Source organism: Amblyraja radiata, chromosome 37 (genome assembly GCF_010909765.2).
Source record: "Amblyraja radiata isolate CabotCenter1 chromosome 37, sAmbRad1.1.pri, whole genome shotgun sequence".
Taxonomy (NCBI): Eukaryota; Metazoa; Chordata; class Chondrichthyes; order Rajiformes; family Rajidae; genus Amblyraja; species Amblyraja radiata.
Window position 1 is genome coordinate 21,540,186 of NC_045992.1, and position 72,089 is coordinate 21,612,274.

Genomic DNA, 72,089 nt, shown 5'->3' on the forward strand with positions numbered 1-72,089 from the left:
GTTTAGTTCATTGTCATGTGTACCAACATATAGTGAAAAGCATTTTCTTGCATGCTATCCAGTCAGTGGAAAAACTATACATGATTGCAATCAAGCCGTCCAAAGTGCACAGATACAGAATAAAGGGAATAACGTTTAGTGCAAGATAAAGTTTCTCTAGTTTCCTTTCCCATGACTCAGACTGAAGAAGGGTCACAACCCGAAACATCACCCATTCCTTCTCTCCAGGACACTTGGGGCGCCACATGATGGCAGCCTCTGCCTACAGTCTGTCTGTTTTTCTATCTTGTTTCCCAGTCATCTCCTGGTGAGGATGCGACTATTCTCTGAGTCGTGTCCTCGCCCCCCCCCGCCCCCCCCCCCCCCCCGGCGGCCTACCAACTGGATTGGCGCGGCCTTTTCTGCTGGAGCGGCGCAACGCTGGATACATCGCGGAGCGGGCGATGCCTCACCCGGATCGTCGTTCAAAGCTCTGGAGTGTTGGGCCTGCTGCGTCAACATCGCGGAGCTGTGGTTTGCGGAGCTCCCAGCCGCGGGCGGTGCTGACCAACGTCGCAGAGCATTGGGATCCCTTTGCCGAGGGCCGCCAATGTGAATCTCCGCTCAGCTCGGCCTATGGACTTCGGTAGGAAGTGGCCGATTTGGAGGTCCAAGCCGCTGAGAAAGTTCTCCCGTTCCGACGTCGCAGTTCCATCATCCCGGCGAGAGGGCCTGAGCATTGGGCCGCCCGTAGCGGCGACAGCCGGGGGCACGGGAGGCCCCGACAACAGGTGAACAGAACAATAGAGGAGGATGACTGAACTTTGGTGCCTTCCCTCACAGTGGGAAACTTTGAATCCGCTGTGTGGGGATGTTTATGTTAAAGTCTATCGTGTTCTGTGACCTTTCTTTTTTTTGTATGGCTGTGTGGCAACCACAAATTTCACTGTACCAATTGGTGTACGTGACAATAAATGTCTCTTGTCTTGTCAGAGAGGCTGTCTGTCCTGCTGAGTAAACATAGAAACATAGAAACATAGAAAGTAGGTGCGAGAGTAGACCACCAGGTCCGTCGAGCCCGCACCGCCATTCGCTCATGGCTGAACACTAAACAGACACACTTACCCACAAACAGTAGACACAAGACACAGAACACAAGACACTACCCTCCCCTTTATACCGCTATCACCCCTTTCCACCCCAAAAACCTCGTGATCTCCTGGGAGAGGCAAAAAACCGGATAAAAACCCAGGTCCAATTCGGGAAAAAAATCCGGGAAATTCCTCTCCGACCCCAATCCAGGCGATCGACACTTGTCCAGGAGATCAATCAGGTTTTACTATACTAACCATACCTAGGTCCATATCCCTGCCCTCTCCCCGTAGCCCCTTATCCCCTTGGCAGCTAAAAAACCATCTATTTTAGTCTTAAATATATTTAAAGTTTCTGCTTCCACTGCTCCCTGGGGCAGTGAATTCCATAAATTAACCACCCTCTGGGTGAAGAAGTTCTTCCTCATCTCCGTTTTAAAAGAGCCCCCCCTTATTCTGCAACTATGTCCCCTGGTTCTAGTTTCCCCGATCATTGGGAACATCCTCGGTGCATCCACCCGATCAAGGCCCCTCACGATCTTATATGTTTCAATTAGATCGCCTCTCATTCTTCTAAACTCCAAAGAGTAGAGTTCCAGCCTACTTAACCTTTCCTCATATGTCAATCCCCTCATTGCAGGAATTAATCTTGTAAACCTTCGCTGCACTGCCTCCAGGGCTAGTACATCCTTTCTTAAGTATGGACACCAGAACTGTACACAGTATTCCAAATGTGGTCTCACTAATACTGTGTACAGCTGCAGCAAGACCTCCGTGTTTTTATACTCAATCCCCCTAGCAATAAAGGCCAAAACTCCATTGGCCTTCCTGATTGCTTGCTGCACCTGCATACTAACTTTTAGTGATTCATGTACTAATACCCCTAGATCCCTTTGCGTTGCATTACAACGCAGCTCCTCCTCATTTAGAAAATAACTTGCCCTATCATTTTTTTTCCCAAAGTGAATGACTTCACATTTATTAGTATTAAACTTCATCTGCCAAGTTGTTGCCCACTCACCTAGCTTATCTATATCCTTTTGCAGACTCTTCCTATCCTCCTCATCCCCTACTTTTCCTCCCATTTTTGTATCGTCCGCAAATTTTGATATATTACACTTGGTTCCCTCCTCCAAATCATTTATATAAATTGTGAACAACTGGGGTCCCAGCACCGACCCTTGCGGAACCCCGCTAGTTACCGGTTGCCATCCCGAGTATGAACCATTTATCCCCACTCTCTGCTTCCTATTTGTTAGCCAATCCTCTACCCATGCTAATATATTACCCCCAATCCCATAATGTTTTATTTTTAGCAATAGTCTCTTATGTGGCACCTTGTCAAAGGCCTTTTGGAAGTCCAAGTATACCACATCCACCGGTTCCCCTTTATCCACCCGGGTTGTTACTTCCTCAAAGAATTCGAGCAGATTCGTTAAACAGGACTTCCCCTTCACAAAACCATGCTGGTTCTGTCCGATGAAGTCATGTTTATCCAAGTGCCCCGTTAGTGTTTCTTTAATAATTGTCTCTAACATTTTACCCACCACCGATGTTAGACTAACCGGTCTATAGTTACCCGCCTTCTGTTTACTTCCTTTTTTAAATATAGGTGTTACATTGGCCATTTTCCAATCCACTGGGACCGTTCCTGCCTCCAGGGAGTTTTGGAAAATTATCACCAATGCATCCACAATCCCCACCGCTATCTCCCTCAAGACCCTTGGATGTAATCCATCAGGCCCAGGGGATTTATCCTCCTTCAGTCTCATTAATTTCCCTAATACCACCTCCTTGGTGATCTTAATAGTATTTAGCTCCTCCATTCCTACCGCCCCCTGTTTATCCAAGTAACTCCAGCATTGTGTGTCTCTCTCCGATTAAAGATAGTTTGAAGGATTCCAAGTGAGACAATAGACAAAAGATGCAGGAGTAGGTCATTCGGCCCTTCAAGCCAGCACCACCATTCGCTGTGATCATGGCTGATCATCCACAATCAGTACTGTTCCTGCCTTCTCCCCATACCCTGCATCCTCATAGCATCCTCCTCATAGTTCACACTGCCACCCAGCTTTGTGCTAATGGGCAAATTTGCTAATGTTACTTTTAATCCCTTCATCTAAATCATTAATGTATATTGTAAATAGCTGCGGCCCCAGCACCGAGCCTTGCGGTACCCCACTAGTCACTGCCTGCCATTCTGAAAGGGACCCGTTAATCCCTACTATTTGTTTCGTGTCTGCCAACCAATTTTCTATCCACGTCAGTACCCTTCTGTTAATACCATGTGGTCTGATTTTGCACACTAATCTCCTATGTGGGACCTTATCAAAGGTTTTCTGAAAGTCCAGGCACATTACATCCACTGGCTCTCCTTTCTCCATTTTCCCAGTTACATCCTCAAAAAAATCCAGAATATTAGTCAAGAATAATTTCCCCTTCGTAAATTCATGTTGACTCGGACCGATCCTGTTTCTGCTATCCAAATGTGCTGCTATTTAATCTTTTATAATTGACTCCAGCATCTTCCCCACCACTGAGGTCAGGCTAACTGGTCAGAATTTCGTTTTTCCTCGTCCTCCTTTCTTAAAAAGTGGGATAACATTAGCTACCCTCCAATTCACAGGAATTGATCCTGAATCTGTTGAACATTGGAAAATGATCACCAATGTGTCCATGATTTCTAGAGCCACTTCCTAAGTACCCTGGGATGCAGACCAGCAGGCCCTGTGGATTTATCAGCCTTCAGTCCCATCAGTCTACCCAACACCATTTCCTGCCTAATGTGAATTTTGTTCAGTTCCTCGATCACCCTAGGTCCCCTGAACACTACTACATCTGGGAGATTGTTTGTGTCTTCCTTAGTGAAGACAGATTCAAAGTACCTGTTCAACTCGTCTGTCATTTCATTCTACCATAATAAATTCACCTGTTTCTGTCTTCAAGGGTCCCACATTTGTCTTAACTATTTTTTTCCTCTTTTGCCCTCTCGTACAGCTCAGGACTGCCCTCTGGTACATGCATTGGGAGCCAATGGATGTCCACTGTAAGTGAAGTCTGAATAAGTGTCCAGACCAAAAATGTAATCGATCTATTCCCTGTACAGACTCTGTCTGATCTGCTGAGTTCCTACAGCACTTTGTTTAAGAATAAATGGCAGAAAGAGTGCATTACCTCGCAAACTACACATCCGAACTGCCGGTCATCACGCCCGTCTTATTGGGGATCCTTGGGTCCCACAGTGATTCCCTCGGCTGCCTCAGAACCCATAGAATTGGAGAAGTCAGTCATCCTCACCAATAGTAAAGCATGCTCTCAATGCTGTAAATGACTGGGATACAATCAGAACTTCACAAGAATCAAACACACCCAGTCCTTTAATTAAAATGGTGAATCCATTAATCCAATCATGCAATTATTTTTAATCAATCATACACTATGTTTAAAAAGCAATCCAATTTATGCGGGATTAATTTCAAGTTTATGTCAAGGGCAACACGGTGGCGCAGCGGTAGAGCTGTGACCTCACAGCGCCAGATACCCGGGTTCGATCCTGACGAGTGCTGTCTGTATGGAGTTTGTACATTCTCCCCATGACCTGCATGGGTTTTCTCCGTGAGCTCCGGTTTCCTGCCACACACCAAAGGCGTGCAGGTTTATAGGCTAATTGGCTTGGTAAAAATTGTTTTAAAAAAATGTCCCTCATGTGTGTAGGATAGTGTTGGTGTGCTGACCAAAAGGCCGGTTTTCGCGTTGTGTCTCTGAACTGAACTAAAAGTAAACTAAACTGAATATTCATCGGTCGTTCCGAAGGCTGATAACTGGATGGTTACCAGAGAAAAATAATAGATCATGTTCTACATTTCGCATGGTTACTTTTCAAATGTAAACAATTGTAATCCAAATATATTATAATTTTGTCAGTGATAAATTCAAATTGTTTGCATACAATTGTCCGTAAAGGGAAAAAGAAAGTGTACATATGCACATAAAAAACTCAAGTGTTCAATACAGTCGTCATTCTAGTCGGCGCTAATTCGAAGCATTCGCTTGTTTTCACTTCAGATTCACTTCACACAGGGTCTTCTCAAACCAGCACCTTTGGCAAAATAACAAATGCAGCCACACATACAACCCAGACGCTGAGCTGATGCCGTCATCACAGGGAAGCAGCACCTGCCAATGCGCGCTTCAAGCACGGAAGTCCCGATTCCAATCCACATCAACCATCTATTCAGCCGACACCAGTAGTTCAAACTTTATTTGCATTTGCCCAGCGAGCTGGGTTCCTATGTTCAGCGGGTTGGATTTCAGATTCAGCAGCTTCAGGGAGGGCATAGAATTGAGATTCTCAAGCGGCATCTCTGTAAAAACAGAACAAAAAGATCTTGATGAAAGGAGGAAAAAAAGCTTGCCCTTAAATTGCAATCCGAAGATGGGTCCTGACCCGAGTAGTGGGTAGCAAAAAAAGACATAAAGTGCTGGAGTAACTCAGCGCGTCAGGCAGCATCTCTGGAGAACATAGATTTTGGTCGGGACCCTTCCTCAGTCTGAAGAAAGGTCCCAACCCGAAACGTCTACCCACATCCTCCACAGATGCTGCCTGACCCGCTGAGTTACTACAGCACTTTGTGTTTCGCAAAAGATCATCTTACTCGCTGTAAACTTGCACATCATAAATGTGTGTCATTGTTTGGCCATCATTTCTCCCTCCCCATTAATGCATTCACTTTTGCTGCTGTTTGTGAGATCTTGCTGGGCTAAATCTAAATTCCTGGGCATGCACATCACTGAAGAACTTTCCTGGACCCAGTGCACTGATGAAATTATTTTTAAAAAGCCCATCAATGCCTCTACTTCTCGAGAAGAGTGTGGAGATTCAGTATGTCAGAGAGAACTCTCTTGAACTACTACGAGTGTACAGTAGAAAGCATATTGACCGGTTGTATCTCGGCCTGGTTCAGCAACTTGAATGCCCAGGAGCGAAGGAGATAGCAAAAAGTGATGAACACTGCCCAGTCCACCACGGATACTGACCTCCCCACCAGCAAAGGGATCTACAGGAGTTACTGCCTCAAAAAGGCAGCCAGTATCATCAGAGACCCACACCACCCTGGCCATGCTCTCATTTCATTCCTGACATCAGGAAGAAGGTACTGAAGCCCGAAAACTAATGTCCTTCTTCCCCACAGCCATCAGGCTGTGAAACACTACAACCTCCAAATAAGCTCTGAATTACATGGACTTGGGATCTTTGCACTATTATATCTTGTTTATTTTATGTGTGTATGTATGCACATAGAAATTCCATTATTCTGTTTGGGACATATGACAATAAAACACCCTTGACTCTTATATCAGAGAAAATTGGGAGATACAGCATGTAAAGATGCCCTTCAGTCCACCAAATCTGTACCAACCATAAACTCATTTTTCCACTAATCCTACCCTAACCATTTTATTTTCCTCGTATTCGCATCAATTTCCCTTAATACCATTGCTCCCTTTGCAATCGGGGAAATTTACAGTGACAATTAACAATACCAACCTTCATGTCTCAGTCTGAAGAAGGGTCTCGACCCTAAACGTCACCAATTCCTTTTCTCCAGAGATGCTGCATGACCCGCTGAGTTACTCCAGTACTTTGTGTTTCACTCAATATTCCAGCATCTGCAGTTCAGTGTGTCTCCATGCTGTAAGACTGGCAAGTTTTCCTGAATGTGACATTATCCAAAGCTCTTGGGAGGCACAGTGGCGCAGCAGTAGAGTTGCTGCCTCACATTGCCAGGCTTCGGGTACTGTCTGTGTGTGTAGTTTGTAACGTTCTCCTTGTGACCGTGTCGGTGTTTTCCGGGTGCTCAGTTTTCCTACCACATCCCAAATACTGGATGTGTGGATGTGTAGGTTAATTGACCCTCAGGGAATGGATGATAAAGTGGGATAACATGGAACTAGTTTGAACAGGTATGTTGGAAAGACCTGGAGATGCTGGTTTAAACCGCAGATAGACAAAACGCTAGAGTAACTCAGCGGAACAGGCAGCATCTCTGAAGGAATGGGTGACATTTCGGGTCGAGACCCTTCTTCAGACGGAGTTCCAGGCTCAGCATCAGGCCCACAGCCTCCATACTGCAGACTTGTTGGGCTATCCAATCAGATCAAATAATATGATACATGAATACAAGAAGACAAGCTACAGTCCAATAGGTAGAGCAAAGGGGAAGGTACAGAGTGCAGAATATAGTTCTCAGCATTGTAACGCATCAGTTCCACAGCCAAAGTCCAATGTCTGCAATGGGGTAGAGGTGAATCAGACAGTATCCTAGCTTATGGAATGACCATTCAGAAGCTTGATAACAGAGTGGAAGAAGATGTTCCTGAGTCTGGCGTTGCGCGCTTTCAATCTAGTTGATGATTTGCCCGATGGGAGCAGGGAGACGGCGGTTGGGACAAGTCTTTGATTATGTTGGTTGCTTTTCCAATGCAATGTGAAGTGTAGTTTAGTTAAGTTTAGAGATACGGCGCGGCAACTTCGGCCCTCCGTCCACGCCGACCAGCGATCCCCGCACACAAACACTATCCTACACACACTGGGGACAATAGAAAATCACACCAAACCAATTAGCCTTTAAACCTGTACATCTTTGGAGTGTTGGAGGAAACCGGAGCACCCGGAAGAAACACACACAGGTCATGGGGAGAATGTACAAACTCCGTACAGACAGCACCGGTAGTCAAGATGAACCCGTGTCCCTGGCACTGTGAGGCAGGAACTCTACCGCTGCCCTCACTCACCAGCCTCTCCTTCCCTTCCCTCACCCGCTACCCCCTCCCTCCCTAATACAAACATAGAACATAGAAAATAGGTGCAGGAGTAGGCCATTCGGCCCTTCGAGCCTGCACCGCCATTCAATATGATCATAGCTGATTATCCAACTCAGTATCCCGTACCTGCCTTCTCTCCATACCCCCTGATCCCTCTAGCCACAAGGGCCACATCTAACGCCCTCTTAAATATAGCCAATTAACTGGTCTCAACTACCTTCTGTGGCAGAGAGTTCCAGAGATTCACCACTCGCTGCGTGAAAAATGTTTTTCTCATCTCGTTTCTAAAGGATTTCCCCTCTATCCTCAAGCTGTGACCCCTTGTCCTGGACTTCCCCAACATCGGGAACAATCTTACTGGATCTAGCCTGTCCAATCCCTTAAGAATGTTGTAAGTTTCTATAAGATCCCCCCTCAATCTCCTAAATTCTAGCGAGTACAATCCGAGTCTATCCAGTCTTTCTTCATAATAAAGTCCTGACATCCCAGGAATCAGTCTGGTGAACCTTCTCTGCACTCCCTCTATGGCAATAATGTCCTTCCTCAGATTTGGAGACCAAAACTGTACGCAATACTCCAGGTGTGGTCTCACCAAGACCCTGTACAACTGCAGCAGAACCTCCCTGCTCCTATACTCAAATCCTTTTGCTATGAATGCCAACATACCATTCGCTTTCTTTACTGCCTGCTACACCTGCATGCCTACTTTCAATGACTGGTGTACCATGACATCCAGGTCTCGTTGCATCTCCCCTTTTCCTAATCGGCCACTATATAGATAATAGTCAGCTTTCCTGTTTTTGCCACCAAATAACCTCACATTTATTCACATTATACTGCATCTGCCATGCATTTGCCCACTCACCCAGCCTATCCAAGTTACCTTGCAGCCTCCTAGCATCCTCCTCACGGCTAACACTGCCCCCCAGCTTCGTGTCATCCGCAAATTTGAAGATGTTGCATTCAATTCCCTCGTCCAAATCATTAATATATATCGTAAATAGCTGGGGTCCCAGCACTGAGCCTTGCGGTACCCCAGTAGTCACTGCATGCCATTCTGAAAAGGACCCTTTTACTCCTACTCTTTGTTTCCTGTTTGCCAGCCAGTTCTCTATCCACATCAATACTGAACCCCCAATACCGTGTGCTTTAAATTTGTATACTAATCTCTTATGTGGGACCTTGTCGAAAGCCTTCTGTAAACCCAGATATAACACATCCACTGATTCTCCCCTATCCACTCTACTAGTTACATCCTTGAAAAATTCTATAAGATTCGTCAGACATGATTTACCTTTTGTAAATCCATGCTGACTTTGTCCAATGATTTCACCACTTTCCAAATGTGCTGCTATCCCATCTTTAAAGTAAAGTAAAGTAAAGTAGCCTTTATTGTCATTCAGACCTTGCGGCTGAATCCAAGCTCCGCGAACGGGCCGGTTCAGCTCCGCGGCCCGGGGTGGTCGAAGCCGCCGAAGCTGCGGCCCTCCAGTCCAGAGGACACAGCTGTTGTCGCGGGAGCTCCGCAGAACAGGTCACCAACCTGCGAGCTCCCGACGATGTCGTCCACCGGGCCCGCGGCCGGTCCTCCGAGGTCGGATCGCTGCTGCCGCTGCCGCTGCCCGCTCCGAGGTCTGGTGGTTATTGCCGCAGTCGCTGCCCGCACCGGGGTCGGGTCGCCGCAGCCGCTGCCTGCGCCGAGTTCGGGTCGCCACTGCCGCTGCCCGCTCCGGGGTCGGGTCGCCACTGCCGCAGCCCGCGCCGGGGTCGGGTCGCCACTGCCGCAGCCCGCACCGGGTCGCCACTGCCGCTGCCCGCGCCGGGGTCGGGTCGCCACTGCCGCTGCCCGCTCCAGGGTCGGGTCGCCACTGCCGCAGCTCCGAGGCCGCCAGCTCCACTATTAGGCCTCGGCGCAGGCGGAGACGGAGACGGGGGATACGACAAGAGAAGTCGCATCCCCCCGAAATAAGAGACCAAAACCATGCTTACTCCCCCCCACCCACACACATACACAATAAACCAAAAATGAACTCAAACAGGACAAAAGAACACAAAAAATAAAATAAAAAGACGGACTGCAGGCGAGCCGCAGCTGCTAAGGCAGCGCCGCCATCTTGATAATAACTGACTCTAGCAGTTTCCCCACTACCGATGTTAGACTAACTGGTCTGTAATTCCTCGTTTTCTCTCTCCCTCCCTTTTTAAAAAGTGGGGTTACATTAGCTACCCTCCAATCCTCAGGAACTACTCCAGAATCTAAAGAGTTTTGAAAAATTATCACTAATGCATCCACTATTTCTGGAGCTACTTCCTTAAGTACTCTGGGATGCAGCCTATCTGACCCTGGGGATTTATCAGCCTTTAATCCATTCAATTTACCTAACACCACTTCCCGGCTAACCTGGATTTCACTCAGTTCCTCCATCTCATTTGACCCGCGGTCCCCTGCCATTTCCGGCAGATTATTTATGTCTTCCTTGGTGAAGACGGAACGAAAGTAGTTATTCAATTGGTCCACCATGTCCTTGTTCCCCATGATCAATTCACCTGTTTCTGACTGCAAGGGACCTACATTTGTTTTTACTAATCTCTTTCTCTTCACATATCTATATAAACTTTTGCAGTCAGTTTTTATGTTCCCTGCCAGTTTTCTTTCATAATCTATTTTCCCTTTCCTAATTAAGCCCTTTGTCCTCCTCAGCTGGTCTCTGAATTTCTCCCAGTCCTCTGGTAGGCTGCTTTTTCTGGCTAATTTGTACGCGTCATCTTTTGCTTTGAGACTATCTCTAATTTCCATTGTTATCCACGGATGCACTACCTTCCCTGATTTATTCTTAAAATGCCTTCCATTGCATATCCACCGTCAACCCTTTAAGAATTAATTGTCAGTCAATCTTGGCCAATTCACGCCTCATACCCTCAAAGTTACCTTTCTTTAAGTTCAGAACCATTGTTTCTGAATTAACAATGTCACTCTCCATCCTAATGAAGAACTCAACCATATTATGGTCGCTCTTGCCCAAGGGGCCACGCACAACAAGACTACTAACAGTCTGAAGAAGGGCTTCGGCCCGAAACGTCACCTATTTCCTTCGCTCCAAAAATGCTGCTGCACCCGCTGAGTTTCTCCTGCTAACTAACCCTTCCTCATTACTCAGTACCAAGTCTAGAATAGCTTGCTCTCTCGTTTGTTCGTCTACATGTTGGTTTAGAAAACTATCCCGCATACACTCCAAGAAATCCTCTTCCTCAGCACCCCTGCCAATTTGATTCACCCAATCTATATGTAGATTGAAGTCACCCATTATAACCGTTTTACCTTTGTTGCACGTATTTCTAATTTCCTGTTTGTTGCCATCCCCAACTTCACTACTACTGTTAGGTGGCCTATACACAACACCCACTGGCGTTTTCTGCCCCTTAGTGTTTCGCAGCTCTACCCATATCGATTCCACATCCTCCAAGCTAATGTCCTTCCTTTCCATTGCGTTAATCTCCTCTCTAACCAGCAACGCTACCCAACCTCCTTTTCCTTTCTGTCTATCCCTCCTGAATATTGAATATCCCTGGATGTTCAGCTCCCAGCTTGGTCACCCTGGAGCCATGTCTCCGTGATCCCAACTATATCATAATCATTAATAGCTATCTGCACATTCAACTCATCCACCTTATTACGAATGCTCCTTGCATTGAGACACAAAGCCTTCAGGCTTGTTTTTACAACGCTCTTATCCCTTACACAATTATTTTGAAAAGTGGCCCTTTTTGATTTTTGCCCTGGATTTGTCTGCCTGCCACTTTTACTTTTCACCTTGCTACCTATTGCTTCTACCCCCATTTTACACCCCTCGGTCTCTCTGCTCACACATTTAAGAACCCCACCACCTCTTATTCTCTGTTTACCGTTGTTTTCTTCTTTCCCCCCAACATGTTGCGTCTGATTGCTTCCTTTCTCTGCCTCCTGCCTCACACACTGTCCACTAGCTTTCTCTATTTGATTCCCTCCCCCCCAACCGTTCTAGTTTAAAGTCTCCGCAGTAGCCTTTGTTAATCTCCCCGCCAGGATATTGGTCCCCCTCGGGTTCAATTGCAACCCATCCTTTTTGTACAGGTCACACCTTCCACAAAAGAGGTCCCAATGATCCAGAAACTTGAATCCAATAGATGGAGTCAATGGTGGGAAGTTTCGTGCGTGTGATGGGCTGGGCTACATCTACTGTACAAGTCTCTGAAAACTCTTGGGCAGAGCTGTCCCCAAACCAAACTGTGATGCAACCCGCCAGTGTGCTTTGTGTGGTGCATCTGTAGACGTTTGTACAAGTCACTGGAGACATGCCGAGTTTCCACAGTTCCCTCAGGAAGTAGAGGCGCTGGTGTGCACAGAGTTTAGTAACATAATCTTCCTGCAAACCTCCACCCGGAACGTGCACTGCGCCCGCTTACTCTTTCACTGCTTCTCCACAGCAGAGCTTCTTCAGTTCCACAAGATTGGATTTAGATATTCTCCATTCAGAATATATATATACTTTTTCCCAATTTACATTATTCCACTGTATCTATCATCACTTTTACTAAGATCTCTCTTTCCTTCCAATAGGTTAGTGTTTCTTCTATTTTCTCCTTCTTTCAGATCTCGATGGCCCTGACATTTAATTTATTCGCCTTCTCCACTTACATGCTATTTTAAGTCATCATAAAACCCTCACCACACGACAGCCTTCAGCTTCCAGCTCCGGAGACCATCTCACCCTCGTCTCTCCCGTTTCCTGCTACCTCTCCCTCTCACCACCCTTTGGTTTATTTGTCTCTCCACATCCACTGGTACTTTCCCCTGCAACTACAGATGTAACACCTGTCCCTATACCTCCTCCCTCAATTCTATCCAGGAACCCCAGCAGTCCTTCCAGGTGAGACAGAGATTCACATGCACCTCCTCTAACCTCATCTACTGCATCCCGTGTTCCCGATATGGACTCCTGTACATCGGCGAGACCAAGCATAGACTTGCCGATCATTTTAACGCGCATTCCAACTTCCCTTCCCATTCCCACACCGACCTGTCCATCCTGGACCTCCTCCACTGCAGGATGATGTCCAACACAATTCCAGGAACAACAGCAACAACTCATACTCCACCTGGGTTGTCTACAACCGAAATGTATGAACGTTGAATTTTCCAATTTCAGGTAACCCACACTCCCCATGTTCCTTTCTCTCTCCTTCTGGTTTCCCATCATCTCCCTGTCACCCAGTCTCATTCTCCTCCCTCAACTGGTTCATCTGCCCAACATCCCTCCCTTATCTGGGTCCACATCACCTTCCACAGCAGCAACATCTTGTTTCAAGCACCATCCAGCCTCTGTCTTTCCCTCCCATTCTACTCCCCCCATCAACACGCTTCATCTACCCCCGCTTTGTTCTGATCTTTGCTCCCCTCTGTCTACCCAACTGCCACCATCTCCCAACCCTACTCCACCTATCCCTCACCTTGCTTCATCTGCCCATCATCGCCCTCCTCACCTGGTTCCACTGATGCCCCTACCTCTCCGCTTCTCCTCACCTCTTTATACCAGCGATCTCTCCTCTACCCTCCTGATGTAGGGTCTCGACTCGCAAGGCAGACTCGCCTTTTGCCTGCATAACTGCTGCTTGACCCACTGAGTTCTGTGGTGGCCAAGTTATGTGGTATTTCGAAAGCGGGGATTGTCAGATTCTTGATTTGGACGGGTGTCAGGCATTATGGGGAGAAGGCAGGAGAATGGGGTTGAGGGAAAGATAGATCAGCCGTGATTGAATGGCGGAGTAGACTTGATGGGCCAAATGGCTTAATTCTGCTCCTGTGAACTAATGAGTTCCTCCAGCAGCTCAGCACATACAAACAGGGTGGAAAGGTCAAGGACGTGAAAGCATAGCAGTTACGGTGAGAGGAGCAAAGTAGAAAGGAAAGGTAAGGAGCAGATATTTTTCAAACACAGATGGTGGTAGGGAATAGGAATACTTTGGTTGCTTTCAACAAAGTGGCCTCCGTGTTGTTCTCCTGCATTTGAACATGTGCATATGAAGAATTTGGACAGGCCAGGGTTAGGCTGCGGGTTTCAATGTTCCCTGTAGCCTTATATCCCTGGAAAGTACTGCCAGGGGTGGTGGTCGAAGCCAGATATGACTGTGGCATTTGAGAGGCTTTTAAATAGGCACATGGATCTGCAAGGATTGGAGGGACATGGATCACGTGCAGGCAGTGATTAGTTTAAGTTGACATCACGTTCCCCACGGACATTGTGGGCCGAAGGGCCTCTTCCTGACCAGTATTGTTCTTATGTTCTAAACTGTGGACATTGGGACAGGTCGGAGTCTGTGCATCTTTTTGCAAATTACTCATCTCCTGATGCCTCAAAATCTTACAACAAAATGCAATTATGAAACCCCAACAGAACATCCCCAACTGCAGGGGCAGTCAGTGTTTGACCAGTCCACCACCTACATGCACCTTTGGACTTTAGACTTACAGAGTGGAAACATGCCCATCGGCCCACCAAGTCCATGCCAACCATCGATTCCCCCCCCCTGTACACTAGCACTATCCTACGCACGAGAGACAATTTACAGAACACAATTAACCTACAAACCTGCACATCTTTAGAGCGTGGAAGAAAACCGGAGCACCCGAAGAAAACCCACGCGGTCATGGGGAGAACATGCAAACTGCGTATAGACAGCACCCGAAGTCAGGATCGAACCCGCTGTTAGGCAGCAACTCTACCGCTGCGCCACCGTGCTGCCCTCTCCTGCTACACACCATCAGCAGTGTGCATCACCCTTTCATCGTGGCTGGGTTTTAATACTGACACTGTCAAGCCCGCAGTGGTGTGGTGGGTGTCCCTTCACCAGAAGGATTGCGTGCGCTGAAGGCAGCAGCTTGCCGTCACCTTCTGAACCACGTCTGAACCATGAATAAGTGGACGGAGTCAGCTGAACCGCTCACCAGTGATCTCATTTGCCTCCAGGTTGATGATTTCCAGTGCTGCCAGCTCAGTCAGCTGGTGTGGGAATTCAGACAGCTTGTTTCGCGCCAGGTTTATGCTTTTCAGGTGTGTCAGAGTCTTCACTTCGTCGGGCAGCTTTTTCAGGAGGTTGCCCTCCAGGTTCAACTCTGAGGACATAAACACAGCAACTTAACAAAACTGAAGAGAGAGGCAGAAAAGAAAATCCAAAGAGAGAGAAATAACTAGAAAGGCAAGATGCTGGAGTAACTCAGCGGGACAGGCAGCATCTCTGGATAGAAGGAACGGGTGACGTTTTTGGTCGAGACCGTTCTTGAGACTGACAATCAGAGGAGAGGGAAACACAGAGATATGGAAGGGTAAGGTGTGAAAACTAGTGATAAAGGGGAAATATTTTTAAATTTGTATTGATCTTCGTCCCATTTGATCTGTCGTTTATACTTCTATCCTTTTTACATTTATCCTTCCATATCTCTGTCTCCCCTAACTCTCATTCAGAAGAAGGGTCTCGACCAAAAATGGCACCCATTCCTTCCATCCAGAGATGCTGCCTGTCCCGCTGAGTTACTCCAGCATTTTGTGTCTACCTTCGGTGTAAACCAGCATCTGGAGCTCCATCCGACACAAAAAAACAAACTGCTGAAGGAAATCCAAGGCCAGGCAGCATCTGTGTAGGCAGAGGGATAGTTGAATTTTCCTGTCCTAATGCTGCACTTTTTGTCTCCAAAATCAAACTACAGATGCTGGAAAGATAGGCATAAAGTGCTGGAGTAGCTCAGCGAGTCAGGCAGCATCTCTGGAGAAAAAGGACGGGTGACTTTTCTGGATGGAACTCTTCCACGGACTTAAGGATCCCGACCCCAAACTTTACCCATCTTATTCTCCAGAGATGCTGCCTGACCTGCTGAGTTACTCAAGCACTTTGTGTCTATCTTTGGTATATACCAGCATTTGCAGTTCCTTCCTATACAGAATGCCATGGTAACTCAGGGAGACATAGAAAAATCGGTGCAGGAGCAGGCCATTCAGCACTTTGAGCCAATGCCACCATTCAATATGATCATGGCTGATCATCCAAAATCAGTATTCTGCTCCTACTTTCTCCCCATATTCCTTGATTTCGTTGGCCCGAAAAGATATATCTATCTCTCTCTTGAAAACATCCAGTAAATTGGCCTCCACTGCCTTCTGTGGCAGAAGATTCCGCAGATTCACAACTCTCTGGGTGAACAGGTCTTTCCACATCTCAGTCATAAATGGCCTACCTCTTATTCTTAAACTGTGACCCTTGGTTTTGGACTCCCCCAACATCAGGAACAAGTGTCCTGCATCTAGCCTGTCCAATCCTTTAAGAATTTTATATGTTTCTATAAGATAGCCTCTCATCCTTCTAAATTCCAGTGAATATAAGCCCAGTCGATCCATTCTTTCATCATATGTCAGTCCCGCCATCCCGATAATGAACCTGGTGAATCAACACTGCACTCCCTCAATAGCAAGCATGTCCTTCCTCAAATTAGGAGACCAAAACTGCACACAATTCTCCAGGTTTAGTCTCACCAGGGCCCTGTACAACTGCAGTAGGACATCCTTGCTCCTATACTCAAATCCTCTCGCTATGAAGGTCAACATGCCATTAGCTTTCTTCACTGCCTGCTGTACCTGCATGCTTACTTTCAGTGACTGATGTACAAGGAGAGCTAGGTCCCGTAGCACTTCCCCTTTTCCTAATCTGACACCATTCAGATAATAATCTGCCTTCTTATTGTTGCCACCAAAGTGGATAATCTCATATTTATCCACATTATACTGCATCTGCCATGCATCTGCCCACTCACCCAACCTATCCAAGTCATCCACATAGCATCCTCCTCACAGTTCACACCCAGCTTTGTGTCATCCGCAAACTTTGGAGCTGTTACATTTAATTCCTTCGTCTAAATTGTTAATATACTGAATATCGTAAATAACTGGGGTCCCAGCACTGAGCCTTGCGGCACCACACTAGACACTGCATGCAGCATCTCTGGAGAGAAGGAATGGGTGATGTTTCGGGTTGAAAACTTTCTTCAGACTGAGTCAGACAGAGAAGTCACCCATTCCTTCTCTTCAGAGATGCTGCCTGTCCTGCTGAGTTACTCCAGCATTTTGTGTCTATCCTTAATTTAAACAGCATCTGCAGTTCCTTCCTGCATCTTAGAAACATAGAAAATAGGTGCAGGAGTAGGCCATTCGGCCCTTTGAGCCTGCACCGCCATTCGATATGATCATGGCTGATCATCCAACTCAGTATCCCATCCCTGCCTTCTCTCCATACCCCCTGATCCCTTTAGCCATAAGGGCCACATCTAACTCCCTCTTAAATATAGCCAATGAACTGGCCTCAACTACCTTCTGTGGCAGAGAATTCCACAGATGACAGAGAATTCCACATAGATTCCTATATAGATACTGGAAATCTAAAATTCAAGAGAAAATGTTGGAAATATCAACATGCCAGCATCTATCACCATGTTTTGGAGAACAATGTATGTACCGAACATGAAGCCATTAAACTAATCTCTTCTGCTGCATGTGATCCATATCTTTCCATTCCCTGCATATCTATGTGCCTACATAAAATGTATCTTAAACACCATTATTGTATTTGACTCCACCACCACCCCTGGCAGCTCATTCCAGGCACTCACCTCTGTGTAAAATAAAACTTGCCCCACTATAGAGTCAGAGAGTCATAGAGTGATACAGTGTGGAAATAGGCTCTTCGGCCCAACTCGCCCACACCGGCCAACAATGTCTCAGATACACGAGTCCCACCTGCCTGCGCTTGATCCATATCCCTCCATACCTGTCTAACTTTTTTTAAACGATGGGATAGTCCCAGCCTCAACAACCCCCTCTGGCAGCTTGTTCCATACACCCACCACCCTTTGTGTGAAAAAGTTACCCCTCAGGTTCCTATTAAATATTTTCCCATTCACCTTGAACCTATGTCCTCTGGTCCTCGATTCCCCTACTCTGGGCAAAAGACTGTGCATCTACCCGATCTATTCCTCTCATGATTTTGTATACGTCTATAAGATCTCCCCTCATCCTGCTGCGTTCCAGGAAATAGACACTAGGCCTACTCAACCTCTTCCTATTGCTCACACCCTCTAGTTCTGGCAACATCCTCGTAAATCCTTTCTCAACCCTTTCAAGCTTGACAATATATTTCCTATAACATGGTGCCCAGAATTGAAAACAATATGCGGTCTCACCAACGTCTTATACAACATTACCTCCCAACTTCTATACTCAATACTCTGACTGATGAAGGCCAAAGTACCAAAAGCCTTTTTGACCACCTTATCTACCTGCGACTCGACCTTCAAGGAACCATGCACCTGTATTCCTAGATCCCTCTGTTCTACAACACTACCCAGAGGCCTACCATTTACTGTGTAGGTCCTGCCCTTTTTCGACGTCCCCTCACACTTCTCTGTATTAAATTCCATCAACCATTCCTCCGCCCACCTGGCCAATCAATCCAGATCCTACTGCAATTGTTTACAACAATCTTCACTATCTGCAAAACCACTAGCTTTTGTATCATCAGGAAACTTGCTAATCTTGCCCTGGATGTTCCATCCAAATCATTGATGTAGATGACAAAAAGTAACAGGCCCAGCACCGAACCGTGAGGCACACCACTAGTCACTGGCCTCCAGTCTGAGAAGCAACCTTCCACCATCACCCTGTGCTTCCTTCCATGGAGCCAATTTGCTATCCATTCAGCTATCTCTCCTTGGATCCCATGCGATCTAACCATCCAGAGCAGTCTACCATGCGGAACCTTGTCGAATGCCTTACTGAAGTCCATGTACACAACATCTACAGCTCTGCCCTCATCAACTTTTTTGGTCACTTCTTCAAAAAAAATCAATCAGATTTTTGAGACACGACCACCCACGTACAAAACTATGCTGACTATCCCTAATCAGCTCTTGCCCAATCAAATGCCTGTATATCCTATCTCTCAGAATACTCTCCAGTAACTTACAGATGCTATGCTCACCGGCCTATAGTTCCCAGCATTTTCCCTGCAGACCTTCTTGAAAAGAGGCCCAACATTTGCCACCCTCCAGTCTTCCGGCACCTTTCCTGTATTAAAAGACGACTCGTAAATTTCAACCAGGGCTCCCGCAATTTCCTCTCTAGTTTCCCACAATGTCCTCGGATATATCAGTTCAGGCCCTGGAGGTCTACCTTCAAACACGACAGTACCTTCAGTACCTCTTCGACAGTAACCCTGACTGCTCCAATTTCCTCCATCCTACTGCCATTCTCCTCGGTAAATACAGAGGAGAAATACTCATTTAGTTCCTTGCCCATCTCCTGTGGCTCCACACAGAGGTGACCACTTTGTTTCCTGAGAGGTCCCACTCTCTCTCTAAATACCCTTTTCCCCCTTATGCATTTATAAAATCTTTTGGGATTGTCCTTAATGCTACCCACCAAAGCTATCTCCTGGCCCCTTTTTGCCCTTCTGTTTTCCTTTTTTAGTTTATTCCTTAGTTCCCAAAACTCTTCCATGGATGCACATGATCCCAGCTGCCTATACCTGTCCCATTCTCATTCAAGTCATTTGTATGCATCACGAGCAACAGAGGTCCCGGCACTGATCTCTGTCTCTGATGTCTATACCTCCAGTTGCAGACTTTCATTCAGAAAAACATTGGTCAGACAGGACCTCCTGCCTCCCTTCACCAAGGCAGTTGTAGATCCAGCTGTCTCAAGGAGCTTGACTGATGGAAATTTGGCTTTCTCCAGTAAAATGGAGAATGCTGAAAACACAGTAAACCCTCATTTTAATGGACCACTGGGATGGGTGATTGCAATTTTCACGTGGTCCACCTTGTTTCGACTAATGCAATCAACCCAGCATGCACAATCAAATAAGATCAAATAGAACAAGTTGTCCTACAACTGTAGGCTGTGCATGCCATAGGCAAGAGGAAGAACGGACCTCTTTATAACAGATCTCGGTTGTGGTTAGACCTACCAATAGCTGTCAACCCTATACAAGGCCTGCACCGCCTCCTGGCCACTTGCAGGCCATGCCGCTGACCATGTACACCTCACTTCCTGAAGTCGATGATGACCTCCTTCATGTTGCTGACATTGACGGATAGGTTGTTGTCTTTACACCACATTAATAAGCTCGCAATCTCTTACCTGTACTTTGCCTCATCATTGTTTGAGATCCTCTCCATTAAAGTGTTGTGCCAACAAAGTTATAAATGGAGTTTCAGCTGAATTTGGCTGCACAGTTGTGTGTGTGTGTAGCAAGGATCAGAGGATGCATCCTTGCTGAAAATTATCAGGGAGCATGTTTTGTCATCTCTCCACATTGTTTGTGGTCCTAGGGTCAGGAAGCCAAGGGTCCAGTGGCTGACTCCTAGGTCCAGGAGTTTGGTTGGGATTATGGTGTTGACGGTAGAGCTATACTTGATAAATAGGTGTCTAACTAGGAGTCATTGCCTAGACATTCTAGCGATGAGTTTAGGGTCGGGGAGATGGTGTCTTCTGTGGACCTGTTGCTGTTATCAGCTCACTGTGTTTGTGGGAACGTGCATAAACTGAGTGCCACATGACAACAGTCATTCAAGTCCACATTATTTCAATGTTTTGAGAGTTAGTTTACTACAGAGCATGAAAGCTGCCATATAAACACAAGTTCTCAACTGCATTCCAGAGAGAGAATTGAGTTCCATCTGTTACTTATCTGGAAATGGAAAGACCGGCGAACGAGATAGGAGCAAAGGCACCTCAGGAGCAAAATCCTAAAACACAACTCCTCTTTAAGTTGCCAACTGTGAGGAAGGTTTGCACAGTATACGGTGGGATATCAGTTTGAAGAAACGTCACCCATTCCTTCTCTCCAGAGATGCTGCCTGCCCCACTGAGTTACTCCAGCATTTTGTGTCTACCTTTGATTTAAACCAGCATCTGCAGTTCTTTCCCACACAGTGCGATATAGATCAGCCACAGAAACAGGCAGAGAAACGGCAGATGCAGTTTAATCCCAGCATGTTTGCGGTGTTGCACTTAGGGAGGTCAATGTATACAGTTAATAGTAAGACCCTTAACAGCATTGATATACAGATAGATCTAAAGGTCCAAGCCCATAACCAAAGTGATACAAAGCTGCAACACGACTTGCCGACTCTTACAACCAATGCCATGGCCAACAATGGCGAGGATACCTTATGCCTTCCCATGGCAGACAGGGGTTTTGTGGTAGAGAGGAGTCTTTTGTGAGCAGTTTTGGGCCCCATATCTGAGGAACGATGTGCTGGCACTAGAGAGGGGCCAGAGAATGATCCCAGGAATGCCTGGGTTAACATATAGAAACATAGATAATAGGTGCAGGAGGCCATTCGAGCCAGCACCGCCATTCATTGTGATCATGGCTGATCGTCCCCAATCACTAACCCATGCCTGCCTTCTCCCCATATCCCTTGATTCCACTAGCCCCTAGAGCTCTATCTAACTCTCTCTTAAATCCATCTTGTGACTTGGCCTCTGTGGCAGGGAATTCCACAAATTCACAACTCTCTGGGTGAAAAGGTTTTTTCTCACCTCAGTCTTAAAAGGCTTCCCCTTTATTCTAAGACTGTGTCCCCTGGTTCTGGACTCACCCAACATTGGGAACATTTTTCCTGCATCTAGCTTGTCCAGTCCTTTTATAATTTCACTTCAGAGTCACGCGAGTGACTACGTGAAGAACCCGTCCAGCACGCTCCCGCTACAGCTTAAAAAAACCAGGTAAGTTTATTCTGAGGTCGTTTTTTCGAAAAGAGTTGCTTTGTTTTGTCTCACCAGGTCGAGACAACTGGAAACATGAGCAAAACAAGGCAAGCAAAGAAGACCGCCCCCCGTTCGACTCCAACAGAGGAGCATTCCATCAGTGGGGGGCAAGATGCGGTAGGACCGCACACCCTGCGGTCCGCTATTCCCGACACTGAGCCGAGCCCAGTCCCGCTAGCGCAGCCTGAGCAGCGGGCTGGAAGTAAATCAACGCGGAAGACAAACCGGCCGGTGGTATCCGACTCTTTGGACGGGGACGTCTCACCGCCCTAACGCGGCAGAGACAGCCGCCTGAGCCGCATGGAGCGGCTCATGGAGCAAATGCTCCAGCGAGACTTGCTTCGGGAGCTGGAGCAGTCTCGCCAAGGGAGTTCAGGCACTCCCGCCACAGTGCCTCACAAGGTACTGGCCATCGCTTCCCCCTCAGCCGAGGGCAGCGTTGGCGACCAAGGCTGGGCTGGTCAAGAAGAGGGGTCACTGGCCAAAGATGTCAGGAGTACGCTTGGGGTACAGGACCAGGAAGAGCTGCTGGGTGTGGTCAACCGCTACGTAGCAGCTATACGAGCAGGACGGCCATTAGAGCCAAAACTGGCGACCAGCATAGGCTACCTGTCCTTCAAACCCCTACAAGAGCAGGTAGTCAATGAGGCACTAGAGCTGTATTCGGCCCCAGAAAATTGCGCCTCGCTCAATGTGCCGGCCGTCAACAGCCAAATCTGGGGGCACGTTGGGTAGAACATCCGCAACCAAGAACTAAAATTACAGCGGATTCTCAGGCTCCTGACGTCAGCCATCACTTCCTATGCTCGTTCCATGGATGGGGTGGAAATGACCACGAACCAGCAGGATACGTTATCACTGCTGAGTAACACCCAATTCGAGATCAACAACCTCCGTAAGGAGATAATAAGACCTGCCCTCAACCCGAAATTCGCAGGGTTGTGCAAAACACCGGCCTCAGAGCCACAAATCCTGCTCTTCGGCAAGGACTTCTCAAAAAGTGAAGGACCTGGAAAAGGGGTCCAAAACATTTGGCCTCATGAGGGCAGGCCCCGGGACGAGCAAAGCCACAAAACCCAAGCGGCAGTACCTCACCGCGTCCACCAATCGACGTCAGCCTCATGGGACTGGTGAAAGCTCGGGTTCCGCACATTACCCCTGAAAGCCTTTTTTAGGCCAGGGCCCAGAGCGGACCCCATGGAAAATGCGCCACCCCCAACCAGCAGCACATCAGACAACACATCGTCCAACGAAGAAACACCCGTAACCATGGAGGTAGGTGGGTCTGGTTCCTACCAGCATATAAAGAGTGGAGGTTCTATACTAACAGGGGGGAGATTACACCTGTTTGTGGAAGCATGGAGGTCTATCACAAATGATAAATATATACTCAACAGCATTCGTGGATACAAAATAGAATTTGTTCAAGAAAACATGCCACCAGTTCAGCATACACCCCAAAGGGTCTTTTCCCTCTCAGTTAAAGGAAAACTAGAGGGCCAAGCAGAACTGGTGAGGCTACTCACAAAGGGTATCATTGAAAAAAACAAACATGAACCCTTGGAATTTGTCTCAAATATATTCACTAAAACGAAAAAAGATGGTGGCCGTCGCATCATCATTGACTTAACTTCACAAATATGTTTGTTAAGTATATACATTTCAAAATGGAAACGTTTGTAACTGACAAACTGATTTCCAAAGGATACTTCATGGCAAGCATCGACCTTAAAGATGCTTACTATTCAGTACCCATTCAAAAGGATCATCGCAGATACCTGAAATTTACCTGGATGGGGCATCTATGGCAGTTTAAAGCGTTGCCTAATGGATTTAACATGAGCCCCAAGATTATTCACCAAGATATTAAAACCAGCCTTGGCAATATTAAGAAAACAGAAACATATTGTCTTGGCATATCTTGGTGATATCTTAATAGTAGGCAAAACCATGGAATTGGCTATATCAGCTGTGTCAGCTACCAAACAATTGTTTGAAACCTTGGGATTTGTCTTACATCCAGATAAATCTAAGTTGACGCCATCCACAACCATGGACTATCTGGGATTCACAATTAACTCAGTCCACATGTCTGTAACCTTGCCAAAAGACAAAGCAGCAGAATTGGCACAAACATGTAACAATTTAATGGTCAACGATCGACCAACCATTCGACAAGTGGCAAGAGTAATTGGAAAAATGGTAGCAGCATTTCCAGCTACACAATTTGGACCTCTGCACTATCAAAACTTACAAAGAGCAAAAGTGCAGGCGTTAAAACGACATGCAGGTCACTTTGACCGAGTCATGAAATTACCCACTGAAGCAATATCAGAGTTACAGTGGTGGGTAGGGAACATTTGGCATAGTTCCTGCCCTATCATCATCATGAACCCTACGTTAATTATTCAAACAGATGCCCGTGCTCAAGACTGGGAAGCAACTAATACAATAATGTGCATATTTTAATGCTAGGAGAATTGTAAGAAAGGTGGATGAGCTTAGAGTCTGGATTGACACCTGGAAGTATGATGTTGTGGCGATCAGTGAAACATGGTTGCAGAAGGGCTGTGATTGGAAACTAAATATTCCAGGATTTCGTTGCTTCAGGTGTGATAGAATTGGAGGGGCAAGAGGTGGAGGTGTTGCATTACTAGTCAGGGAAGATATTACAGCAGTGCTTTGGCAGGATAGATTGGAGGCCTCATCTAGGGAGGCTATTTGGGTGGAACTGAGAAGTGGGAAAGGGGTAGCAACACTTATAGGGGTGTATTATAGACCGCCAAATGGGGATCGGGAATTGGAAGAGCAAATATGTAAGGAGATAGCAGATATTAGTAGTAAGCACAAAGTAGTGACTGTGGGAGATTTCAACTTTCCACACATAGACTGGGAAACACATTCGGTAAATGGGCTGGATGGTTTGGAGTTTGTAAAATGTGTGCAGGATAGTTTTTTGCAGCAATACATAGAGGTACCTACTAGAGGAGGGGCAGTGTTGGACCTCCTGTTAGGAAATGAGACGGGACAGGTGGCGGAGGTATGCGTTGGGGAGCACTTCGGGTCCAGTGATCACAATACACTTAGTTTCAATATAATTATGGGGAGGGTCAGAACTGGACCTAAGGTTGAGATTTTTGATTGGAGAAAGGCTAACTTTGATGAGATGCGAAATGATTTAAAAGGAGTGAACTGGGACATTTTGTTTTATGGGAAGGATGTAGAAGAGAAATGGAGGACATTTAAAGGGGAAATTTTAAGAGTACAGAATCTTTATGTTCCTGTTCGGTTGAAAGGAAACAGTAAAAAGTGGAAAGAGCCCTAGTTTTCAAGAGAAATTGGACATCTTGTTCGGAAAAAGAGGGAAATCTACAATAATTATAGGCAGCATGAAGTAAATGACGTGCTTGAGGAGTATAAGGAATGTAAAAAGAATCTTAAGAAAGAAATTAGAAAAGCTAAAAGAAGACATGAGGTTGCTTTGGCAAGTAAGGTGAAAGTAAATCCAAAGGGTTTCTACAGCTATATTAATAGCAAAAGGATAACGAGGGATAAAATTGGTCCATTGGAGAGACGGAGTGGACAGCTATCTGCAGAGCCAAAAGAGATGGGGGAGATATTGAACAATTTATTTTCTTCGGTATTCACCAAGGAGAAGGATATTGAATTATGTGAGGTAAGGGAAACTAGTAGAGTAGCTATGGATACTATGAGTTTCAAAGTAAAAGAAGTACTGACACTTTTGAAAAATATAAAAGTGGATAAGTCTCCAGGTCCTGACAGGATATTCCCTAGGACATTGAGGGAAGTTAGTGTAGAAATAGCCGGGGCTATGACAGAAATATTTCAAATGTCATTAGAAACGGGAATAGTCCCCGAGGATTGGCGTACTGCGCATGTTGTTCCATTGTTTAAAAAGGGTTCTAAGAGTAAACCTAGCAATTATAGGCCTGTTAGTTTGACTTCAGTGGTGGGCAAATTAATGGAAAAGATACTTAGAGATAATATATATAAGCATCTGGATAAACAGGGTCTGATTAGGAACAGTCAGCATGGATTTGTGCCTGGAAGGTCATGTTTGACTAATCTTCTTGAATTTTTTGAAGAGGTTACTAGGGAAATTGACGAGGGTAAAGCAGTGGATGTTGTCTATATAATAATAATGGATGGGATTTATATAGCGCCTTTCTAATACTCAAGGCGCTTGATACTTTAGATGGACTTTAGTAAGGCCTTTGACAAGGTTCCTCATGGAAGGTTGGTTAAGAAGGTTCAACTGTTGGGTATAAATGCAGGAGTAGCAAGATGGATTCAACAGTGGCTGAATGGGAGAAGCCAGAGGGTAATGGTGGATGGTTGTTTGTCGGGTTGGAGGCAGGTGACTAGTGGGGTGCCTCAGGGATCGGTGTTGGGTCCTTTGTTGTTTGTCATGTACATCAATGATCTGGATGAAGGTGTGATAAATTGGATTAGTAAGTATGCAGATGATACCAAGATAGGGGGTGTTGTGGATAATGAAGAGGATTTCCAAAGTCTACAGAGTGATTTAGGCCATTTGGAAGAATGGGCTGAAAGATGGCAGATGGAGTTTAATGCTGATAAATGTGAGGTGCTACACCTTGGCAGGACAAATCAAAATAGGACGTACATGGTAAATGGTAGGGAATTGAAGAATACAGTTGAATAGAGGGATCTGGGAATAACCGTGCATAGTTCCTTGAAGGTGGAATCTCATATAGATAGGGTGGTAAAGAAAGCTTTTGGTATGCTAGCCTTTATAAATCAGAGCATTGAGTATAGAAGCTGGGATGTAATGTTAAAATTGTACAAGGCATTGGTGAGACCAAATCTGGAGTATGGTGTACAATTTTGGTCGCCCAATTATAGGAAGGATGTCAACAAAATAGAGAGAGTACAGAGGAGATTTACTGGAATGTTGCCTGGGTTTCAACAACTAAGTTACAGAGAAAGGTTGAATAAGTTAGATCTTTATTCTCTGGAGCGCAGAAGGTTAAGGGGGGACATGATAGAGGTCTTTAAAATGATGAGAGGGATAGACAGAGTTTATGTGGATCAGCTTTTCCCTTTGAGAAAAGGGAAGATTCAAACAAGAGGACATGACTTCAGAATTAAGGGACAGAAGTTTAGGGGTAACATGAGGGGGAACTTCTTAGAGAGTGGTAGCGGTGTGGAATGAGCTTCCAGTGGAAGTGGTGGAGGTGGTTGGCATCATTTAAAAATAAATTGGATAGGCATATGGATGAGAAGGGAATGGAGGGTTATGGTATGAGTGCAGGCAGGTGGGACTAAGGGAAAAAAGTTGTTCGGCACGGACTTGTAGGGCCGAGATGGCCTGTTTCCGTGCTGTAATTGTTATATGGTTATATGGTTATATCCAGCACAGGTGGTAGATGGACTAGAGTCATCTTTACTACAGACACTGGGCATAAATCATCTGGAAATGTTGGGTGCATTTTATGGCTTAAAAGCATATTCAACAAATATGCATCACTTGCATGTTTGTTTACAAATAGATAATACCACGGTGGTGGTCTATATTATCCATATGGGCAGTATAAAATCGATATCATGTGACAATTTGGTCAACACAATCTGGCAATGGTGTGTCGACAGACATATTTGGCTATCAGCAACTTACCTACCAGCTAAGCTAAATACAGTGGCAGACACCAGGTCACGCAAATTCAATGTAAACACCGAATGGATGTTAAATCCCAAAGCATTTGCTAAAATTACAAAGAAATATGGCACGCCAGATATCGATCTATTTGCATCCAGACTAAATCACCAGGTTCCAATGTATGTCGCTTGGGAACCAGACCCTGAGGCAGCAGCGAAAGATGCATTCGCGCTGGACTTGGGAAAATTCTTCTTTTATGCTTTTCCTCCCATCTGCCTCATCAGTCGGGTACTACGTAAAATACAGATGGACTCTGCTTCAGGTATTTTGATAGTACCTGACTGGCCTACACAGCCATGGTTCCCAGTGGTCCTCGACATGGTCGTCGAGACCCCAATGACTTTTCCCAGTAGCCCAGACTTGTTAACTCACCCAGTATCAGGCATAAGCCACCCATGCCACGATAAAATTAAACTTCTGGGTTGCAGGTTTTTAAAAGGCCTCTGCTGGGCCTGGGATTGTCAGAAAACACCATCAACACAATGACAGCATCCCACCGCGTATCCACAAGGAAACAATACTTGTCAAACATCAAGAAGTGGGAAAGATACTGTTCGAACACAGGAACAGGGTCAAGGAAAGAGCGTTCACGTCACGGCCCTGTTTCAACCAATCTTTCCACCACCACGCACAAGACGCACAAGAAGCGCAAGACACACACTATTGTGCAGATGCCGAGAAGTGTGTTCAGCTCTTGCTGAACAACTTCTAATCTTGTGTGTGGACTCGATAAGAAGAAGAAGACAGGAACCACATACTCAACTACAACTGTAACCAATGTACTGGAGTGCCTGGCATGCCTTCACCACAATGAAGGACTCAGCTACAGCGCCATTAATACAGCCAGAAGTGCTCTGTCAGCCTATTTAATTCAGGCACCAGGACAACAGGCCATGGGATCCCACCCGCTGGTGATCAAGCTCATGAGAGGCATTTTTAACTCTAATCCCCCCCAGACCTAGGTAAACCCAAATCTGGGATGTCAGTGTGGTCCTGACATACCTTAGGGGATGGTCACCAGCCAGGTCCCTCACCCTGGAACAATTAACTCTGAAGACGGTCATGCTGATGGCACTTGTCTCAGCACAAAGAGTCCAGTCGCTTCATCTATTACGATTGGACAACATGGTTGTAACACCAGACCGTGTCTCATTTACCATCCAGGGGCTGGTCAAACAGAGCAGGCCAGGAACATCAAGCCCAGTCATGGAATTCCGGGCTTACCCACCTGAACCACGGTTATGTGTCATGACCCACCTATTGAACTATATTGACACAACAAGAATTCCCCGAGGGAGAGAAAAAGCCTTATGGGTCAGCCACAAGAAACCTCATGGAAGGGTGACGAGCCAAACTATTTCAAGATGGCTCAAGCAGGTGCTAAAAGCCGCTGGTGTAAATACTAACGTATATAAATCTCACTCCACCAGGGCAGCATCCACGTCGGCGACTAAGAGGACGGACGTACCTATGGACCACATCCTGGCTACAGCGGGGTGCTCTGGGGAAAAAACGTTTCAAACTTTTTATAATAAGCCGTTGGCAGAACCTGCATCATTTGCAGAAAAAATATTAGAATCTGCAAATATATAATTTAAGCCCGGGGGAGCAATTTGTTTTTGTTTAAACACCATTATTGTCTTTACAAACAGATTCATGGTTGATTAGGATAACATACTTCCTCCCTCGAATGACTTCGGCAGCGAGTGAAGTATGAACTGTTACACGGTTTGAAATCACAGAGCTTTAAAATCTTCACGTAGTCACTCACGTGAAGTAAAATAGTAAGATTAAACGAGAACTTACCAGTTCGAAGTTTGATCTGTATTTTATGAGGAGTTACGATGAGGGATTACGTGCCCTCCGCTCCCGCCCTCAATTATAGAGATCAACTGATATTTAAGTTCTCCTTTTCTTTACTATGTTTATTTCAATTATTGTGTCTTTCTGTGATTCCACACCGCTGCTTTGAAGTATGTCGCGCATGCGTGCTGGACGGGTTCTTCACGTAATCCCTCATCGTAACTCCTCATAAAATACAGATCAAACTTCGAACTGGTAAGTTCTCGTTTAATCTTACTATTTTATATGATGAGCATTTGTCAGCACTAGGTCTGTACATACATAGATACATAGACAAAAGGTGCAGGATGAGGCCATTCGGCCCTTCGAGCCAGCACCACCTTTCAATGTGATCATGGCTGATCATCCACAGCCAGTTCCCCATTCCTGCCTTCTCCACATATCCCTTGATTCCGCTAGCCCCAAGAGTTCTATCTGACTCTCTCTTGACAGCATCCAGTGAATCGGCCTCCACTGCCTTCTGAGGCAGAGAATTCCACAAACTCACAACTGTCAGGGTGAAAACATTTGTTCTCATTTCAGTTCTAAATGGCCTACCCCTTATTCTTAAACTGTGGGCCCTGGTTCTTGACTCCCCCAACATCGGGAACATGTTTACTGCATCTAGCGTGTCCAATCCCTTAATAATTTTATATGTTTCCATTAGATCCCCTTTAATCCTTCTATGGCACGCCAGATATCGATCTAATTGTTTCTTAAACATGGCAATAGTCCTGCCTCAACTAGACTTGGCAGCACGGTGATGCAGAGGTAGAATAGCTGCCTCACAGTGCCCGGGACCCGGGTGCTGTCTGTATAGAGACTGTACGTTCTCCCCGAGACCCCATGGGTTTCCTCCAGGTGCTCCGGTTTCCTCCCACACTCCAAAATTATAAATAGTCCTAAGTGTGTAGGATAGTGTTGGTGTGCGCAGTGATCATTGGTCGGCACAGACTCAGTGGGCCGAAGGGCCTCTTTCCAGATTGTATCTCTTAACTACCTCCTCTGGCAGCTTGTCCCATTCACCCACCACCCTTCATATGAAAAGGTTACTCCTCAGATTCCGTTTAAATCTTTCCCCCCCTCACCTTAAACCCATGCTCTCCAGTTCTCGATTCCCCTACTCTGGGCTAGTGACTGTGCATCTAACTGATCTATTCCTCTCATGATCATATCTATAAGATCACCCCTCATCCTTCAGCGCTCCAAAGAATAGAGTCCTAGCCTGCTCAACCTCTCCCTACAGCTCAGACCTTCGAGTCCTGGCACCATCCTCGTAAATCTTCTCTGTGCCCTTTCCAACTTGACATCTTTCCTGGAAGGCGCCCAGATCTGAACACAATACTCTAAATGCGGCCTCATCAACATCTTATACAACTGCAACATGACCTCGCAACTTCTATACTCAATACTCTCATCTTCAATCAGTGGAGGATCTCGTTACCACCCATCAGTATAGTGACCTGGAGACACCTTACCCTGCAGATAGACATAATATGCTGGAGTAACTCAGCGGGATAGGCTGCATCTCTGGAGAGAAGGAACGGGTGACGTTTCGGGTCGAGACACTTTTTCATACTGAGAGTCAGGACACACACAGAGGTACGGAGGGTAAGGTGTGAAAATAACAAATCAAGGCAGGCGATGATCAAGGAAATGTAGAATGGTATATTGTTGGCCGGAAAGGTGACAACAAGGCATACAATCAGCAAAATTAATCAGGACAGAAACTAGTCGGAGAACTAGGGTGGGGGAGGAACAGAGAAATAGGGTTACTTAAAGTTAGAGAAATTAATGTTCATACCGCAGGGGTGTAAGCTGCCCAAGCGAAATATGAGGTGATGTTCCTCCAATTTGCGCTGGGCCTCACTCTGGCAATGGAGGAGGCCCAGGACAGAGAGGTCAGTGTGGGAATGGGAGGGGGAGTTAAAGTGGTGAGCAACCGGGATATCGTGTAAGTCTAGCCAGACTGAACGGAGGTGTTGAGTGAAATGATAGCTGAGCCTGCACTTGGTGTCCTGATATATAGGAGTTCATACCTGTAACAGCAGATGCAGTGGATGAGGTTGGAGGAGGTGCAAGTGAACCTCTGCCTAAACCTGTAAGGATTTTCGGGGTCCTTGGACAGACTCGAGGGAGGAGGTAAACGGACAGGTGTTGCACCTCATGCGGTTCCTGGGGAAAGTACCTGAGGAGAGGCTGGTTTGGGTGACTCCCCCCCTCCTTACCCTGCAACTGGCTGAAGTTGGTCAAGAAGTCCGCGGCGATGGATTTGAGTTCATTGTTCTGCAGGGAAACGAAGCGAATGTTTCCCACCACATCCTTCATCATTTTGAAGAGTGCCACCGGGAAAGAGGTGAGTTTGCAGTTCGACAGGTCTGGGGAAACAAAGATGAACAGTGTACCGTGTCAGGAGAACAGTTATAGTGCAACACTAACATCCTGGGCCCTTGCTCTTGAGGAAATATATAATAAAATTGCTCAAATGATAAGTTCTTAAGGAACTTGTATTAAGTGGCAAGAGAAAAGCTTGGAGTTGGGGCTTTCAGAAATACATGCCTCCACAAAGAAATAAAGAACAAAGAACACACACAGGAGAACAGATGGCTTATCACAACATGGAAATGTTGATCTGATGGGCACCATCCTTCTTCCTTTGTGACACATCTTCCGAGCTCGGGTGTATCATTAAGGCGATTTATGGTTGCTATGTTGGATTGTAGGCACCAAGGGTAGATACTAGTCTGTGAGATGGTTTGTGCTGTTTAAATGTATTTATGTTGAGATAAGAGATAAGGCATAGGTGATGGTTGTGTGACCTTTGCAAAAGGATTTCTTATGTTATAGAAGACTGAGAATGTAACTCTGTTTTGATCTAAGCCAAACGATTGGGGTTTGCATATTGTAATCTTCAAATTGCTGTGTGGAATGTTATTGATAAGAAGTTGTAAAGAGGCCTTACATTCCTTTCCTCCAGAGATAGAAGATGGAGGTTGTAATACAAAATGAAATTAGACCCGAGCTTGGGAAGAAGCAATCAAGTGTGACAATTAATGGCCTTTATGTGTCTGTAGTTGGTAATTGTGTGATTAGAACTTTGTCTTTACCACTTTGTAAGAATGGGGCAAAACTCATCTTTAATCTTTGTAATCCATAAGTAACTGTATTTTAACTAAGTGGTTGTAAGGAAATTAATTGTGAAGTGTATTGTGTTTAATTACGATTGTAAGTATTAGACTTTGTTTAAATCGGAAGTTTTAGAAATAACTTTCTTTTCCAAAAGTGAAAATATGTGATTGCTATATTATGTGTATATTCTGAAAAGTATTCTGTGAGAATTAGTTTTATATCTGTGGTTTTACTTTATTGAAACAAAATGATTTTGAGCAAAGAGGTTGAAGAAACCACAGAGGGGAAGAAGGTTGTAAAGGGGCTGGAAAAGGGAAAATCATGTGACTATACGTGTTGTCAATCAATGGAAAGGATTTAGTTGATTGGTTAATGCAAATTAGTTAAATGTATGGTAAACCATAATGATTGGTTAATAGTTTGCTACTCCTTTTGTACTATTGAATTGAATTGAATTGAATACCTTTATTGTCATTCAGACCTTACGGTCTGAACGAAATTTCGTGCCTGCAGTCATACATACAATCATACAATAATAAACAACAATAAACACAAATTAACACCACCACAGTGTATCCTCCAAGCACCTCCTCACTGTGGTGGAGGCATAAATCTTAGGGTTACTGTCTCTTCCCTCCTCTTCTCCCTCTGCGCTGAGGAGATTCCCCACCGGGCGATGGCACAACAGTCCCGCGGCTCACCGAACCCCGCAAACGGGCCGGTTCAAACACCGCGGCCCGGGGGTGGTCGAAGCTGCCGCCCTCCAGTCCAGCACACGCAGCCGCTGGCCCGCGGCTGAACCCCGGACTCAGGTCACCGCCTCAGAACGCCGTCCCAGCCACCGGAGCACCGTTCCAGCCCCGAGCCGGATCGCCCTCACGTGAGTACCGTTCTCCCTTGGGCTGGGCCACTCCGACGGGAGTGCCGTTCCACCCTCGGGCTGGGCCACTCCGACGGGAGTGCCATTCTCCCTCGGGCTGGGCCACTCCGACGGGCCACAGCCCCTTACGGGAAAGTCTCTCAGCCCCTCGCCAGGCCGCTCTCACGAGAGCGCAGTTCCAGCCCCGGGCTGGGCCACCCTCACGGGAGCTCAGGGCGAGTCCTGTCAGCTGCCTCCAGAATCCCGAGGTCGCCAGCTCCGCCATTAGGCCTCAGTGTAGACGGAGGCAGAGAAGGGGGATACGACAAAAAGGTCGTATTCCCCCCGAAGGGAGAGACAGCAAGCCCCGTTTCACCCCCCACCCCACATAAACACGACCTAAAAACCAAAAACGTAACTAGACAAAACGAAAAAGATACAACACAAAAAAGTAAAAGACAAACGGACTGCAGGCGAGCCGCAGCCGTTCCCGCCGCCGCCACTATCCTTGTCTTTTACCTATATAATGTGTTACATTTATGCCAAAGTCAGTAGTTCTTTCGACCTGCTCCAGAGTTTCTAACTGTGTTGGAAGGTTTAAAGAATTATCCAGCGCTGTAAGAATAAAGAATTGATTTTAGCAGCAATGGTTTGAATCAAGTTTTCTTGAATTAGACTGGCAAAAAGAACTCATTTTAACACTATGATTGGTGTCATTTACCCCCATTGCACTGAGCCATGTGCCCCCCCCCCCCCCCCCCATCCAGTTCTGCCCCTCTCACTACCCATGTCATTCTCAAGCTCCATTCTTTCCCAAAAATGCATCTATTTTTGTTTAGGAAGCTGTTTCCACTTCTGCCTCTCTAGCTGTTCTCAGTTAGTCTCTAAATTCTGAATTTATTCTTCTGATCCAGATCTCATTGATAATCTCTGTAGTCACTGATCCATCCAGTTACAATAGACAATAGACAATAGGTGCAGGAGGAGGCCATTCGGCCCTTTGAGCCAGCACCGCCATTCAATGTGATCATGGCTGATCATCCCCAATCAGTACCCCGTTCCTGCCTTCTCCCCATATCCCCTGACTCCGCTATTTTTAAGAGCCCTATCTAGCTCTCTCTTGAAAGCATCCAGAGAACCTGCCTCCACTGAGGCAGAGAATTCCACAGACTCATCACTCTCTGTGAGAAAAAGTGTTTCCTCGTCTCCATTCTAAATGGCTTACTCCTTATTCTTAAACTATAGCCCCTGGTTCTGGACCAAAACCTCAAACTCCTTTAGCAAGTTGTGTAATTGTTACCAAATTTATCTCCCATTCATTTACAGATTTGAACCTCTGGGTATTCAAAGCTGGACATGACAGTGGCAAGATAGTTGAGTTGAGCAAGAGCATAGAAGTTTGGAGGTCATGTTGTGTAAGATGGAGGTGAGTCCGCATTTAGAGTATTGTGTTAATTTCTGAGCAGCATGTTACAAGAAAGATGTTGTCAAGCTGGAAAGTGTACAAAGAAGATAGATACAAAAAGCTGGAGTAACTCAGCGGAGTTTAGACTGGAGTCTGAAGAAGGGTCTCGACCCGAAACATCACCCATTCCTTCTCTCCAAAGAAGCAGTCTGTCCCACTGAGTTTCCCCAGCTTTTTGTGTTTATCTATGGTTTAAACCAGCATCTGCAGTTCCTTCTTACACAACGGTACAAATAAGATTTACGAGGATGTTGCCAGGACTCGAGGGTCTGAGCTACAGGGAGAGGTTGAGGTAGATTAGGGGCATTACTGGTCGGCGCAGACTCGGTTGGCCGAAGGGTCTGTATCCGCTCTGTATCTCTAAAGTCTAAAGCTCCTTCTTCAACACTACAAAGAAATTCATCGCCAATCTCCTAGACCCAAGAATCAGCATCCTGTTCAACACTGGATCGTCAACTTCCTGACCCAGAGACCACAATCAGTGAGAGAGGTAACAAAATGTCCTCCACTATAATTGTCAACACGAGTACCTTGCAAGGATGTCTTCCCAGTCCCCTACAACACTCCCTATACGATCACAACCAGGAGGACACATTTTGCTCTAACTCCATCTATACATTTGCTGATGACACCACAGTAGTGGGCAGGTAAACTAAATTACGTAGATACATAGACAAGAGGTGCAGGAGTAGGCCATTCGGCCCTTCGAGCCAGCAACCCCATTCAATGTGATCATGGCTGATCATCCACAGCCAGTACCCCGTTCCTGCCTTCTACCCATATCCCTTGATTCCGCTAGCCCCGAGAGCTCTATCTAAAGCGGCCTTTTCACGGGGCGAGTTGACGCAAGATGTCACAAGAGTGAAGAGGTCGTGGTCCAGCACGAGTCTCGCACGATATAACGGGGATAGATAAAGAGTTCCCACGGTACTCGGCATTTATGTTATTTGTGCGAGTGACTTGGCCGTTTCCCGAGCTTTCGCGTTAAATCTTGAATGAACATCGTGAACTACACGTGACACAAATGATGTAACTTTTTTTTTCACACACTATAAATATCCTCCCTTGGTTGAATTGGCTCATTTGGAGACATATTTTACTGTGTATGTGGGAGACACAGATGGACTGAGCACAGTACCTCGGTCTTACTGTGTGTGGGAGAGGGGGAGAAAGAGACGTACACTCACAGAGGCAGAGTCTCTCAGCCTGTGTAAGAGGGAGGGAGAGAGAGAGAGAGGCACACACAAGGTGGATGTGAAATCTCACCTGCCTGTTTCAGTGACAGACACCCGCCGCCAGTAAATGAAGACACCCCCATCTGTCTCCCCCTCCTCTCCCTCGACCCCCCCACCTTTCCCTCCCAACTCCAGTCCCGTCCCGACCCCCTGGGAAACTGAATAGAGCAACAATATAGATATAGAAACTGAAACAATATAGAAACTGAATAGCGCAACATGGCAAAAACATCTCTGACACGCTTTACCCCCTTTCTTTGAGATTTTCTGGGAGCCATCTCTGCAAGTGTTCCTGTTAAAATGATTATCCAACAATGACAATTAGGTGGGACGTCCTCGAAGGACACATGTTCCCTTGTCGATATTTTTACTCACCTTCTGTCCCCTCTGTCCAGCTTCCAGGTTTACCGTTCGCAGGAGTTCCCATGCGCTATATCTCTAAAATCTGAAGTTAGGCAATGTCTAAAGGAACTGCAGACGCTGGTTAATGCTGGTTAATACGCACAGAAGGACACAAAATGTTGGTGTAACTCAGCAGGTAAGTCAGATCTGGGAAGAAAAACATAAAAAGCTGGAGTAAGTCAGCGGGTCAGGCAGCATCTCTGGAGAAAAAGAATAGGTGACGATTCGAATCGGAGCCCTTCTTCAGACAGCCTAATCGGAATTGAGTCTGAAGATGTGTCTCGTCCCGAAACATCAGCTTTTTTTCTCAAGAGATGCTGCTTGACTCGCTGAGTTACTCCAGCTTTTTGTGTCTGTCTTCGGTTTAAACCAGCATGTGCAGTTCACTCCTTACACGGGTCTCTGTACAACATTGATTGGTAGCGTTCCGGACCCCTGGACCCGAGGACTCCGACCTGTATCTCTCAAAGAAGTACATGTGAAAAATTTCTCACGGACCATAAAAATGCGTAACCTTTCAGTAAAGTCCCTTTTAAAGTCCCTTTTAAAGATTATAGTTATTTTCTTGAATCTCATTAACATAACTCATGAATAAGTTGATGTCCATATGCGGATGCAAATCTTTATTTTTATTTATTTTTTAAATTCAATCCCACAGAAGATAATTTTTACTCACCTTCTGTCCCCTCTGTCCGGCTTCCGGGTTCACCGTTCGCAGGAGTTCCCACGGTACCCGCAAGAGTTATTACGGATATCGCACTGGCCACTACGTCCATATAATGTTGCAATACTCAACCACAAGTGTACAAGTCAATCTTGGAGAAATTCAAACTTTCTTGAATTTTCTCCCGAGTGACCAAGTTACACGATGACCTGCCGTTAGCGCTACGGTGGTCCACGAATGCCGTACTGTTACCGCACGAGGTTCCCACGATGTTAAACTCCGGTTAACTCTTGCGTCAAGTCGCCCCGTGAAAAGGCCGCTTAACTCTCTTTGTGAATTGGCCTCCACTGCCTTCTGAGGCAGAGAATTCCACAAATTCACAACTATCTGGGTGAAATTTTTCCTCATCACTAGTCAGGATGTTTAGGCACTAAAAAACACTGAAATAGGCAGGCAAAAAGGCATAATAAAATAACAAAAAAGGCACGGAAAAGGCATTTAAGGACAAAAAAGGCATATGGTTTAAAATGATAATATAAAGGTATACTACATTGAATGCCCAAAGTTGCCTGGTTGCACATAATTACTAGCATTTTTTTCAAATTATCTATGCCGTCTATCAGACAGAATATGCTTCAGTTGTGAAAAACTTCTTTCTACCTCAGCTGAGGTCACTGGTGCATACCCGAAACAAGCTACAGACTCTATATTCATGTCAATATCTTGTGCATTACAACTACCTTTGAGAACTTTAGCTATGTTTTGAATTTCTTCAAGATCTTTGTTAGCTAAAATCACTCTCTCACATTTTCCCCTTCAACCATCCTTATACTCCCAATTTGTCAACCCCTACCCCCGCTATTTAGTTTAAACCCACACGTGTGACACTAGTAAACCTGCCTGCCAGAATGTTGTTCCCCCTCCAGTTAAGGTGTAACCTATCCCTTTTGTACAGGTCACCCCTACCCCAGAAGAGATCCCAGTGGTCTTTAAATCTGAATCCCTACTCCCTGCACGCACCCCTCAGCCTATCTCCCTGTTCCTGCCCTCACCAGCACAAGGTACTGGAAGTAAACCCAAAATAACCACCATAGAATTCCTGCTTTACAGCCTTCTTCCTAACTCTCTAAACTCACGTTGCAGAACCTTCTTCCTCTTCTTTTCGATGTCGTTTGTGCCCACATGCACAACCATTTCCGGCTGCTCACCTTCCCTCTTGAGGATGTTATGAAGTTCAGATGCTCCAAGACATCTTGGACCCTGCCACCAGGGAGGCAACACACCATCCTCGAGTCTCGCATGTCGCAAATTAAATTAATTTGGAACTTCTCTATAATATTGCAATGCTGTGAAACTATGTTCTGCGCTCTCGAGTGTGAAGAAGGACACTAATGCCCCTGTCCCACTTAGGAAACTGAAAGGAAACCTCTGGAGACTTTGCCCCTCACCATGCAGTTTCCGGAGGTTTTTGTCAGTCTCCGTACCTGCAACCTCCGGCAACCACCTGCAACCTCCGGGAACCGCACGGAAACGTTGGGTGGGGCGCAAAGTCTCCAGAGGTTTCTCTTCAGGTTTCCTAAGTGGGACAGGGGCATAACACGAATCGCCACCTATCTATTTTATCCAAAGATGCTGCCTGACCCTCTGAGTCACTCCAGCACTTTGTGTCTCTTTCTGCACACTGGTATTTTGCTCTTTACTCTACCTATTGTACTAGTGCATGGCCTGATTGTACTCATGCATTATATGATTGGATTTGTCTGGACAGCACACGAACAAAAGCTTTTCAGTCTCTCTGTATACGTGGCAGTAATAAACCGATACCATCAAATCCCCATCAACACTGGTCTCATCTGCCAGCACTTTGTCCCTCGTGTTCTGTACAGTGGCAAGTCCTTTAGTGCCTTCCACATTCCAACCGCCCACTGTCTGAAATCTTCTTCCTCTGCTTCCCTCTACACCAATGCCCCCTAGTTTTAGATACCTCTATACGGGGAAATAAGGAACTACAGATGCAGCTTTACAAAAGAAAAAAGCGTAAAGGTGTTGGGAGTAACTTAGCGGGTCAGGCAGCATCAGTGGTGGACATGGGTAGGCGATGCATTGTGTCAGGACCCTTCTTCAGATCCAAGGTTCAGCTTCACTGCGGTGAATTCTGTTCCACACGTGTTGATAAAGGAGATGGCAGATCATTCAACAATTGTTCATTAGCTTGAGAGTGAATGGTTTATACAGCAGGACCAAAGCACCAAGTGCTGGAGTAACTCAGCCGGTCAGGCAGCATCTCCGGAGAACATGGAGAGGTGACGTTTCGGGTCGGGATCCTTCTTCAGACAGATTGCAGTAAGCGGGGAGGGGGAGAAAGTTGGAAGAGTGGTCAGGGTGGGACAGACCCGGCAGATGGTACAGGTGAGAGGGAGGCTTTGATTAACAGACGGGTGGACAAAGGCCAGAGATGAAAAGACAAAGGGGACTAAGATAGGAGAGATGAGGAGTGTGATTTAAAGCCAGAGGAAGGGACATGGGTGGAAGGGGACAGACACAAAATGCTGGAGTCACTCAGCGGGTCAGGCAGCATCTCTGGAGTGAAGAAATGGGTGACATTTTGGGTCGAGACACTTCTTCAGACCGAATGTCAGGGGAGAGGGAGACTAGAGATATAGAAGGGGAAGGTGTGAAAAGACCAGATCAAAACAGGACAGTGAAACGGGTCAGAGAACTAGGGTGGGGGAGATTAGATTAGATTAGATTAGATTATTAGATTATACCTTTAATAATCCTTTTCAGGAAATTACAGTGCCACGACAGCTTCAAGACAGACATAACACCACACATTTCCTCAAATGGCTTCCATACTTAACAAGTTAAAATACAAGTTAAAATACAAGTTAAAATACAATTAATTTAAAAAAAAAGTGCAGTTATTTATGCGCATTATATAATCTTATAGCAGCTGGTAAACAGGACTTCCTATGTCTCTCAGTTTTGCACATTGGTGCAATCAGCCTCTGACTGAAGATGCTGCTCTTGATCACCTTCAGGGCATGGAGTGGGTGAGTGGGGTTGGTCATTATAGAACCTAGTTTGTTCAGAGGGTTGGAGGGAGAGCGAAAGCAAGAGTTATTTGAAGTTAGATTCATCAATATTCATACCGCTGGGTTGTAAACTGCACAAACGGAATGTGCAAACTGATGTGATGTTGTGCTGTTGGGTGAAAGGGGGTGGGGGGGGATGGATAGTGGGTGAGGTTCATGTGCACCTGGGTGGGGCACAGGGAAGAGGAGAAAAAAGAAGGGTGTGTGTGTGTTACCTTCAATTAGAGAGTTCAATGTTTATACCGTTGGTGTGTAAGCTGCCCAAATAAAATATGAGGCTGTTTCTCCAGTTTGCATGTGGCGTCACTCTGGCAATGGAGGAGCCCAGGACAGAAAGGTCAGTGTGGGAATGGGAAGAGGAGTTTAAATATTTAGCAACTGGGAGATCCATCAGGCCTTGGTGGACCGAGCGCACGTGTTCAGTGAAACGGTCACCGTGTCTACACCTAGTCTCACAGATGTACCAGGAGCCCACATTCCCCAGATTCAGCAACAGCTTCTTTCCCGCTGATATCAGACAATGCGATGGTCCTCCCACAAGCTAGAGCATATCCCGATCTTCCAATCTACCTCATTGTTGACATTGAACTTTTATCTGTAACGGGGCGCCACAGTGGCAGTTTATGAAACAGATAGACATGTACATGGATGGGACAGGTTTGGAGGGATATCGGCCAAATGCAGGTAGATGGGACTCGTGTAGATGGGACATGTTGGTCGGTGTGGGCAAGTTAGCCCGAGGGGCCTGTTTCCATGCTGTATCACTCTCTCTATGACAGTGAGCCGTGCTTACTTTAACACTGCCTCTGAACAGTAAGCAAGGTTTACAAACCTCCGCTCCCATGTGCTTCATCAATGTCCACTCCCATATTTGGATGGGCAACTCCTTGTCCTTTATTCTGCCTTGATCTTACACTCCTCTTATAGTCTACGGTTGTTTCTGAAACCACTACTCTCCAAATGTATGTTTAAAAGGTTAATTGGCTTCAGTAAAATTGTTAAATGTCTATAGTGTGTGTAGGTTAACATTAATGTGTGGGGATCACTGGTCAGCCTCGACTCGGTGGGCCAAAGGGCCCGTTTCCGCGCTGATTCTCTAAAACTAAAAACTTTGTCCCGGCCAAGGAGTTGTCATCTCTGGTGCTGAAATCATCTACAATCAGCTTCACAGTCACCACACTTACTGATACTGCATCTACCACATCACAATCACAGAGCTGCACCACATGGATACAGGCCCTTCGGCCCATCTCATCCATGACGATCAAGGTGCCATTTCCCTGCATCTGCCCTATATCCCTCTAAACCCGTCTATCCATATACCTGCGGAAAAGGAATAGGTGACGTTTCGGGTCGAGACCTTTCTTCAGACTGATAGTCAGGGGAGAGGGAAACGAGAGATATGAAATGGTATAAAGAAACAAATGAATGATGCAAAAGGACAAATCAAAGCCCCTGACTCAGTCTGAAGAATGGTCCCAACCCAAAACGTCACCTATTCATTTTCTCCAGAGATGCCGCCTGACCATCTGTTACTCCAGCTTTTTTGTCTTTTTGGTGTAAACCAGCATCCACAGTTCCTTCTTACACACTATCCATATACCTGTCCAAATGCCTTTTAAATATTGTATTTGTACCTGCCTCCACCCTCAGGTCCCCTTTCAATCATTTCTCTCTCACCCTAAACCAATGCTTCTTGAACATCAAATAGCACAACACAAGACTAGGCCATGCGGTCCACGATATCTGTGTAATCCAATGTGCCAATTTATAAACTAATGCTGTCTGCCTGCACATGGCCCATATCACTCAATTCCATGCGTATCGATGTGCCTGTCTAAATGCCTCTTAAACATTGCTATTGTATCTTCTTCCGACATGATCTCCCAGTTCCCAAACACTTTAACTTCCCCTCACATTCCCACACTGACCTTTCTGTCCTGGGCATCATCCTTGTGAGGCCCAACGCAAATTGGAGGAACAGCATCTCATATTTCGCTTGGGCAGCTTACAGCCCAGCGGTATGAATATTGATTTCTCTCAGTTCAAGTAACCCTTGCATCCCCTCTCTCCCCAACGCTCTCCCATCCTAGTCGTTGTACTAGTTTCACTGTTGTCCTGTTAAGTTTCACTGTCTGCATAACTTGTTATCATCTAGCCCACAGCCAACAATGCACCATTGTGGGCTCCACATTTCCTTGACCATTGTTACTTTTTCATTTGTTCTATATCTCTCTATACCGCCATCTGCATCTCTCGTTTCCCTTTCTCCTGACTCTCAGTCTGAAGAAGAGTCTCGACCCGAAACGTCACCTATTCCTTTCCTCCAGAGATGCTGCCTGACCCATTGACTTACTCCAGTTTTTTGTGTCTATCTTCGGTTTAAACCAGCATCTGCAGTTCCTTCCTGCACTATTATGAGGGCACACTTAAGAGTATTTTGTTCAATATTGGTCACCCTGCTGTAGGAAAGCTGAAATGAGTGCAGAGATTTACGGGGATGTTGCCTGGGCTCGAGGGCATGAGCTACGGGGAGATGTTGCGCTAACTAGAACTCTATTCCATGGAGCGCAGGAGGATGAGGAATGATCTTCTGGAGGAGTATAAGATCATGATGGGAAGAGATAGGATGAATGCATAGAGTCTTTTCCTCAAAGGTTCAGGATTGAAGAATTAGAGGACATAGGCTTAAGGTGAGAGGGGAAAGATTGAATAGGGACCCGAGAGGCAACTTTTTCCACACAGAGGGAGGTGGGTGTATGGAACATGGATGTAGGGTGCAGCTACTATAGCAACATTTAAAAGACATTGGGACAGGTACATAAATAGGAAAGGGAGATGGGCCAAAATGCATCTTGGGGTACATGCTGCAGATGGGCTAAAGGGCCTGTTAATGTGCTCTATTATATCTGTGATCTCCCCGATTCTCCATTTGGCCATGAAGTGTACAAAGGTAAAACACAAGCTTGCAATTGCCAAGTAACCAGCACTCGCCTGGATTTTTACTCGTTTTTCCTGCTCTGTGCTCTTGATGTGAAAGAAGGGGCAGCAGATGCTGCTTTACATCGAAGACAGACACAAATAGCAGGAGTAACTCATCGAGACAGGCAACATCTCTGGAGAGAAGGAATGGGAGACGTTTCGGGGTCGAGACTCATCTCAGTCTGTAGAATGGTCTCGACCCTAAACGTGACCTATTCCTTTTCTCCAGAGATGCTGTTTAAGCCGTTGAGTTACTCCAGCATTTTCTGTCTGTCTGTGCTTTAGATCGCTGGTTTTGAGTTCTGAACCTGCAACTGTCCAACGCTGGCTTCAATAAGTGGAGCCAATCTCTCAGTGAGAGCTGCACCAGGGCAGGTTGAAGCCCTGATCATTTTACACAGCTATTTCCTGCAGCGCTCCCTCACCCACGGCAGTGTGGACCACAGAGTGACAACTCCAGACCCAGCCCCAGCTCACCCCCAGTTCCTCAATTGCTGTCACCTCCCCACCCTGGGTCACCCCTCGACTCGGCTCACCCCTAGTTCCCCAGGTACCCCCAACCCAGGGATTAGTTCACCCTCACCCCCCCTTCCACGGCCAGTCATACAGTAGGTCTCTCCCATCCCGTCACTGCCACCGCCACTTTTCCACCGCCCCCTCCCCTCACTGCTCCACCACCCACTCTGTGCCCCCCTCATCCCTCACCCCACCCCCCCCCCCTCAGTGCCACCCTCATCCCGCTAACCCCCTTCCCACCACCCACTCTGTGCCCCCCCTCACCCAGACGCTCGCTGCGCTCCGCCACCATCTCGTTGACGATCCGCGCCACCTTGGCTGCGTCCGCGGCCATGCTGTCCGCTGTCCGCTGTCCGCTGTCCGCTGTCCGCTGCAACACGGAAACACACCGTCACAGGACGGGACAACACGGGGAGCAACACACACACACGTCTGGGGAAACTGGGCTTTCCTGACCAAAGAGCTCCTCTAGTATCTTTGATCCTGACGGGACGGGCGGGGACAAGGGGGAGGGGTTGGGTAGACAGGGGGAGGGGCGGGGTAGACAGGGGGAGGGGTTGGATAGAGAGGGGGAGGGGCGGGGTAGACAGGGGGAGGGGTTGGGTAGACAGGGGGAGGGGTTGGGTAGACAGGGGGAGGGGTTGGGTAGACAGGGGGAGGGGTTGGGTAGACAGGGGGAGGGGTTGGGTAGACAGGGGGAGGGGCGGGGTAGACAGGGGGAGGGGTTGGGTAGACAGGGGGAGGGGCGGGGTAGACAGGGGGAGGGGTTGGATAGAGAGGGGGAGGGGTTGGGTAGAGAGGGGGAGGGGTTGGGTAGAGAGGGGGAGGGGTGGACACAGGGTCTGCTGGGCCCCGGGACGCTTCCCCTCCCCGCAGCGCTCGCCCGCCGACCGGAGCGGCCCCACACTCTCCCCCCGCACCGGCACCGGCACTGGCACTCACCACAGGCCTGACTCGCCACTGACTGTCCCGGGGCGCCGGCAGCGGGGAGACGCTTCAGGCTTCAGGCCGCGAGGAGCGGCGGAGGGAGGGTGGGGAGTAGATGTGGGGAGGAGGAGACTGGGGAGAGATGGAGGGAGAGAAAGGGAAACGGAAACAGAAGGAGGGAGGGAAAGAGATGGGGGGATGGGAGAGAGAAAGAAAGAGGGACAAAGAAAGGGAGGGACAGATAGATGGAAGGAAGAGGGTGTCCGAGGAGGAGGAGTGATGGGAGATGTATGTGGAGAGGGAGGGAGGGAGTCAGGGGTAAAGCAGCAGCACGAGTGAGGGGTTGGTGCGGAGGGGATGCAAGGCAGGTCAAGGTGTTCTGAGAGAGGGGAGATGGAAAGTGAGGAAGGTTGTGGAGAAGGAAGGGGGGGATGGGGGAGGGAGGGTGTGAAGGGTGAGGAAGGGGATGGTAGAGGAGAGAATGAGGGGGTGGTGTATCAGGGTAAGGAAAAAGGGGGCAGTGAGGGAGGTTTAGGGGGTGGGAGAGGGATGAAGCGGGCAATGAAGGAGAGGGGGAGGGGTGGTATTGAACTGTAACCAACAGTTTGAAGAAGGGTCTCGACCCGGAACGTCACCTATTATTTTTCCCCACTGATGCTGCCTGACCCGCTGTGTTACTCCAGGTTACAGTACAACTTTATAAAGCATTTATGAGGCACAGTTGGAACATTACGGTTCTGTTTGCCACCCTACAGGATGAGCCTGCACTGGAGATGGTGTGGAGGAAATGCACAAGATGCTGCCTGGATGGAGTGTTTCAGTTACTGGGTGGGCTGGGAGTAGGGGTCAGAGGGCAAACCTGGTCGGGTCACAAAACTATGAGGCATGAATTGTATTGAACAATAGGAATCCTTCCCCAATAAAGAGCTGGTTCCGTCAAACAGTCCTTGTTCCAAACGTACACTGGCCCCTTCCCCCAAATCCCACTCCACTACATTGGGGCTGCCTCCTGGACCCGTGCACAACGCGATGATTTCTACACCTCTTCCAACCTGCCCTCAAATTCAAGGACCATCTCTGACACCTCCCTTCCCTTTCATGATCTCACTGTCTCCATCACAAGGGACAGACTATTGACTGATGCCTACCACAAACCTGCCACAGTTATCTGGACTACACCTCCACTCACCCTGCCTCTTGCAAAGACGCTATCCCCTACGCAATTTCGCCATCTCTGCCACATCTGCTCCCAATATGAGGCTTTCCATTCTAGGACATCTGCGATCTGCGATGTCCTCTTTCTTTAGTAAATGTGGTTCCCCTGGTCCTCATCCTTCACCCCACCACCCTCCACATCCATCAAATTATCCTGCAGCATTTCCGTCACCTCCAACAGGGTCCCACCACCAATCACATCTTCCCATCCCCACCTATTTCTACTTTCTGCAGAGACCGCTCCCCCTTCCAAACTATGGCTCACTCATCCCTCCCCACCCAAACAACCCCCTCAGCAGTTACTTCCCCCTGTAACAGCAGGAGATAGAAACATAGAAAATAGGTGCAGGAGTAGGCCATTCGGCCCTTCGAGCCTGCACCGCCATTTGATATGATCATGGCTGGTCATCCAACTCAGTATCCCATCCCTGCCTTCTCTCCATACCCCCTGATCCCTTTAGCCACAAGGGCCACATCTAACTCCCTCTTAAATATAGCCAATGAACTGGCCTCAACTACCTTCTGTGGCAGAGAATTCCAGAGATTCACCACTCTGTGTGAAAAATGATTTTCTCATCCTATAAGACTTCCCTCTTATCTTTAAACTGTGACCCCCTAGTTCTGGACTTCCCCAACATCGGGAATAATCTTCCTGCATCTAGCCTGTCCAACCCCTTAAGAATGTTGTAAGTTTCTATAAGATTCCCCCTCTATCTTCTAAATTCTAGCATGTACAAGCCAAGTCTATCCAATCTTTCATATGAAAGTCCTGTCATCCCAGGAATCAGTCTGGTGAACCTTCTCTGTACTCCCTCTATGGCAAGAATGTCTTTCCTCAGATTAGGAGACCAAAACTGTACGCAACATCTGTCCCTATACCTGCTCCCTCGACTGTCCAGGAACCATGACAGTCCTTCCAGGTGAGACAGCGGTTCACTTGCACCTCCTTTAACCTCACCTCCTGCATCCAGTATTGCCAATGTGGCCTCTTGTACATCGGCGAGGCCAAGCGTCAACTCAGCGACTATTTCGCCAAACACTTACGCTCGGTTCACCAATGCTTACTGGATCTCCCGGTGGCTAACCTCCTCCCCTTGCCATTCCCACACTGACCTTTCTGTCGTGGGCCTCCTCCATCGCCAGAGTATGCAAACTGGAGGAACAGCACCTCATGTTCTGCTTGAGCTGACAACCAAGAGTGTGAACAGTGAATTATTTAATTGGAGGTAGCACATCTCCTTTTTTCCCTCTTGCCATTATAACCATATAATCATATAACAATTACAGCACGGAAACAGGCCATCTCGGCCCTACAAGTCCGTGCCGAACACTTATTTTCCCCTAGTCCCATCTACCTGCACTCAGACCATAACCCTCCATTCCTTTCCCATCCATATACCTATCCAATTTATTTTTAAATGCTAAAATCGAACCTGCCTCCACCACTTCCACTGGAAGCTCATTCCACACAGCTACCACTCTCTGAGTAAAGAAGTTCCCCCTCATGTTACCCCTAAACTTCTGTCCCTTAATTCTGAAGTCATGTCCTCTTGAATCTTCCCTAATCTCAATGGGAAAAGCCTATCCACGTCAACTCTGTCTATCCCTCTCATCATTTTACATTATTCCACCCCCTCGGCCCTTTCCCTCACACTTGCTTTCCCTCTCTCTCCATCCCTCTCCCCATCCTAGTTCTCTGACTGGTTTTACTGTCCTGATGAATTTTACTGTTTGTATGCCTCGTTGTCACCTTCCCTTCAGCTAACAATGAATCATTCTACATGTTCTTGGTCGTCTGCATTGATCTGTTCTTTTCACACCTTACATGGTCTTTGTACCCTTCCATAACGCATGTTCCCCTCTTCACTCACTCTCGGTCTGAAGAAGGGTCTCGACCCAAAACGTCACCCATTCCTTCTCTCCAAAGATGACCTGAGTGACTCCAGCATTTTGTGCCTGTCCCCTTCCACCCATATCCCTTCCTCTGGCTTTAAAGTTCATTCCTCTTCTCTCCTATGTTACACCCTTTTTTCTTTTCATCTCTGGCCTTAGTCCACCCGTCTGTTAATCAAAACCCCCCTCTCACCTATACCATCTGCCAGATCTGACCCACCCCGACCACTTTTTTTCAACTGCACCCTCCCCAACTGCAATCTGTCTGAAGAAGGGTCCCGACCCAAAACGTCACCTATCCTTGTTGAAGCTTGGATCTGAAGATGTTTCCCTACACATGTAGGCATCGCCTATCCATGTCCTCCACTGATGCTGCCTGACCCGCCGATTTACTCCAACACCTTTACGCTTTTTTATTTTGTAAAGCTGTATTTGTAGTTCCTTATTTCCCCGTAGAGAGGTATCTAAAACTCGGGGGCATTGGTTTAGAGGAAGAAGATTTTCAGACAGTGGGAGGTTGGAATGTGGAAGGCACTAAAGGACTTGCCACTGTACAGAACACGAGGCACAAAGTGCTGGCAGATGAGATCAGTATTGATGGGGATTTGATGGTATCGGTTTATTACTGCCACGTATACAGAGAGACGGTGAAAAGCTTTTGTTTGTGTGCTGTCCAGACAAATCCAATCATATAATGCATGAGTACAATCAGGCCATGCACTAGTACAATAGGTAGAGTAAAGACCAAAATACCAGCGTACAGAAAGAAACACAAAGTGCTGGAGTGCCTCAGAGGGTCAGGCAGCATCTCTGGATAAAATAGATAGGTGCTATTTCATGTCAGGCCCCTTCTTCAGACTTGAGAGTGCAGAAATGCAAGAGTGCAGATCGAGTAGATGCACAGATTCTCCAGCCCAGAGTAGGTGAATCGAGGACCAGAGGACATAGGTTTAAGGTGAAGGGGAAAAGATTTAATAGGAATCTGACAGGTAGCTTGTTCGCACAAAGGGTGGTGGGTGCATGGAACAAGCTGCCAGAGGAAGTAATTGAGGCAGGGACTATGTATAGGTACATGGATAGGACTGGTTTGGAGGGAGATGGAGCAAATGCTGGTAGGTGGGACTTGTGTAGCTGGGACATGTTGGCTGGTGTGGGCAGTACCTGTTTCCACACTCAATCACTCCAAGACTCTATATTATGTTATAACATTGCAATATTCTATAGATTTTCCAATTTAGTTTAGTTTAAGATTACAAACACAACGCAGAATCAAGCCCTTTGGCTCACCGAGTCTGCGCTGGCCAGCTATCACCCTTACACTAACACTAGCCTACACACTAGGGACAATTTACAATCTTTACCGAAGCCCATAAACTTACAAACCTATACATATTTGTGATGTGGGAGGAAACCGGATCACCCATAGAAAACTCACACGGTCATGGGGATAACGTACAAACTCCATACAGACAGCACTCGTAGTGAGGATCGAACCCGGGTCTCTGGCGCTGTGAGGCAACAATTATCGCCGGGCCACCGTGCCGCCCCATTCCAGAGAAAAGTCCAATGTCCACAATGAGGTAGATTGGAAGATCGGGATGCACCCTAGCTTGTGAGATGACCATTGAGTTGTCCGATTACAGCGGGGAAGAAGCTGTTGAACTTTTGCAACTTCTGCCGTACGGGAGAGCGGAGAACAGGGAACGATGGAGGTGAAAAAAGTGCTTGATTATATTAGCTGCTCTCACAAGGCAACGTGAAGTGTAGATGGTGTCAATGGTGGGGTGTTTTGTATGTGTGATGGACTGGGCTATGTCAATAGCTCTGCAATCTCTTCCAGTCTTGGACAGAGCAATTCCCAAACCCAGCTGTGTTGCATCCCAATGAGATGCTTTCCACAGAGCCCCTGGAGAAGTTGGTGAGTGTCGTTGGAGATATTCCGAACTTCCTTAGTCTTCTGAGGAAGTAGAGGTGTGCATGTGTTGTTTTGGCCGTAGCTTAAATGTGATTGGTATGATAGATAGATGTTGGTCATATTTTCTTGTCCTGTTTCAGTTAGTTAATTTTAGTTATTAGGTTGTGTATGTGTGGGTGGGAGAAACTTGTTTTGGTCTCTTCCTTCGGGGGAATGCAACGTTTTCTTGTAGCATCCCCCCGTCTCCGTCTGCGCTGAGGCCTAATGGCGGAGCTGGCGGCCTCCAACTGGGACCGACCTCGAGGCTCCGGAGGCAGAGCTAGCCAGGACTTACCAGCGCGAGGCTGGCAGACTTCGGGGTTATGGCGGCGTTCCGGCGGCGGCGACCCGACCTCGGAGGCTCGGACGTGGGCCCAGTGGACGACATTGTTGGGAGCTTGCAGGTCACAGGTTGGTGACCTGTTTTTCCGGAGCTCCCGCAACAACAGCTTCATCCGCTGGACTGGAGGGCGGCAGCTTCGACCACCCCAGGCCGCGCAGTTTGAACCGGCCCGTTCGCGGAGCTCGGATTCAGCCGCGGGACTGACTTACCATCACCCGGCGGGGTCACAACATCGGAAGTCTGGATCGCCGCAGCGTAGAGGGAGAACAAGGAGGGAAGAGACAAAGACTTTAAGATTTTTGCCTTCCATCACAGTGAGGATGTGTCTGGTGAACTCATGTTAAATTTGTGTTTATTGTGTGTTTTTGTTATTTTATTATATGTATGACTGCAAGGCACGAAATTTCATTCAGACCGGAAGGCATGTATGACAATAAAGGATACTTTACTTTACTTTACATTTACCCTCAAAACTTGAAGCTTATTTTAGTTTCATTTTATTGTCATGTGTCATATTTATCATATTGTCACCGAGGTACAGTAACAACTTTTAACGTGCAAGATTTAGTAGTTAGTAAAGGGTATTTAGTGCAAGATAAAGTTCAATTAAAGGTAATTTGAAGATCTCCAAAGGGGGGTCAGGACTGCTCTCTAGTTGGTGATAGGATGGTTCAGTTGCCTGATAAAAGCTGGGAAGAAATTGTCCCTGAATCTGGAGGTACGATTTCCACCCAGCTGTTGTCAGCCATTTCAACCAGTTTCTTTTCGCCATCATCGATGCTGAATGGGGCGTGTACTTCACCATGCTTGCTGGGGCGGCACGTTGGCGCAGCGGTAGAGTTGCTGCCTCACAGCGCCAGAGACCTGGGTTCGATCGTGACTAGGGGTGCTGTCTGTACAGGGTTTGTACGTTCTCCCCGTTACTGCATGGGTTTTCTCCGGGTGCTCCGGATTCCTCCCATACTCCAACGATGTACAGGTTTGTTGGTTAATTGGCTCTGGTAAAAAGCCAATTAACCTCCTTCTTCAAAACCACGCAGAAACTCATCACCAATCTCCTGGGCCCAAGAGTCAGCACCCTGTTCTACACTGGATCCTTGACTTCCTGACCCTGGGACCACAATCAGTGTGGAGAGGTGACTAAATGGCTTCCACAATAATTGTCAGCATTAGTACCTTGCAAGAATGTGTTCCTAGTCCCCGACTACACTCCCTGTACGATGAAAATGGTGTCTGGCGTAAAATAGACACAGTGGGCTGACTGGCTCGTCTCTCTGCTGTAGAACTCTAGAAAATGGCCGTGTAATGCATAATGCGCTTGACAGAATTATGACTTCATTGTCTGTGAGGAGCTGGGGTTTTCCACCCCATCAATGAGCAGCAAATGGGTGGAAACCCCTCCCCCCCAGCGTAGCTCCCATTGCAGGAAACCTGCCGCTAGATAGTAATCCACAAACACTCACACTCAGAGATACAAATGAATATTAAAACGTGTGTAGATGGCACGTTGGCCAGTGTAGGAAAGTTGGGCCGAAGGGCCTGTTTCCATGCTGTAAGACTCCATGACTATGATGTATAAATATGTGGTCTGGTGATTAAGGTAAATGAAATAGTCATGTGTGCAATTGATAACTGATTCATTCAATGGATATTTTTAAGGCGTAGATTGGCAGATCCTTGATTTGTACACGTGCCAGGGGTTTTGGGGCGAAGGTAGGAGAATGGGGTTGAGAGGGAAAGATAGAATTAGCCATGATTGAATGTCGGAGGGCACTTGATGGGCCGAATAGCCTACTTCAGCTCCTAGATCTTCTGAACTGACACCTGGCTGGGGTCTTGATCAGAGCAAGTGTAGTTGGAGTCATGTGTGCTGCACTGGTCGCCCCATTATAGGAACGAAGTGGAAGCTTGGGAGAGGGTGCAGAGTAGGTTTACCAGAATACTGCCCCGATTAGAGGGTTTCAGCTACAGCGAGAGGTTGGATAGACTTGGATTATTTTCTCTGGAACATTGGGAAGTTGAGAGGATTCTTGATAGAAGTCTATAAAATGAAGAGAGGCATAGATAGGGTAGACAGAATCTTTATACCAGGGTGGAAATGTCTTAGAGGACCCAGCTATACAAAGACGTCTCCAAATACGTAAAGGGTTTGTAGGATAATTGGCTTCAATAAAATTGTAATTGTCCCGAGTTTGCAGGATAGTGTTAGTGTATGGGGATATGCGCGGACTCGATGGGCCGAAGGGTCTATTTCAGCGCCATATCTCAATCGTCTCAGGCACCATCTCTAGAGAAAAGGAATTGGTGACGTCTTGGGTAGAGATCCTTCTTCGTACCAGATGAAGGGTCTGATGAAGCGTTTCAACCTATTCTCCAGGGATACTTAAGAAGGAACTGCAGATGCTCGTTTAAACCGAAGATAGACACAAAGCTGGAGTAATTCAGCGGGACAGGCAGCATCTCTGGAGAGAAGGAATGGTGGCGTTTCGGGTCAAGATCCTTCTTCAGACTGGTTAGGGGTAAGGGAAATGAGAGATATAGAAACATAGAAACATAGAAATATAGAAAATAGGTGCAGGAGTAGGCCATTCGGCCCTTCCAGCCTGCACCGCCATTTAATATGATCATGGCTGATCATCCAACTCAGTATCCTGTACCTGCCTTCTCTCCATACCCCCTGATCCCTTTAGCCACAAGGGCCACATCTAACTCCCTCTTAAATATAGCCAATGAACTGGCCTCAACTACCTTCTGCGGGAGAGAATTCCACAGATTCACCACTCTCTGTGTGAAAAAAGTTTTCCTCATCTCGGTCCTAAAAGATTTCCCCTTTATCCTTAAACTGTGACCCCTTGTTCTGGACTTCCCCAACATCAGGAACAATCTTCCTGCATCTAGCCTGTCCAACCCCATAAGAATTTTGTACGTTTCTATAAGATCCCTCCTCAATCTTCTAAATTCTAGCGAGTACAAACCGAGTCTATCCAGTCTTTCTTCATATGAAAGTCCTGACATCCCAGTAATCAGTCTGGTGAACCTTCTCTGTACTCCCTGAATGGCAAGAATGTCTTTCCTCAGATTAGGAGACCAAAACTGTACGCAATACTCCAGGTGTGGTCTCACCAAGACCCTGTACAACTGCAGTAGAACCTCCCTGCTCCTATACTCAAATCCTTTTGCTATGAATGCTAACATACCATTCGCCTTCTTCACTGCCTGCTGCACCTGCATGCCTACTTTTAATGACTGGTGTACCATGACACCCAGGTCTCGTTGCATCTCCCCCTTTCTTAATCGGCCACCATTCAGATAATAATCTACTTTCCTGTTTTTGCCACCAAAGTGGATAACCTCACATTTATCCACATTATACTGCATCTGCCATGCATTTGCCCACTCACCCAGCCTATCCAAGTCACCTTGCAGCCTCCTAGCATCCTCCTCACAGCTAACACTGCCCCCCAGCTTAGTGTCATCCGCAAACTTGGAGATGTTGCATTCAATTCCCTCGTCCAAATCATTAATATATATCGTAAATACCTGGGGTCCCAGAACTGAGCCTTGTGGTACCCCACTAGTCACTGCCTGGTGTCCTTGAGACTCTTGAAAGGCGCCCATAAATAAAATTTATTATTATTATTATTATTGTGAAAAGGACCCGTTTATTCCTACTCTTTGCTTCCTGTCTACCAACCAGTTCTCTATCCACATCAATACTGAACCCCCAATACCGTATGCTTTAAGTTTGTATACTAATCTCTTATGTGGGACCTTGTCGAAAGCCTTCTGAAAGTCCAGGTATAACACATCCACTGGTTCTCCCTTATCCACTCTACTAGTTACATCCTCGAAAAATTCTATAAGATTCGTCAGACATGATTTACCCTTGATAAATCCATGCTGACTTTGTCCAATGATTTCACCACTTTCCAAATGTGCTGCTATCCCATCTTTAATAACTGATTCTAGCAGCTTCCCCACTACCGACGTTAGACTAACTGGTCTGTAATTCCCCGTTTTCTCTCTCCCTCCCTTTTTAAAAAGTGGTGTTACATTAGCTACCCTCCAATCCTCAGGAACTACTCCAGAACCTAAAGAGTTTTGAAAAATTATCACTAATGCATCCACTATTTCTGGGGCTACTTCCTTAAGTACTCTAGGATGCAGCCTATCTGGCCCTGGGGATTTATCGGCCTTTAATCCATTCAATTTACCTAACACCACTTCCCGGCTAACCTGGGTTTCACTCAGTTCCTCCATCTCATTTGACCCCCAGCCCCTGCTATTTCCGGCAGATTATTTATGTCTTCCTTAGTGAAGACAGAACCAAAGTAGTTATTCAATTGGTCTGCCATGTCCTTGTTCCCCATGATCAATTCACCCGTTTCTGACTGCAAGGGACCTACATTTGTTTTAACTAATCTTTTTCTCTTCACATATCTATAAAAGCTTTTGCAGTCAGTTTTTATGTTCCCTGCCAGTTTTCTTTCATAATCTATTTTCCCTTTCCTAATTAAGCCCTTTGTCCTCCTCTGCTGGTCTCTGAATTTCTCCCAGTCCTCTGGTAGGCTGCTTTTTCTGGCTAATTTGTACGCTTCATCTTTTGCTTTGATACTATCCCTGATTTCCCTTGTTATCCACGGATGCACTACCTTCCCTGATTTATTTTTTTGCCAAACTGGGATGAACAATTGTTGTAGTTCATCCATGCAGTCTTTAAATGCCTTCCATTGCATATCCACCGTCAACCCATTAAGAATCAATCGCCAGTCTATCTTGGCCAATTCACGTCTCATACCCTCAAAGTTACCTTTCTTTAAGTTCAGGACCCTTGTTTCTGAATTAACGATGTCACTCTCCATCCTAATGAAGAACTCAACCATATTATGGTCACTCTTGCCAAAGGGGCCACCCACAACAAGACTGCTAACTAACCCTTCCTCATTACTCAATACCCAGTCCAGAATAGCCTGCTCTCTCGTTGGTTCCTCTACATGTTGGTTTAGAAAACTATCCCGCATACATTCCAAGAAATCCTCTTCCTCAGCACCCTTACCAATTTGATTCACCCAGTCTATATGTAGATTGAAGTCACCCATTATAACTGTTTTACCTTTGTTGCACGCATTTCTAATTTCCTGTTTGATGCCATCTCCAACTCCACTACTACTGTTAGGTGGCCTGTACACAACTCCCACTAGCTTTTTCTGCCCCTTAGTGTTTCGCAGCTCTACCTATATCGATTCCACATCCTCAAAGCTAATGTCCTTCCTTTCTATTGCGTTAATCTGCTCTCTAACCAGCAACGCTACCCTACCTCCTTTCCCTTTCTGTCTATCCCTCCTGAATATTGAATATCCCTGGATGTTGAGCTCCCAGCCTTGGTCACCCTGGAGCCATGTCTCCGTGATCCCGTGGATATCATAGTCGTTAATAGCTATCTGCACATTCAACTCATCCACCTTATTATGAATGCTCCTTGCATTGAGACACAAAGCCTTCAGGCTTGTTTTTACAACACTCTTACCCCTTATACTATTATGCTGAAAAGTGGCCCTTTTTGATTTTTGCCCTAGATTTGCCGGCCTACCACTTTTACTTTTCACCTTGCTACCTATTGCTTCTACCCTCATTTTACACCCCTCTGTCTCTACGCTCACACATTTAAGAAACCCTTTCCCTTTAACTCCATCCTCCACTATCCCATTCGACACCCCACCCCCCTTATTCAGTTTAAAACCACCCGTGTAGCAGTGGCAAACCTGCCTGCCAGAATGCTGGTCCCACACCTGTTAAGATGCAATCCGTCCCTTTTGTACAGTTCCCCCTTACCCCAAAACAGATCCCAGTGATCTAAGAATCTAAATCCCTGCCCCGTGCACCAGTTCCTCAGCCACACGTTCAGGTCCCGTATCTCCATGTTCCTGCTCTCGCCAGCACGAGGAACTGGAAGAAAACCGGAGATAACAACCCTGGAGGACCTGCTTTTCAGCATTTTTCCGAGCTCTGTAAAGTCACGCTGCAGAATATTCATCCCCTTCTTTCCAATGGTGGTATAGATGGTGATGTGGAGAGATAAAGAACAATTAATGAAATATATGCAAAAAAGTTATGATGATAAAGGGAAACAGGCTGTTTGTAGGGTGAAAACAAGAAGCTAGTGCGACTTGAGTGGGGGAGGGATAGAGAGAGGGGGAATGCCAGGGCTACCTGAAGTGAGAGAAATCAATATTGAGGGAAGTTAGTGTAGAAATAGCCGGGGATATGACAGAAATATTTCAAATGTCATTAGAAACGGGAATAGTCCCCGAGGATTGGCTTACTGCGCATGTTGTTCCATTGTTTAAAAAGGGTTCTAAGAGTAAACCTAGCAATTATAGACCTGTTAGTTTGACTTCAGTGGTGGGCAAATTAATGGAAAAGATACTTAGAGATAATATATATAAGCATCTGGATAAACAGGGTCTGATTAGGAACAGTCAACATGGATTTGTGCCTGGAAGGTCATGTTTGACTAATCTTCTTGAATTTTTTGAAGAGGTTACTAGGGAAATTGACGAGGGTAAAGCAGTGGATGTTGTCTATATGGACTTTAGTAAGGCCTTTGACAAGGTTCCTCATGGAAGGTTGGTTAAGAAGGTTAAACTGTTGGGTATAAATGCAGGAATAGCAAGATGGATTCAGCAGTGGCTGAATGGGAGAAGCCAGAGGGTAATGGTGGATGGCTGTTTGTTGGATTGGAGGCAGATGACTAGTGGGGTGCCTCAGGGATCTGTGTTGGGTCCTTTGTTGTTTGTCATGTACATCAATGATCTGGATGAAGGGGTGGTAAATTGGATTAGTAAGTATGCAGATGATACCAAGATAGGGGGTGTTGTGGATAATGAAGAGGATTTCCAAAGTCTACAGAGTGGTTTAGGCCATTTGGAAAAATGGGCTGAAAGATGGCAGATGGAGTTTAATGCTGATAAATGTGAGGTGTTACACCTTGGAAGGACAAATCAAAATAGGACGTACATGATAAATGGTAGGGAATTGAAGAATACAGTTGAACAGAGGGATCTGGGAATAACCGTGCATAGTTCTTTGAAGGTGGAATCTCATATAGATAGGGTGGTAAAGAAAGCTTTTGGTATGCTAGCCTTTATAAATCAGAGCATTGAGTATAGAAGCTGGGATGTAATGTTAAAATTGTACAAGGCATTGGTGAGACCAAATCTGGAGTATGGTGTACAATTTTGGTCGCCCAATTATAGGAAGGATGTCAACAAAATAGAGAGAGTACAGAGGAGATTTACTAGAATGTTGCCTGGGTTTCAACAACTAAGTTACAGAGATAGGTTGAATAAGTTAGGTCTTTATTCTCTGGAGCGCAGAAGGTTAAGGGGGGACTTGATAGAGGTCTTTAAAATGATGAGAGGGATAGACAGAGTTGATGTGATCAAGCTTTTCCCTTTGAGAATAGGGAAGATTCAAACAAGAGGACATGACTTCAGAATTAAGGGACAGAAGTTTAGGGGTAACATGAGGGGGAACTTCTTTACTCAGAGAGTGGTAGCGGTGTGGAATGAGCTTCCAATGGAAGTGGTGGCGGCAGGTTCATTGGTATCATTTAAGAATAAATTGGATAGGCATATGGATGAGAAGGGAATGGAGGGTTATGGTATGAGTGCAGGCAGGTGGGACTAAGGGAAAAAAGTTGTTCGGCACGGACTTGTAGGGCCGAGATGGCTTGTTTCCGTGCTGTAATTGTTATATGGTTATATGGTTAATATTCATAACACTGGGCTGTAAGCTGCCCAAGCAAAATATGAGATTCTGTTCCTCCAATTTGTGTTTAGCCTCACTTGAATAATGGAGGAGACCTAGGGCAGAAAGGTCTGTGTAGGAATGGGAAGGATAATTCAAGTGTCCAGCAACCGGGAGATCAGGTTGGTTCAGGCAGACTGAGTGAAGGTGTTCCGCGAAACGATTGCCCAGTCTGCGTTTGATCTCGCCGATGTGTAAGAGTCCACATCTTGAACAATAGATACAGTAGATGAGGTTGAAGGATGTGCAAGTGAACCTCTGCCTGACCTGAAAGGACTGTCGGGGTCCCTGGACAGAGTTGAGGGAGGAGGTATAGGGACAAATGTTGCATCTTCTGCGGTTGCTGGGGAAGGTACGTGGGGAGGGGGTGGTTTGGGTGGGAGGGGATGAATTAACCATGGAGTTGCGGAGGGAACGGTCTCTGCGGAAGGCGGAAAGTGGTGGAAGGTAAGGACTGGGGAAATGTGGCAAGTGGCGGGATCCCGTTGGAGGCGGCGGAAATGTTGGAGCATTATTTATTGCATGCAACGGCTGATGGGGTGGAAAGTGAGGACCAGGGGACTCTGCCTCTGTTGCGACTAGGGGGAGGGAGAGCAAGGGTACCGAGGAGACACGAGTGAGGGCCTCATCTATGATGGGAGCGGGGATCCCCACGCCCTAAAGAATGAGGACATCTCGGATGTTCTCATTTGGAACACCTCACCTTGGCCGCAGATGCGGTGCATGCGGAGCAATTGGGAGCAGAGGATAGAGTCTTTGCAGGAAGCAGGGTGGGAAGAAGTGTAGTCGAGATTGTTGTGGGAGTCAGTGGGTTTGTTAAAGTCCGGCTGAGTTACTCCAGCTTTTTGTGTCTATCTCCAGAGATGCTGCCTGACCTGCTGAATTACACCAGCATTTTGTGTCTATCAACATCTGCATCTGCATCTGCATCTGTAAACCAGCATCTGCAAATCCTTCTTTCAGCATCTGAGGAAGGACGTTTTGGTTTGAGGTCCTTCTCCAGAATCCTTAATGGGGTTTTAATGTGCTCAGACTAATGTGATCAGTAAAGACTGGTAATGAAAGAAAGGGGGCTCTGGTGACAATATGGTAGAATCTATTGTATTGGATGTTGTTGGATGTGTTTGGGAGTTGTGGTACATATCCTTTGGAGTTAAGAAGATGAAAGGCAGGTATCACTGCAACAGTGGGGTGGTATCTGCCACCGAAGCAAATCTCATGGCCGTCCGAAGGAGGGGGGTGCGCTGGGTGTGACCGCACCCCCCTTTTTGCCCCCCTAAGAAAAAATCACAAAAAAAAAAAAATTCGAGAAAAAAATAAATAATAAATCGTAAAAAAAAATTCAGCGTTTCCACTTTGGAAACGGCCAGTTCTCCATTCTCCCGGGGGCCCACGCCACCCCCGCTGGGTCCACGCCACCCCCGCTGACCCCCGCTGGGTCCACGCCACCCCCGTTGGGCCCACGCCACCCCCGCTGGGCCCACGCCACCCCTGCAGGGTCCACGCCACCCCCGCTGCCCCCTGCTGGGCCCACGCCACCCCCACTGACCCCCGCTGGCTCCACGCCACCCTCGCTGACCCCCGCTGGGCCCACGCCACACCTGCTGGGCTCATGCCACCCCCACTGGGCCCACGCCACCCCCGCTGGGCCCACGCCACCCCCGCTGGGCCCACGCCACCCCCGCTGGGCCCACACCACCCCCACTGACCCCCGCTGGGTCCACGCCACCCCTGCTGGGCCCACGCCACCCCCGCTTACCCCCATTGGGTCCACGCCACCCTCACTGACCCCCGCTGGGCCCTAGCCACCTCCGCTGGGCCGACGCCACCTTCATCCCCCCCGCCCGCTGAGCCCCCGCTGGGCCCGCGCCACCTTCATCTTCCCCCCAACCGCCAGAAAGAGGGGGGGATGTGAGAGGGGGGTGGGGAGAGAGCGAGAGGAAGGGAGGGGAGAGAGAGATGAGGAGGGGAGAGGGAAAGGGGGATTATCTTTAGTGAGATTGCAAAATTAAGTTATGTTTTAGAGCTATTATATTTTCTCCTCACTATGAATAATATTAAACAATATCAAATAATATCAAACAATTGGAACTGCTTTCTTTTCCTTGACATGACTTCAGAATGAAGGGACAGAAGTTTAGGCGTAACATGAGGGGGAACTTCTTTACTCAGAGAGTGGTAGTGGTGTGGAATGAGCTTCCAGTGGAAGTGGTGGAGGCAGGTTCGTTGGTATCATTTAAAAATAAATTGGATAGGCATATGGATGAGAAAGGAATGGAGGGTTATGGTATGAGTGCAGGCAGGTGGGACTAAGGGAAAAAAGTTGATCGGCACGGACTTGTAGGGCCGAGATAGCCTGTTCCCGTGCTGTAATTGTTATATGGTTATATGGTTATAACAATACTGAAAAATGTGAATTCCATAGTTTGTGACATAAATACACATTTTAATGGGATCATTATATACAGATGTAACATTTCCATTTCGAGATCGGGGGGGTGGTGTGTTGGGGGCAAATATGCGTCAAGCCGATAGCATAATCGTTAAAGAGTTAAAAGTTAGCCTAATCGATAAAGAGCTGAGTAGAGGAATCAGAGCTGCCAAGGAAAAGTACTCTGAGAAGTAGAGGAGCAGGTTCTCAGCTAATGACTCTTCTTCAGTTTGGAAGGGCATGCAAGAAATCCCCAGCTATAAGAGGAAAGCCCCCCGCTCTTTGGACAATCGTCAGCTGACGAAGGACCTGAATGAGTTTTACTGCAGGTTTGAAAATCAGAAACGTAACCCTGGTCCTCCCTCCCCAAGGAACACAGCCAGACCCCAGTCTGCAAAGAATGGACCCTGCACCCTCTCCTTCCCATTCACCACTTCACACCTACTTCAGGCAAGACTCCAGTATGAAAAGAGTGGACCCTTTCCCACCCCAACCAACACTTCACTTCACACCCACTCACAGCCTGACCTCAGTCTGCAAAGACTGGGCCCTTCTACACCCACCCCACTCCAATCACCACTGCACACACAATTACTAATTTTTAACAGTGCAAAAAATGTATTGTCCCTGCCTGCTTCAAAGTCTCCACTATTGTCCGTGTACCCCAAAAGGTAAGGATTACTGGTCTTAATGACTACAGGCTTGTCGCACTTCCTCTGTAGTCATGAAGACCGTTGAAAGGCTTGTGCTGGCCAAGCTGAAAAATATCACAATCCCTCTGCTGGACCCTCTGCATTTTGCATATTGGGCCAATAGATCTGTGGATGACGCAGTCAATCTGGGTCTGCACTTCATCCTCCAGCACCTAGACCGCCATGGCGAGGATTTTGTTTTATTGATTTTAGCTCTGCATTCAACACCATTGTGCCAGAGCTACTACGCTCCAAACTTTCTGAGTTGACTGTGCCTGAACCCCTCTGTCGGTGGATCACCAACTTTCTGACAGACAGGAAGCAGCATGTGAGGCTGGAAAGCATATCTCGGACCCGCAAACGCTCAGCATAGGAGCACCGCAAGATGCATACTCTCCCCTCTCCTCTACTCTCGCCACACCAATGACTGCACCTCCACAGACACCTCTGTCAAGCTTCTCAAGTTTGCGGATGACACAACCCTGATTGGACTGATCCAGGATAGGGATCTCTGTAATCTTTTCAGTTTGACATCTTTCCTATAACATGGTGCCCAGAACTGAACACAATATTCTAAATGTGGTCTCACCAACGTCTTATACAACTGCAACATGACCTCCCAACATTTACTCAATACTCTGACTGATGAAGGCCAAAGTGCCAAAATACTTTTTGACCACCTGATATACCTGTGCACGACCTTTAAGGAACCATCAACCATTCCTCTGCCCACCTGGCTAATTGATCCAGATCCTGCTGCAATCTTTCACAACCATCTTCACTATCTGCAAAACCACTCACTTCTGTATCATCAGCAAACTTGCTAATCTTGCCCTGTTCTGCCCTGTTCTGTGACGTTTCACAGAGTGCTGGAGTAACTTAGCGGGTCAGGCTGAGTATAGAAGTTGGGAGGTCATGTTGCAGTTGCATAAGAAATTGGTGAGGCCGCATTCAGAGTATTGTGTTCAGTTCTGGCACCATGTTATAGGAAAGATGTCATCAAACTGGAAAGGGTACAATGAAGATTTTTACGAGGATGTTGCCAGGACTAGAGGGCCAGAGCTATAGGGAGAGGTTGAGTAGGCTGGGACTCTTTCATGGAGCACAGGAGGATGAGGGATGATCTAATAGAGGTGTATAAAATCATGATTTGAATAGCTATGGTTGAGTCTTTTGCCCAGAGTAAGTGAATCGAGGAGCAGAGGACATAAGTTTAAGGTGAAGGGCAAAAGATTTAATAGGAATCTGTGGGGTATGTTTTTCACACAAAGGGTGGTAGGTGTATGGAACAAGCTGCCAGAGGAGGTAGTTGAGGCAGGGACTAACGCAACATTTAAGAAACAGTTAGACAGGTACATGGATAGGACAGGTTCGGAGGGATATGGATCAAACATGGGCAGGTGGGACTAGTACAGATGGGACATGCTGGGCCGAAGGGCCTGTTTCCACACTGTATCACTCTATGACTATCTTTCCCTCTCAAACCAATTCTCCTGCCTTCTTCCCATTACCTCTGACACCTGTAATAATCAAGAATCTATCAATCTCCTCCTGAAAAATGTCCATTGACTTGACCTCCACAGCTGTCTGTGGCAATGAATTCCACAGTTCACCACCCTCTGACTTAAGAAATTCCTGCTCATCTCCTTCCTAAAGGAATGTCTTTTAATTCTGAGGCTGTGGCCACTGGTCCTAGACGCTCCCACTAGTGGAAACATCCTCTCCAAATCCAATCCATCCAGGTTTTTACTAGGCTGGGACAGACGGCTAAAGCTTCACACCGTGTCCCAAAGCTTGTGTCCTGTCCTGCATCACCCAAGGCAGCAGAGATGTTATAGGAGAGGGCAAGCACCGTAACAAAGTAGCTCACGATGGTTTGGGTAACATTCAGGAATGTCTATACACGTCACATCATGAATATTACTGAAGAACAGTCTTGACCCGAAATATAATCTCCAGAGATGCTGCCTGACTCACTGAGTTACTTCAGCACCCTGTGAAACATCGCCTATTGATATTCTCCGCAGATGCTACCTGACCCACTGAGTTACTCCAGAACTTTGTGTCTATTTTCCCTTCACCCATCTGCCCAAGCCCACTCTTCCCCCTCCTTTCCTATGTTCCTTTCCACCCATAAACCTCTCTCTGCCTTCACATTTCACTCCTCTTTCAAGTCTGCTCTACATATCTACATGCATTTTTCTTCTTCACTTTTTAGTCATAGAATGATGCAGTGTGGAAACAGGCCCTTCAGCCCAACGTGCCCACACCGACCAATATGTCCCATCTAAACTAGTCCCACTCACACGCGTTTGGCCCATATACATCTAAATCTGTCCTATCCATGTACGTGTCCAAATGTCCACATTAGGATAGTCCCAGCTTTAACTACCTCCTCTGGCAGCTCGTTCCATACACCCAGCAACCCTTTGTGTGAAAAAGCTACCTCACAGATTCCTGTTAATTTCTGAAATATTGGTCATAAATTTGGTGCAAAAATGCTCCATATTAAGGCTCAGAATGCATCAGAGAGCATCTAAAACCCTGAGCTTCCAGGGCCTTAAGCGGGCCCTGGATCCCGGCATCGAGGGACATCACGCTTCGCGCTCGTGATGTGCGCAGCGCGCACATTATTTCACATGAAGTTTTTTGTAATCCTGTCATGCCACCCCCCCTTTTTGAAAAGCTTCGTACGGGCCTGAAATCTGATGGGCAAATTAGTGAAAGGGAGCAAGAACTATGGTCAAGACCATTTAATTGTCATATGTACAAACAATGGAACAATTAGATTCTTACTTGCAGCAGATTAACAGGCCAGAAAATGCAATATAGCCAGATAATATGCAAAAAAATTTCTGGGATGTGTCTGACACGTCCCAACATTTCTGGGACGTGTCCCCCCTGTACCCCCCAGGATTTCCGCCCCCTGTGTCCAGGGACCTGACTGTCCTTTCAGATGAGGGAGAGGTTCACTTGCACCTCCTCCAACCTTATCTACTGTATCTGTTGTTCAAGATCTGGACTTAGGTACATCGGCGAGACCAAACGCAGACTGGACGATCAATTCGCTGAACACCTTCGCTCAGTCCGTCTGATCTCCCGGTTGCTAAACACTTTAATTCCCCTTCCTATTCTCACACTGACCTTCCTGTCCTTGGTATCCTCTATTGTCAGAGTGAGGCTAAATGCAAATTGGAGGAACAGCATCTCATATATCACTTGGGCAGTTTACAGCCCAGTGGCATGAATATTGATTTCTCTAACTTCAAGTAATCCCTGCACTCCCTCTCTCTCCATCCCTCCCTACCCCACCCAAGTTGCACCAGCTTCTCGTTTTCACCCAACAGCTAACAATGGCCTGTTTCCTTTATCATCTTTATTTTTTTGTATATCTTTCATTCATTGTTCTTTATCTCTCTACATCATCGTCTATATCTCTCGTTTCCATTTCCCCAGACAAGTCTGAAGAAGACCCGAAACGTCATCCATTCCATTTCTCCAGAGATGCTGCCTATTCCGCTGAGTTTCTCCAGCTTTTTGTGGCGATATTCACTTCCAGGAAGTTCTGCTCTTCTCACTGAGGAGTGTGGCAAACTTGATGAGGTCCGATCCAAGAATGGGAGCAGAGAGCCAACACAAGCCGGTATGTCCAACAGGAGCCAGGGATCCGTGAATGGGAAATTAGTGCAGGGAAACCCACGATACAGTAAGCCGAACATTCCTGGTGAGCCAGATGACGAACCAAGAGGGCTGCAGAAGAACTTGGATAGGTTGGGGGAGTGGGCAAAGCAGTGGCGAATGGAATACCGTGTAGCAAAGTGTATGGTGATGCACTTTGACATCAGGAATGAAGGCCTAGACTACTTTTGAAATGGGGAGAGGATTCAGAACTCAGACGTACAAAGGGACTTGGGAGTGATTGATTTGCAGGTTGAGTCAGTGTTAGGAAGGCAAATGCAATGTTCGCATTCATTTCCAGAGGACTATAATATAAAAGCAAGGATGTAATGCTGAGGCTTTATTGGGCGCTGGTGAAGCCACATTTAGAATATTTTGTGCAGTTTTCATGTTCATAAGTGATGGAGCAGAATTAGGCCATTCCGCCCATCATGTCTTCTCTGCCATTCAATCATGGCTGATCTATCTCTCCCTCCTAACCCCATTCTCCTGTTTTCTCCCCATAATCCCTGACACGCGTACTAATCAAGGATTTATCTATTTCTCCCTCAACACCTCCAAGCTGATCAAAAAGGCACAGTAGCGCCTTTACTTCCTGAGGAGGCTCAAGAAAGCCCACCTGTCCCCCCAGATACTGACCAACTTCTACCGCTGTACCATCGAGAGCATCCTGACCACCTGCTTCACGGTACGGTACAGCAGCTGCACTGTTGCGGACAGGAAGGCACTACAACGGGTGGTGAAAACCGCGCAGCACATCATCGGTGCCCCGCTCCCTGCCATGGATGCCCTCCACCGAAAACGGTGTCTGAGACGGGCTGGGAATTTCATTAAAGACCCCTCCCACCCCAACCATGGACTGTTTGCCCTCCTCCCATCAGGGAGGCGGTACAGGAGCCTCAGGTCTCGTACCAGCAGGATGAGGAACAGCTTCTACAATTATACCATCACATTGCTGAACTCGGAGTCCCGCCGATAGATTTCTCCGGTCCCTCCGTCCCCATTGTTTAATTATTCTGTATTTTTGATTATTCTGTATCTTCTTTTTTTTAAATTTCTATATGCACTACTACTACGGACTGACACAAAACTGCATTTCGTTGTACCCATACTTAGTATTTGTGCAATGACATTAAAGTTGAATTGAATTGAATTGAATAAAAATATGCCTTAGATTTTTTTGGCCCCATATCTGAGGATGTGCTTGCATTCAAGAGGATCCAAAGGAGACTTGCGAGAATGAACTTGGGGATGATTGGGTTAATGAATGAGTAGTGTTTGCTGCTTCTGGGCCTGGACACTGGAGTGTAGAAGGATGAGGGGGTCATCTCATTAATGTACCTTCAGAATGGAGATGAGGAGGAATTTATTTTAAAATTTACATAACCATATCATCAGGGGACTATGGACCAATCCAAATACTGAGTAAGTGCATCGAACAAATCAACGACTGGTTGTGCCAAAACGTTCTTCAATTAAACGGACAAAAGTGAGGTGGTTGTTTGTGGAGCCAAAGAGGAACGATTGAAATTCAGTAGTCAGCTTCAATGGGCAATGTTAAAACCTACGGACAAAGCCAGACCTCTTGGTGTAATCACCGACTCAAACCTGAATTTCAACAGCCACTTTAAGACAATTACCAAGTCAGCCTACTATCACCTTAAGAATATATCAAGGGTTAAAGGACTTATGGTTCAGCAGCATTTGGAAAAACTTGCCCATGCAATAATCTTCAGTAGACTTGATGACTGTAAAATTTGATTAGGCAGCTGCAGCTGATTCAGAATGCTGCTGCTCGAGTCCTCTCTAAGACTAAGACAGTGGATCACATCACTCCAGTTTTGAGGTCTTTACACTGGCTTCCAGTCTGTCAAAGAATTGATTTCAAAATATTACTGTTGGTTTATAAAGCACTGAATGGTCAAGGGCCAAAATACATTCTGATCTTCTGCTACATTATGAACCATCCAGACCTCTGAGGTCATCTGGAACAGGTGCTTTCTGTCACCAGTCAGAACTGGTAACCAACCTAACACCTCATCCAGCCACAATGGCAGCAGCAACTGGAGCGGGAGTACAGGGTATCCCAAATACCCTGAAAATCAGCGTTAAGGACCTCAGCAAGGGGACTCCCTTCTCACGGGACCTGTTCGTGAGTTAACTCTTGCTAGAGGCCTGCAAATTTGAGGCCAAGGACATCTACTGCCTCCAGGACTTCCCGGGTAATATTTTGATGTTACCTTCAAGTATCCGACGGGATGGCAGAAGTTGATGGAAGACTTCCATATAAACCATATAACCATATAACAATTACAGCACGGAAACAGGCCATCTCGACCCTTCTAGTCCGTGCCGAACACGTATTCTCCCCTAGTCCCATATACCTGCGCTCAGACCATAACCCTCCATTCCTTTCCCGTCCATATAACTATCCAATTTATTTTAAAATTATAAAAACGAACATGCCTCCACCACGTTCCCTGGAAGCTCATTCCACACAGCCACCACTCTCTGAGTAAAGAAGTTCCCCCTCATGTTACCCCTAAACTTCAGTCCCTTAATTCTCAAGTCATGTCCCCTTGTTTGAATCTTCCCTACTCTCAGTGGGAAAAGCTTATCCACGTCAACTCTGTCTATCCCTCTCATCATTTTAAAGGCCTCTATCAAGTCCCCCCTTAACCTTCTGCGCTCCAAAGAATAAAGCCCTAACTTGTTCAACCTTTCTCTGTAACTTAGTTGCTGAAACCCAGGCAACATTCTAGTAAATCTCCTCTGTACTCTCTCTATTTTGTTGACATCCTTCCTATAATTAGGCGACCAAAATTGTACCCCATACTCCAGAATTGGCCTCACCAATGCCTTGTACAATTTTAACATTACATCCCAACTTCTATACTCAATGCTCTGATTTATAAAGGCCAGCACACCAAAAGCTTTCTTTACCACCCTATCTACATGAGATTCCACTTTCAGGGAACTGTGCACAGTTATTCCCAGATCCCTCTGTTCACCTGCATTCTTCAATTCCCTACCATTCACCATGTACGTCCTATTTTGATTTGTCCTGCCAAGATGCAGCACCTCACACTTATCAGCATTAAACTCCATCTGCCATCTTTCAGTCCACTCTTCCAACTAGCATAAATCTCTCTGTAGACTTTGAAAATCTACTTCATTATCCACAACCCCACCTATCTTAGTATCATCTGCATACTTACTAATCCAATTTACCACACCATCATCCAGATCATTGATGTACATGACAAACAACAGTGGACCCAACACAGATCCCTGTGGCACCCCACTAGTCACTGGCCTCCAACCTGACAAACAACCATCCACCATTACTCTCTGGCATCTCCCATTCAGCCACTGTTGAATCCATCTTGCTACTCCACCATTAATACCCAACCATTGAACCTTCTTAACCAACCTTCCATGAGGAACCTTGTCAAAGGCCTTACTGAAGTCCATATATACAACATCCACTGCTTTACCCTCATCAATTTCCCGAGTAACCTCTTCAAAAAATTCAAGAAGATTAATCAAACATGACCTTCCAGGCACAAATCCATGTTGACTGTTCCTAATCAGACCCTGTTTATCCAGATGCTTATATATATTATCTCTAAGTATCCTTTCCATTAATTTGCCCACCACTGACGTCAAACTAACAGGTCTATAATTGCTAGGTTTACTCTTAGACCCCTTTTTAAACAATGGAACAACATGCGCAGTACGCCAATCCTCCGGCACTATTCCCGTTTCTAATGACATTTGAAATATTTCTGTCATAGCCCCTGCTATTTCTACACTAACTTCCCTCAATGTCCTAGGGAATATCCTGTCCGGACCTGGAGACTTATCCACTTTTATATTACTCAAAAGTGTCAGTACTTCCTCTTCTTTGAATCTCATAGTTTCCATAACTACTCTACTTGTTTCCCTTACCTCACATAATTCAATATCCTTCTCCTTGGTGAATACCGAATAAAATAAATTGTTCAATATCTCCCCCATCTCTTTTGGCTCTGCAGATAGCTGTCCACTCTGACTCTCTAATGGACCAATTTTATCCCTCGTTATCCTTTTGCTATTAATATAGCTGTAGAAACCCTTTGGGTTTACTTTCACCCTACTTGCCAAAGCAACCTCATATCTTCTTTTAGCTTATCTAATTTCTTTCTTAAGGTTCTTTTTACATTCTTTATACTCCTCAAGCACCTCATTTACTCCATGCTGCCTATAATTATTGTAGATCTCCCTTTTTTTCCGAACCATGTGTCCAATTTCCCTTGAAAACCATGGCTCTTTCCGATGTTTACTATTTCCTTTCAACCGAACAGGGACATAAAGATTCTGTACTATTAAAATTTCACCTTTAAATGTACTCCATTTCTCTTCCACATCTTTCCCATAAAACAAAATGTCCCAATTTACTCCTTTTAAATCCTTTCGCATCTCCTCAAAGTTAGCCTTTCTCCAATCAAAAATCACAACCCTAGGTCCGGTTCTGACCCTCTCCATAATTATATTGAAACTAATGGTATTGTGATCACTGGTCCCGAACTGTTCCCCAACGCATACCTCTGCCACCTGACCCGTCTCATTTCCTAACAGGAGGTCCAGCACCGCTCCTTCTCTAGTAGGTACTTCTATGTATTGCTGCAAAAAACTATCCTGCACACATTTTACAAACTCCAACCCATCCAGCCCATTTACAGAATGTGTTTCCCAGTCTATGTGTGGAAAATTGAAATCTCCCACAATCACTACCTTGTGCTTACTACTAATATCTGCAATCTCCTTACATATTTGCTCTTCCAATTCTCGCTCCCCATTTGGCGGTCTATAATACACCCCTATAAGTGTTGCTACCCCTTTCCTATTTCTCAGTTCCACCCAAATAGCCTCCCTAGACAAGCCCTCTAATCTATCCTGCCAAAGCACTGCTGTAATATCTTCCCTGATAAGCAATGCAACACCTCCACCTCTTGCCCCTCCAATTCTATCACACCTGAAGCAACAAAATCCTGGAATATTTAGTTTCCAATCACAGCCCTCCTGCAACCATGTTTCACTGATCGCCACAACATCATACTTCCAGGTGTCAATCCAGGCTCTCAGTTCATCTACCTTTCTTACAATGCTCCTAGCATTAAAATATACACATTTAAGAAACCTACCCTCTCTTATTCTCTGTTTATTGTCTTTTTCTTCTCTCTCCCCTACATTTTGGGTCAGAGTGCTACCATTCTCTGCCTCCTGCCTCACACACTGACTGCTAGCTTTCCCAATTTGAGTCCCTCCCCCCAACCATGCTAGTTTAAAGTCTCCCCAGTAGCCTTTGCAAATCTCCCCGCCAGGATATTGGTCCCCCTCGAGTTCAAGTGCAACCCGTCCTTTCTGTACAGGTCACACCTTCCCCAAAAGAGGTCCCAATGATCCAGAAACTTGAATCCATACCCACTGCACCAGTCCCTCATCCACTTATTTATCCTCCACCTCGCTCCATTCCTACTCTCACTGTCGCGTGGCACAGGCAGTAATCCTGAGATTGTTACCTTTGCAGTCCTTCTCCTTAACTCTCTACCTAACTCCCTAAATTCTTCTTTCAGGACCTCTTCTCTTTTTTTACCTATGTCGTTGGTACCTATATGTACCACAACCTCAGGCTCCTCTCCCTCCCATTTCAGGATTTCTTGGACACGTTCAGACACATCCCTGACCCTGGCACCAGGGAGGCAAACTACCATCCGAGTCTCCTGTCTGCGTCCACCGAATCGCCTATCCGAGCCCCTGACTATAGAGTCCCCTATTACAATTGCCCTCCTCTTCTTTTCCTTACCCTTCTGAGCAACAAGACCGGTCTTTATGCCAGAGGCCCGGCCGCTGTCGCTGCCCCCAGGTAGGCTGTCTCCCCCACCTTTACTCAAACATGAGTACTTATTTTCAAGGTGTACAGCCAGGGTACTCACCAGTCCCTGCCTCTGCCCGTTGCCCTTCCTAACTGTGACCCAGTTTTCTGTCTCCCGTGGTCTTGGAGTGACCACCTCCCTGTAACTCCTATCTATGACCTCCTCACTCTCCCTGAGCAGACAGAGGTCATCAAGTTGCTGTTCCAGGTTCCTAACACGGTCCCTTAGGAGCCCCATCTCGACGCACCTGGCGCAGATGTGGACGTCTGGAGGGCACTCAGACTCCATGACCTCCCACATCTGACATCCAGAACAGTAAACTGCCCTGGCCCTCATTCTCCCCCTTGTCCAAACACTATAAAGCCTTACCCGGGATAGAAGCCAATCAGCTGCTTCCTCTAGTCCGTTTGACCAATCAGAGGCTTCCACCAGACTCCTTCTCTGGAAGTGAGATCTGCGAATGGAACGTTGCAGATTTTGGTCGCTCCTCCCTCTGTCACGGCTCCCGGGCCTCTGTTGAGACAAGCCCCGCGATGGGTTTTTAACTCACCACACGGTTTTTTAACTCACCACACTTCCGGGAGAAGGGAAACGAAGCTCCGCTGTTGCTGCTGAAAGTGCAGCCACTCTTCACCCTCCCCACCCAGAAGGAAAGGATGATCACGGTGCACATGTTCAACCCACATGTGCCCGTAGTGGATGTCCTCACCTTCCTTGCTCGTTATGTCGAGGGAACAGGGAACTGTGTGGACGTGAAGGACCTGTTTGGGATTTGGACGAGCAAGCGGCAAATGAAGTTAAAGCTGAGGGTGGACAAGGACGGAGCAATCCTCCACCCTCCCTCGGTTTTCACGATTGGAGGGAACCGAGGATCCATGAGCTACGCGGGGCAACCCAGGCTGTGCAGGAAATGCAACAAGCCTGAGCATGTGATGCCCCAATACATTGCAGTTGCCTGCAAGAACTGCAAGATGGAGGGCCATGAGACAAAGGCCTGTCAGGCCAGCAAGAACTGCAACCTTTGCGGGGAGGCAGGCCACCTTTACAGGGCTTGTCCTAAAAGATCCACAGGCGACAAGAGGGGCTGCTGCCAGCACCCCCAGGGTGGGCGAAACACCCCCCACCACTACCAAGACCCCAGCAGAAAGGGGGAACCGGGATGAGGACAGCCCGACCACCTCGAGCCCCCAAGAGCCAGACGGAGACCCCCAGCGCCCTGTCCAGAGGGTTCAGCCCAAAGAGTAGCAATGTTACAAAATTTTGAGATTTAAAAAATCAAGTCTGCAATTTATCCCATCAGATAAAGCATAAAAGGAAGTTTAATTTGACTCCTAATTCACTTTCATATCTTCAGTATTAAAAATGTTATGGCCATTTTCATACTTGGAAATTAGCATTTTGTTCGCCATTGCTTTTCCATTGACTTAACACAAAAGCTGTGATCGGGGACAGTCAAAAGCCCATAACTTTCTTAAAAAGTAAGAGAAATTAATGAAATTTTCAGTTATTATAGATTGAAGCATTCTGAAACAAATATAAACATCTTACTTGGATGACCTGAAATTAAAGCATATAATTAGTTAATTACCTA

At 46.6% G+C, this 72,089-nt stretch overlaps 1 protein-coding gene across 3 annotated transcripts; it reads right to left on the reverse strand.

The window, feature by feature from the left end:
- Nucleotides 1-4,419: 4,419 nt before the first annotated feature.
- On the reverse strand, nucleotides 4,420-44,702 carry lrrc20 (leucine rich repeat containing 20). 3 transcript variants are annotated; one of them, XM_033012486.1, is made up of 5 exons: nucleotides 44,581-44,702; nucleotides 43,903-43,994; nucleotides 31,520-31,669; nucleotides 14,878-15,045; nucleotides 4,420-5,434 (listed from the first exon to the last, which is right to left on the reverse strand). In XM_033012486.1, exons 2-5 carry the CDS (start codon nucleotides 43,970-43,972, stop codon nucleotides 5,301-5,303), a joined length of 522 nt encoding a protein of 173 aa, XP_032868377.1. In that variant the 5' UTR covers nucleotides 43,973-43,994; nucleotides 44,581-44,702; the 3' UTR covers nucleotides 4,420-5,300. The 3 variants fall into 3 exon arrangements, with proteins under 3 accessions (XP_032868377.1, XP_032868378.1, XP_032868379.1); XM_033012487.1 differs by having other exon boundaries at nucleotides 44,584-44,700; XM_033012488.1 differs by lacking the exon at nucleotides 44,581-44,702 and adding an exon at nucleotides 44,095-44,112.
- Nucleotides 44,703-72,089: the final 27,387 nt, after the last annotated feature.

Excerpts from the sequence above, each read along its gene's own strand:
- lrrc20 (XM_033012486.1), bottom strand. The coding sequence starts at position 43,972 with ATGGCCGCGGACGCAGCCAAGGTGGCGCGGATCGTCAACGAGATGGTG. Across the intron at positions 31,670-43,902 it reads GGAGCGCAGCGAGCGTCTGG|ACCTGTCGAACTGCAAACTC; the intron begins GTGAGGGGGGGC and ends TTGTTTCCCCAG. Across the intron at positions 5,435-14,877 it reads GGAGGCAAATGAGATCACTG|AGATGCCGCTTGAGAATCTC; the intron begins GTGAGCGGTTCA and ends CTGTTTTTACAG.